The sequence below is a fragment of the Artibeus jamaicensis genome, unplaced genomic scaffold, assembly GCF_021234435.1.
Source record: "Artibeus jamaicensis isolate MK-2021 breed Jamaican fruit bat unplaced genomic scaffold, CSHL_Jam_final contig_601, whole genome shotgun sequence".
Classification (NCBI taxonomy): domain Eukaryota; kingdom Metazoa; phylum Chordata; class Mammalia; order Chiroptera; family Phyllostomidae; genus Artibeus; species Artibeus jamaicensis.
Window position 1 is genome coordinate 3071538 of NW_026521902.1, and position 71923 is coordinate 3143460.

General features: G+C 41.2%; 2 protein-coding genes across 3 annotated transcripts; both read left to right on the forward strand.

Moving 5' to 3' along the window:
* Positions 1–8380: 8380 nt before the first annotated feature.
* LOC119052987 (HLA class II histocompatibility antigen, DM alpha chain) lies at positions 8381–12311 on the forward strand. 2 transcript variants are annotated; one of them, XM_037150402.2, is made up of 5 exons: positions 8381–8575; positions 10256–10528; positions 11079–11357; positions 11586–11711; positions 12084–12311. In XM_037150402.2, the coding sequence occupies exons 1-5, from the start codon at positions 8386–8388 to the stop codon at positions 12086–12088; spliced, it is 873 nt and encodes a 290-aa protein (XP_037006297.2). In that variant the 5' UTR covers positions 8381–8385; the 3' UTR covers positions 12089–12311. The 2 variants fall into 2 exon arrangements, with proteins under 2 accessions (XP_037006297.2, XP_037006298.2); XM_037150403.2 differs by lacking the exon at positions 8381–8575 and adding an exon at positions 9288–9671 and having other exon boundaries at positions 10381–10528.
* Positions 12312–23040: 10729 nt separating this feature from the next.
* Positions 23041–28286, forward strand: LOC119052984 (HLA class II histocompatibility antigen, DM beta chain). Its single transcript, XM_053670679.1, has 6 exons — positions 23041–23304; positions 24158–24439; positions 25645–25929; positions 27293–27409; positions 27557–27592; positions 27928–28286. Exons 1-6 carry the CDS (start codon positions 23250–23252, stop codon positions 27942–27944), a joined length of 792 nt encoding a protein of 263 aa, XP_053526654.1. The 5' UTR covers positions 23041–23249; the 3' UTR covers positions 27945–28286.
* Positions 28287–71923: the final 43637 nt, after the last annotated feature.

Genomic DNA, 71923 nt, shown 5'->3' on the forward strand with positions numbered 1-71923 from the left:
CATGACTTTGCTTTTGCTCGTCTCCGTTCTCATCTGCAGTCCTCTCCTACTCACTAATTATACTCTAGCCACATTGGTCCTACCTCCCTTCCTGGAAGAAGCCAGTCCCTTTCCTGCCTCATGGTCTGTATGTGCTGCTCCCTCTGTTGGTGTGCTCTTCCCACTCTGCCTGACTAACTCCTACTCGTCCTTCAGGTCCCATCTCAATATCAGGAGGTTCCCAACTCCAGCTAGTCTCTTAGGAAATCATATTTTTCCTACATAGTACCTTTTACAATTTGCTTTAAAATATATTTATTTTTAGAGAGGGGAAGGGAGGAGGAAAGAGAAACATCAGTTGGTTGCCTTTTGTTCATGCTCCAGCCAGGACTAAAGCTGCAACCCAGCATGTGCCCTGACCTGGAATTGAACCGGTGACCTTACACTTTGCAGGATGACACCCATCCAACTGAGCCACACCATTCAGGGCTAAAATGTACTCTTATAGATTTGTGTGTTTACTTGTTTAATGTCTCTTTATTTTCACTAGATTACAAGTTTCATTGTAGGTGGTGTCTGGTGACCAGTATCTTCCAGGTACATAGAGGGTGGTCAATAAATATTTGCTAAATAAATGAATGAACCCCTAGTAGAACTCTTAAGAACTCTAATACAAAGAACTCTGAGCCAGAGTTCTTGTTTATCTAGTGAGGATAATAAATGCCAACTTTGTAGATCAATTAAGAGGATCTCTACTCATCATAATGTAGCTTAAAGGGGAGGATGGTATCGATATGTAGAGATACTGAGCTAGGAGTGAAGGTAAGTGTGAGGGCTGGGTGACTAGGTTTGATCTCTAAAGTAGGAGGTGGCAGGCACTAGGAAGAAAGTGGCAGTTGGACCTACAGTAGAATGGGAAGAGCGGTGGTGTACACAGGGAAGGCAGTAGAGGTGAAGATGTTTGTAGAGTAGCCCAGAAACATTCCTGGTAAGATTTACTGTTGAAATCTCTGTTAGAAGGGTCTATCTGTTCTAAGCAGGGGTGTCCAACCTTTTGGCATCTCTGGGCTACACTGGAAGAATTGTCTTGGGCCACACATTAAATACATTGTGACACATAACCACAAAAACTCATAACGTTTTAAGTAAATTTTCGATTTTGTGTTGGGCCACACTCATAGCCATCTTGAGCCACATGTGCTCCTTGGGCCACAGATAAGACACCCCTGCAAAAACTTGAAGGTTTCCAGGCTCAGCTTCAACCTCTTCAGTAACTAGCAGCCTATTTATTCATTCAGTGAGCAGTCACCTGGTGGGCCTTCTTGGTGGATGCTGAGAATATGAAAAAGAATATGACATGATCCCCTTAAGGACCTTGTAGTGGGGGTGAGGTGATTGAAGCAGACATAAATAAAAGGGTGTAATAAACGATGGTAATGGCAGGCCAGGGTGCTGCGTTAGCATACTGAAGACATTACTTACTGATCTCTATTCAGTCCCTGGAAGGCTTGGGGAGGTAAGATTCTGTCTCAAAGGAATATAGAATAGGTTAAATAGGATCCAGGTCAAAAGTAAGATACGGCCAAATGTGCATAATAAAATCCTTTAGAAGCACTGGAAAATAAGATTGGAGACAGAGAAACCAGTTATAAGAAAGTTACTGTAATTCAGGAAACAAACCAATGAGTGAACCATTGGGAATGGAAAGAAGGGAGGAGAGATTTAAGATCTACGGAAAAGGTAGAATTGATAGGATTTGGTAAACAGTGGGATGAAAAGTTTTGAGAAAGGTGAAGTTAAATTCTTGAAAATAAGAGTTGGAACATGTTGGGAAGGGAAGGTGATGAATTTTGTAAATTTTGACATGGAGGTGCATTAAGAGTCATATTTGCTAAACTTAAATTTGTTGGAATTTATTATTGAACTATCAAGGGGATTTATGAGATAATATCAAATAGAAAACAACCAATTTTTTAAAAAAGTGAGCACAGTTTGAAAACTATAAGACAACTGCTTTTCATTTAAAACATCTTTTAGGCATTTTTGAGATAACTGGGAAAAAACAGATTGTGTTAAATGAAGTTAAGCAATTGTTTTTAATGTTTTTGGTGATAGTATAGTTACTGCAAAGAAAAGTTATGTATTATTGGTATCCTTAGAAATATATTTCCACCCTGGCTGGTGTAGCTCAGTAGTAGGTTGAGCGTGGGCCTGCAAACCAAACAACCACAGTTTGATTCCCAGTCAGGGCATATGCCTGGGTTGCAGGCCAGTTCCCAGCAGGGGATGCACGAGAGGCAACCATACATTGATATTTCTCTCCTTCTCTCCTTCCCTTCCCCTCTAAAGATAAATAAATAAAATTTAAAAAATAAAAATAAAATTAGAAATATATTTCCTTGTGGAATATAATAACATTTGCTTAAAATACTACAGAAAAAGTGTGTACAACAGAATAGATGAAACAAGGGAAGACTTTCAGAATATTGAAAAATGTTGAAACTTAAGAGAGTACATAGGGGCCCTGGCTGGTGTAGCTCAGTGGATTGAGCGCGAGCCTGCGAACCAGAGTATCGCAGTTTGATTCCCAGTCAGGGCACATGCCTGGGTTGCAGGTCAGTTCCCAGCAGGGAGGCAACCGTACATTGATATTTCTCTCCCTCTCTCCTTCCCTTCCCCTCTAAAGATGAATAAATAAATTCTTTAAAAAAAAAAAGAGTACATAGGGGTTTGTTAGGAAAATTTTTATAATAGAATTTGTAAAAAATTTCTTTTAGTCATAAATCAAAAAAATCAGTTAGTAGAATATAAATATTTCTATCCATAAATCAACATTGAATTATATCATAAGTATATTTGGAGTTTGTGGCAAGATTTGTCACAGACCACAGATCATCAAGTAGGTGACATCACCCAGGCGGTTACTTGGTAAATGCCGCCTGAGTATTAATGCGGATTTTACCCCCTTTTTCTGCCTCAGGTGATCTCATGTAATTGGGATGCTGTAAGTTCAGGAGAGCTCTGTTGAGGTGGTTGTTTGGTTTGTGGCGATTCTCCTGTCTCTGTAAGTAGCTCTAATGCACAGAGGTGATACTGTGCCTGGTCGCAGCTAATTGATCTGGAGGTACACACCTAATACATGGTGAAGCATATTAATGGCAACTAAGCCCTGGTGCTAGGACCCCTGTGGCTCCCCTTCCTGGGGCTAGCTTATTCCCCCATAGTTTTGATTTCATGAGCTCACTCAGTTTCTTTCTAATAAATTGCCATTTTAAAATTCAAGTTAGCCAGAATTGGTTTCTATTGCTTACAACCAAAGTAGCCTTACTAAATATGATAAATTATTGCCAATAATTATGTAAATGTTTTATGTTGAAATAAATTTTAAAATAAAAAAATTTCTTTCAGAGAGACTTTTGTGGGGACAGCTGTTGCGCAACATCCAAATGGAGCTACCTATAGGCTACTGGGGGCAAGGGCTGGGGAGCAGAGCAGAGCTGAGCTGAAGGGTTGGATTTGGTCGACAGCAGCCAGTGGTTGGTAAGGGAAGTTGTGTGGGAGTAAATGCCATCCAGGACATGTAGAGTGGGAAAAAAAAGGTTGAGGACAAAACTCCATGAACAACAACACTTAAAGGGCAGCTGAAAGGAAGGATTCCATGAAGGAGACTGAGAAGAGGACACCAGAGAAATGAGAGGACCCACCAGCAGGGAGTACCATCCAGATGCCAAAAAACTAGGAAGGAGGGCCTGGCCAACAGTGCCGAATGTGGCGGAGAATACAGAGCCCACTTGACTTAGCAACACCAATACCAGGGAGCAATTTCACTGTGGAGGGTTAAGGATTAAATGGCAAGTATGGAAGGAACTAGATGGTTGCCATGACTTTCAGGAAAGCTGGCTCTGTCAAGAAAACCAGCAGTAGTAGGATGGGAGAGCTGAGTGTCAGAATGCTGTGGCCTCCTGGGTCTGTGGCGTCCTGCTGCTGTTCTCAGGTGCATTCATATGTGAAGACCAAAGGAGATAGTTCCTGGTAGGCCATACTGGCTCCCTTGCTCCTCTTTTGCCCATGATTATCACTTTCCCAAACTGATGAGGGACTGTCTTGAGATAATCTAGTAGGTTGGGAGGTTAGATAATTTATGATGGTAGGGAGATAATCTGCTAGTAGGTTGGGAGGTTAGGTAATTTATTATGGTAGGGCCCCGACAGGAAGAAGAAAAGGAAGTTAGTAGTGTTTGAATGAATAGTTAGCCATACCTCACTTTTGTCCTGGAATGAGGGGTTATAGTTCTGCTGGTGTTGTGTCCCCTTTCCCTTGTTCCACCCAGAGGAGTTGCAGGTCTGCTATATATGTTCCTAGCCCTCCCTTTCAGACCTTCCGAACAGTCTGTTGTATCTGGGGCAGAATGTGTTCATTAACCAGTTGTCATCTCCAAGGGCCAATGAGCCTCTTCTTTAGAGGGTGGGTTTATCTTGGGTCCTCCACCCCAATTCTGACTACAGATGTAGAACAGTATAAGCAAATGATGGTCTGTGAGGAAAATCCAGCCCGAGTACTGAAGGGATTTTAGATTTTTAAATGTTTCAAAAAATTATATTCTGTATCTAAGTTATATGAATTTTAAATGTTAGTGTCCAGAGGTAAAAAGGTTAAAAACAAAACTCCAGGAACACCAATATTTAAAAAAAATAGCTGAAAGAAAGTAGTCCAGGAAGGAGACCTAAGGAGAGGCTCAAGAAATGGGAGGAGGAGCAGGAGGACACAGCAGTCTGCTCTTTCATTGACGTGTTGCCTGGGGCAGCCAGGCTGCGTAATGACCAAGATGGAGAGGCCCGCGAAGCCTAAACTGTTTACCGTCAGCTCCTTCTCAGAAAAAGTTTGCTGACACCGTGCGTGGCTCTGTGCCATGCATCTCCTCCCAGCCCAGTGCTGTCACAGACTTTCTACTTTCCTAGGGACTGGAATCTTCCTACCATAGCAACTGACATGGATTAGTCCACAAAGGGGGGACATTGGGAAAATGTTCTGGCTTTTGGGATGCAGTACAGTGGTTTCCAAACCCTACTCCTACTCTGGCACCCTGCTTGCCACATACCACCTGCCCCTACCCCCCACTGACATCTCAATATTCAGGAGTTCATGGGCTTGGTTGCTTTTGTTTTGGGTTGTTACTGCTGTTACTTGCTTTTCTAAAGGGAATATGGATTTTGAAAGTCTCAAATAAGGACGGACCATATCAACAGATCAATTTCTAAGATTACTTAGTGGCCACACTAGTTCTTTCTTTGCCCATTGCCTTCTGTCTCTTTTCTACTCTGTCAAACTTGCAGCTATACGCTGAGTTTCTTTCTCACCTCCCACTTCTCAGCCCACCGCCATCTGGAGTCACGCCTACTACAACGCTGAAACTGCTCTCCATAAATTTGTCAACCATCTCATAATTAACAAGTCAAAGGACACTCTTCAGTCCTTGATTTCTGAGTAGCAATTAATTGATAATGCTGACCTTGCCCTTCAAGGAATAGCTCTATTTCTCTTAATCCGCTTCCTCTGTGTTCTAGCTCTTTAGATGCTCCCACCGCCACCAGATTCTCACAAGTTAGAGCATTTCAGTGTACGATTATGCAGTGACAGTGAGTGCCTACTCCATGTGCTGGAATGCTAAGCCCAGGAATGCAAGGTGTGTACTTCGAACCCTCGTAGCCATTTGGCTTCCTATTAGGTTCTCAGTAGGAGAAAGCTCAGAAAGCAGGAGAAACGGAGAAGCTTCCTGCTTTGTCGTCTCAAACAGGCTGGAAGTGGCAGGTAGTTGCAGCAGCAGCAGGAACAGGTAATTCTGGACTCCCGCCTGCTGGGCAGAGCAGGTGTCTTCTCAGCGATACCCAGTCTTGCTGGAGATGACAGCTTTTTAAGTAGATCCAGGACCACTGTGACTGTGTGCCCTAGGGCAGCAGCAGGTGTGCACGGGATTCCAGCTCGGCAACATCAGCTTCTGATTTCCAGATGTTCCTCTCCCCTGCGTGCACATCTGGCCACTCTCTTTTTCCCTTTTGCACACGTTGCCTTTGTAACGAATTCTCTTTATTAAATCTCTGTTTGAAATAACTGGTGTGGTTACATACTCCTTACTGGATCCTAGATCCTGACGGGTGAGGTTTGGGGTTTGAACTCGTGCAGACTCTGCTGTGTCACTCCCCACTGACCTCTGCACAGTTCACTTGGCTGATCTCATCCACCGCCTCTGCGTCAACATTTGTGTTGATGAATCTCCTATGAAGGTTCTTCAGCCCAAAGCAGAAATTCATACTCATGTACCTCATATCCTCTGTGTGGCTGTTCCACAGGCATCTCATTCATCATGCATAAAACAGTTCATTCTCTTCTTCACCAAATCTGCTTCTGTGGCATTCTTTTTCTATTTCAACTCAGTCCATCACTGACCACTCACCCTGCCACCCAGTCTAGAAACCTGGGTGTCACTCCTGACCCTCCATCTCACCTTCCTACATCTAGTCAGTAGCCAAACCCTTTAGATTCTAGTTCCAAATTATCTGAATATTTGATTCCCCCATCTGTCTTCATAACTTTGTTACCACCAGTGTCTAGCAAGATATTGGTAAAGGGGACTAGACATTGAGCTTAATAAAATGGGAAGCATGAGGCTGTTTGCTTCACTAGGAAGCTGCAGTTTCTCACCCCAGGAGATTACAGCACAGTGCTCCACCACAGGGCTTAACAGCCTTCCCCCCTCAGTCCAGCACCAGATTGTTGGGGGACGCGTGGAGAGACGCTGGACCATAGAGGCCTATCAGTCTAACTAGGGGCTGTAAACCTATCCAAAGCCTGCAAAAACTTGGGAAGTTGATTGTTTTTTGTTTGTTTGTTTTTTTTTGAGAAAGTACCTGGCCCACCCCGAACCTAAACTAATATAGTCCCAGGGGAACAAAGAAGTGTGAGCACTCTCTTCCCTCCTCTCTTCTCTCCTGCTTGTGACCCACACTCAGGTGGTGCATGCACCTGTTTTCTCCATGGCCATGAAGCCTTAGCCACGTGGCTGTGGCCTCCAGGAGGAAGCCTGAGTACCGTAGCACGGCAACGCACTGCAGCTGGAAACACTAACTTAGCTGGGTGCCGGCCGGGACTGTACTTTGCCATGGAGCAGAAACTCTGGGCAGCAGTCTTCATCTTGGCCCTACTGGAGACAAGATTAGATTGACTTCCATGGTGAGACAGACAGAGAGGGGACGTTGGGAAGTCAGGAGGGGAGTCCCCTTAATTGTACGTCACCAATAAATCGTACTATAGAGGCACATCCTCCCATAAGGGTCTCAGGAAATTCTTTGCCTTTGGACATCAAAAGAGCCCCACTTCCACTGATACCTTAACTCGGGGTCTTAACATTTGTCATCTGTATCACTGCTATAGTGCTACACGAGGGCAGTGTGTGTGTGCAACTTTTTATTTTGTTTTCATATACTACTGACTTGTGACCAACAGTTTTGCTTCAATTCTTTCTAGGCTCCATTGTTTAAAATATTAGAACATTTAAAAATTTTTTTGATTGTCCACTCTTCAGTTTTAGTATTGCCATTATCTGCTAAGTATAAGCCAGACCCTCCTGTGCCAAAACAGGGCTTATGTGATCTGGTTCTAGCTCATCCTGACGCTGCCCGCTCCCTCCCCGTGACTGAACAGGGACAGATGAGCAGTCTGCACAACATTCACATCTGACCTCACAGGGGTAAGCGCCTCACGGAAGGTGTTCTGAATGACAGCCTTTTACCCATTTGCCTGTCCCTTGATCCAGAATGCTTTTCTCTTCCTTATGTTCTTTTAGTCAATTTGTTTTTTCTTTAAGACTCTTAGAAGCCTTCCTGATATGCCTCACTTATTCAACTTCATAAAATGACTACTTCCAAAGCACTTGACACATTCTTAACTAAATACATTACATTGTTGTATATTTATTATAAACATGCATGCTAGACTTTAAGCTTTTGAAGGCAGGAATATGCTTTATTCACCAATGTATTTTCTAGCACTGCTGTACAGACTTGAGCTGATGATGGAAGGAGAATATCCTCTGAGAAAGAGGAGGAGGCCTGGGGGCATCCCACAGGGTAGGCAGAAAGCAGAGTCTGGAGAGCCCTGGGGGTATGCTGTGGGGAGAGTAGCTTGCTTCACCGGCAGGGCATGGGGTTAAGATTCCAGGCTCAGGCTGTAGCCAACACTGAGGGATCGCCACCAGGAGGCAGACATTCCTGCACTCCTGCCTACCCAGCCCATTTACACACCTCATTCTGGCCTGTGAAAGAGCAGTTTCAGGAGGTTGCTGGCCCAGGGCCTCTCTCCCCAGAGACTGGTGATGTAAAAGCATTCACTTCTGTGATTGGTTTAGCCAAAATGGCAAGGACACTATTGGAAGTGAGCTGGTGGAACATGATCTGGGGACTGAGTCTGGAGAGCTGGTGGACCACTCCTAGCCAGCCTAGTGTGGGTGCAGTGATGGATCATCAGTGGCAGCCCGGGCCTGTGCTGCTGCAGCTCCTACACCTTCTGTGGTTGCTGCCCCAATCCTGGACCGCCCCTCAAGGTAAGACAACACCTCCCCTTTGCTTCAATCCTGTTGGGACTCGAGCCTAGGGAGCCAACCCAGAGCACTGGAAGAAGGGCCCTGTGCTTAGTAAGTGGTTGGAAGAACTGTGGGATACTGGAGACTAACAGAATTGGGAAAAAGCTATTATGAGTGGGTGGCTGACAGTATCAGGGGTACTTTACATACTTCATTTAAGAGTCTCTTGAAGCACAGATTATAATATCCACTTTTCAAATGAAGAAAATGAGACTCAGAATTTAAGTAACTCGTGCAAATTCATGCACTGGGAAGTGGTAGAGCTGAGATTTGAATGAAGCAAGCGTTATTTCCACCCGAGTCACTCCGTAGCCTGTTATCAACTCACCTGGCAATTTGGGAAAAGTCTTTTTTTTTTTTTAGATTTTATTTATTTATTTTTAGAGATAGGGGAAGGGAGGGAAAATGGGAGCAAAACATCAATATGTGGTTGCCTCTCAAAAACCCCCTACTGAGGACCTGGTTGGCAACCCAGGCATGTGCCCTGACTGGGAATCAAACCGGCAACACTTCTGTTTGCAGGACGGCATTCATTCCACTGAGCCATACCAGCCAAGGCTTATTGGTCCTTAATTTCATTAGCTGGTAAGGATGGGACAGAATGAAAGAATATTCTGGAAGATCCCTCTTACTCTAAATGTCTATTATTCTAGGTATAGGAATATTGGGTAGGTTTTTTTGCTAGCTGGAGGGATTCCTGATGGAAGTTTCATAGATTAGGGATTATTTCTGGCAGCTATGGAATCATTTCCCCCAGTCCTGTCATTGCAAGAGCTGGACACTTGAGCAAGGAGGGAGAAATGTTTTCAGAGAGGTCTGGTGCCAAGGAAGTGGCTGAAAAGAAACCTGGAGATGTTTTTTTCAGTTTATCACACTTGTCTGAATGGAGGAGGGACAGTGTCATCTATACCTTGGGGAGGCCATGACCATTCATTCACCCTCCCTTCTAAGACTGGGGAACCCATCCAGGACCTCCACAAGTGACTGTGTGGCCTGTGCATTAGACAGACATCTCTCCTTTGGGAGGATACAGCCCTCTGCCAGAACTCGTGGCTTGGTGAGCAGAATGCAGGTTGGATTTCAGCCTCCAGCTATCTCCTTAGCTGGTGCCTTTGTGTAGAGCACAAACACACAACCAATCCTGTGACACTTTAGACAGTAGACCACTTTTACTTTTTACAGCTTTAGACACTTGGCCTTTTATGGGTGAGGTAGTTTGGAGAGATCCCAATAATTTCTTTTTCACCCCCACTAGGTGGGACAGCCCAAATAAAAGACACTACAGGGGGTTATACCCAGCCAGTGCCCCTCTGATTGCAGCAGGCCTGGCTGTTTTCTTTCTTTTTAAAAAGATTTTATTTATTTATTTTTAGAGAGAGGGGAAGGGAGGGAGAAAGAGAGGGAGAGAAACATCAATGTGTGGTTGCCTCTCACACACTCCCTACTGGAGACCTGACCCACAACCCAGGCTTGTGCCCTGACTGGGAATCGAACCAGTGACCCTTTAATTTGCAGGCCAGCGCTCAATCCACTGAGCTACGCCAGTCAGGGTCAGGCCTACCTGTTTTCTGAGCCAAAGAGGAGGAGGAGGAGGTTCCCCTACCTGAACCCCACCCTGTCTCCTTTGTACCCCTACTGCAGGGTGGAGAGATGACCTGCTGAACCACACGTTCCAGCACACAATGTACTGTCAAAAATGGAGTCCCAGCATGGGACTGTCTGAGACCTACGACAATGACCAGCTTTTCTCCTTCGACTTTTCCCAGAACACCCGAGTGCCTCGCCTGCCTGAATTTGCTGACTGGGCTCAGAAGTCTGAAGATAATTCCACCATTTTCTTTGACAAAGCATTCTGCCAAGCCATGATCCATGACATAGGCCCAAAACTTGAAGGGCGAATCCCAGAGTGTAGAGGTCAGGGGCTTTTCAGGGTGGGGTAGGGGCTACATTCTTAACCTTGTTAATCTATAATCTGAATTGCTCCCCTTTACACCATACTCCCCACCTCCTCTGGTGCCTGTTTTTGTTGTGGGTCAGAGACGAGTGCCCAGATGTACAGGCATTCAAAGCTATTGTATTTATTACACTTGATGAAGTCAGCAGGGAGCAGCGGAAGCCCAGGGAATGTGAGTGCTTGTGTTACTATGCTTAGCAAGCTGGAAGAGGAGAGTGCATGATATACCCAAGTTTTAATGAGAAGACAGCTTGTGATTAGATGCCACTGTGAGGTCTGACAGGAAGTGCTACAGGAAGTCAGGGTGAATGTCTAGAGTGGCCTGGATCTGGCTCTGCCTCTAAGTCCAGCTCTGGTTCTCACTTAGAAGAAGACTCCTCGGAGCCCCAACACCTCCCTCATCTCTCCCCACAAAGCTTGTCCCCATTGACTCTGTCTGTGCCCACCCCTCCGAACACTGGGGCACCATCTAAACTGTCCCTTCTTTCCCTCATACCTCAATCCCCTCAGGAATTCCTGTTGCTGAGGTGTTCACACTGAAGCCCCTGGAGTTCGGCAAACCCAACACGCTGGTCTGTTTTGTCAGTAATCTCTTCCCACCCGCATTGACGGTGACCTGGCAGCATCATTTGGCCCCTGTGGAAGGTGCTGGGCCCACTTTTGTCTCAGCCATTGATGGACTCAGCTTCCAAGCCTTTTCTTACTTAAACTTCACACCGGCACCTTCTGACCTTTTCTCCTGTGTCGTGACTCATGAGATTGACGGTCAAACAGCAGTTGCCTATTGGGGTGAGGCTCTCTTCCCTGGAAGCCTGGTTCATTTGGGGATAAAAAGGGATAGACCCGTGGGAGGGCCTTCTTTCTTTCCTTGGACTTTGTTTAGTCCATTCTCGCTCCGAGCTAACCTCAGTCTTCTATGCCTCAGTTTCTCCCTTGTCATCCCAGACACATCATTCCCCTGGGTGGGGAGCTCCCCAACAAGGTCTCGAGGCCCACTCTGCTCCCTTTTGTTTCCAGTGCCCAACAATGCACTGCCCTCAGATCTTCTGGAGAATGTGCTGTGCGGCGTGGCCTTCGGCCTGGGTGTGCTGGGCATCATTGTTGGCTTGGTCCTCATCATCTATTTCCGGAAGCCTTGCTCAGGTGGTACATCAGGGTATCTGGAGGGGCTGGCGGGCTGAGGAAGCCATACAGTGGTGCTTGGGCAGGTGTGCTAGGATTATCCTGGGCGTGGGGAGGACTTAGAGTAGCCCTCAGGCCCTTTGGTGGGGAGGCTATATTGGGCACCATGGGCATCATCCACCTTGTTACGGTCCTAGTAACACACACAGTTATGGGTGACAGATGGCCGTGAGTGACAGAGAAGTGGTATGGGGAGGTGTAAAAAGGGTGGTTGGAGATGATTTGGGCACAAGGAGAGATCAGCCTGTGCAGGGTGTGCTGCAGGCAGGGAGGGGCCCTTGGGAAGGATGGGGATCCCCCTGATGGCTTTTCTCCATTCTTTTCTCTCCTCAGACTGATTCTTCTTGATCAGCGTCTGATGCCAACACCTTCGGCCATCCTAGCAGGGGGTGCTCAGGTTTCTTACCTGCTGCCTGGGATTGCTCCTTCTCGGAACAGAAGGCCTGGGACTCCCCCCGCTGTGTGTGTGGGCGTACAGGTTGCATCCAGGGGAACCCAGAGTGGCCTTTCTATCATGACCACAATCCTTCCCACTTCAAGGCAATAAATTTTTATAACTCATGATGTTTTTTTTCTGGATATCTTGTTCTGAAATGAGAACTGGAGTGAGTTATCATTTCAAATTCAACACGTCTTAACCTGAACACAGCTTGTCTTCCTTAGGGAGGGACGTGGTAACACCCCTAACTCCTCAGCTGCCTCCGTTCCCTGGTCTTAGCGCCTCACAATGGCTTCCATTCCCATCACTGTGGGAAGCTATGTGAGAAATGAAGGCAGAGCTATTTTTGATCATCAGCTCACAAAATGGAGTTTTTGCTTCGGGGTATTTTTGTACTTCACTGCCTTGAGAGGTATGTAACTCCCTTCCACCTTCACCACGGTCAGGAGTGCAGGAATGGGAAAAATGAACCTTCAGATGCTATCCTAACTTGGTCATACGGGTTCTGTGAAACCAGTATAATCAGACTCTGGAAGTGACATTTGAGTAGCCTGGAAGGGCCCAGAAATCACGTGTCCTTCCAAAGGGTCTGTTCTTTGGCCCGAATGGCTCCTCCTGCTCTCCTGGGGGGATAGTGGGGCCAGGGACACATGACTACTGGGATTAAATTACTTTGCATACACTTGGCTTCTTGCCTTCTGTAGGGTCTGGGAGTTGCTTTCTTATTAATCAGTTAATTAGAAAGTAATTACTTTCTTATTAATTTGCATTAATAAGAAAGACATTATTTGAGTTTTGGTGAGGGAGTCTCTGTTCTTTGCATTGTACCAGAATCTAGTCTAAGGGAAAACACGAATTCTTTCCAGGAGCTGAAACCTCTCTGAATCACTTCATTTCTAAGAGCAGCACATGTGTGGGTTAAGAGTGTGGGCTATGGAACAAGGCTGCTGGGAATTCAATTGAGACTGCAAATTTTAGCTGTGTACCCTTGGGCAAGTTGCTTAACCTCTCTGTGCCTTGATGTCATATTCTGTAAAAGGATGATGATTACAGTAGTGCCCACATCAATAAGACTGTTGTGAAGCTTAAATAAGTTACTACCTGTCAGATGCTTAGAACAGTATTTGACACATAGTGAAGGTGCTCAATAACTTTGCAAATATTTTCACAGGGGAACTTAGCATCATTGACTTCTTTCTCTTTTTCCAGAACCTGTTTTGAATCTACCTTCAAGTATTATATGTTCTCCCTTTGAGATGTTTTTCTTTTTGCTTTAGCATTCTACATCTGTCTCTTATTGCTTTCTATGTCTTCCTGATTTCTACCTATTTTCCAACTTATCCAGAAATTCCTGCCAGTCAAGCCTTAAAGCTGCTTTTGTTATGCTGTGTAACCTTAGATAATTCCCAGCCCCTCTCTGGGCATCAGATTCCTCATCTGTAAAATGATGGGTTTAGATGTTTTCTGATCAAGCATTCTATTAGAATGTCACTTATAATATGCAAGAAGCATTCAAGGCCCTCTCTACTCTGGGTCTCCTTTTTTAAAGCTTCTGCATGGCTAAAGAAAACAGTATTAAATTAAAAAGACAACCAACTGTATGGGAAAACATATTTGCCAATGATACCTCAGACAAAGGTTTAATCTCCAAAATATACAAAGAACTTACACGACTCCACTCTAGGAAGACATCGAACCCAATTAAAAAATGGGAAAAGGACTTGAACAGACACTTCTCCAAAGAGGACATACAGAATATCCAGAGACACATGAAGAGGTGCTCAATATCGTTAGCTATCAGAGAGATGCAAATTAAAACCACAATGAGATACCACTTTACACCAGTCAGGATGGCTATAATAGACAAAGCAACAAACAACAAATGTTGGAGAGGGTGTGGGGAAAAGGGGACCTTAGTTCACTGTTGATGGGATTGCAGACTGGTACAACCATTATGGAAAACAGTATGGAATTTTCTCAGAAAAATAAAAATTGACCTGCCTTTTGACCCAGCAATTCCACTGCTAGGATTATACCCCAAGAATCCTAAAACATCAATTTCAAAGAACCTATGCACCACAATGTTCATAGCAGCACAATTTACAATAGCCAAGAGTTGGAAGCAACCTAGGTGCCCGTCAGTAAATGAATGGATCCAAAAATTGTGGTACATATACACCATGGAATTTTATGCAGCAGAGAGAAAGAAGGAGCTACTACCTTTTGCAACAACATGGATGGAACTGGAAAGCATTATGCTGAGTGAAATAGGCCAGGCATTGCAGGACAAATACCATATGATCTCACCTTTGACAGGAAGCTAAAGAATAAAACAAACAAGCAAACAGAATAAAAACAAAGACACTGAAATAGAGAACAAGTGGGCAGCGACCAGAGGGGAGAGGGAAGGGAACTTAAGGGGAAAAAGGGGGAGGGATTTTGAGGAACAAGTATGAAAGACACAGAGATGAGGACTGGGGGGGGGAATGGGAGGGAGGGGGGAGACCGGGCGGGGGGGTACGGTGGGATGGGAGAAATAGATGAAAAAAACAATGTACTTGAAAAGTAACTAAATAAAATAATATTTAAAAAAAATTAAAAAAAAGATTATCATCTTAACCATTAAAAAAATATATATATATATACATTGATTCTAGAGAGAGAGGAGAAGAGAGAGGGAGGAGGGGGGAGAAACATCAATGTGATCAGTTGCTTCAGTTGCCTCCTGTACGTGTCCTGACTGGGGATCAAACCTGCTACCTTTCTGTATATGGGATGACGCTCCAACTGAGCCTCATTGGCTAGGGCTGGGTCCCCTTCTAATAAAAAATATTATCCACTCTTCCCAGCTGGAGTCCTGTTCTTCAATGAATATGTTTTCTCCCTCTTTCTTGACAGTATCATGTCTGTGTTATTTAAGTGCAGGCTTTATCCAGGCTTTTTCCTCTCACCAGAGTACCTTTCTTGTTTTGTTTTGTTCTGCTTGTTCTCATTAACCAGTGCTATAGATCCAACCCAGGTTTGACCTCTTCTGCGAACCTCTGCCTAGTCCTGCAGCCCTAATTGGTCTTTATTGAACTCTTCCAAGACTCAGGGCTGGAGTCTTGGAAGCACTCAGTTCAGGCCTTACTCTCAAGGATATCCTGCCTTGTTTCACATGTTAATTTTATTCACTCAACTAGTATGTAATTTCTATAATTCAGGGATAATAAATATGCTCCCACCAACAGAGCAAAGTAGTTCTTATTTTCCTTGGTCACCACTAACAGTTGAGATTATTTGACTTTCAAATGTTGGCAATGTGGTGGGTGGAAAGTGGTATCTCATTTTAATTCTCCTTTCTCTCATTACTAGTGAGGGATGTTTTTATAGAGTCCTCCCTGTGTGAGTTGCCAATTCATGTCTTTGTCTATTTAAAAAACTGCCGTTGCTTGTCTTGTAAATTTGTCAGGATTTCTAATGTAGTCAATATAGTGATCTTATGTCAGTATAAATATTACATTTGCCTTCTTACAGTTTGCTGCTCATCAGTTAAATTGATACACAGTTTTTTTCCTGAGTAGATTTAATTTTGACTTTCAAAACCCTTATGATTTGTGCTTTTATGATCTTAAGAAATGCTTTCTAACCATAAGACAACCAAGTCACAATTTTTCCTGGACTATAAAGTGAAAAAGTAATATGCCATTTTCTCAATAAGAATATTTTTAAAGTTTTTTGACAAATTTTAATATATGAAATGTTAGTGATCTAGAAGTTATAGGGAAGTAGTCAAATTACATTTACTTAAAATTTTATAATGTAATATATTAATGTAGGCATATTGTTGCTTCCACTCTCACATTTTATAAAACAATTTAATTCTTCTCATGGATGTATTAACTGATATCATTTTAGTATAACATCTTCTCCAAATACCTTGAGAGAGTGGCCTTAATTTGAAAAGAAAAAGCCCTAGGGACCTATGTATAAGGTAATTCCTTCTTTTCTGATGAATATTTTCGGTAAAAAATTTGTCCTCATATTTATGTGGCTGTATATGGTATTGTACTGTGCTGTTATTAGTGTTATTGCTTTTCTTTCACATTGAGACCTTCACTGATCCAGAATTTTTTATGTGGTATGAGGATAAAACTTTCTTTTTTTCTAAATAGGAAATTGATCTTTTTAATACCATTTACCAAGTATTCCATTTACTCCTGGGGACTTTACATCAAGTTCCTCTACATGCATGGATTTGTCTATGAATTATTTAGTTTCTATGTCGGTGTCATATTGTTTTAATCTTTAAAGCTGTTTAATGTGCTCTTTTTTAATCAAAATTGTCCAAGATATTCATGGGCTCTATTTCCATGTATATTTTAGAATCAGTTTATCAAGTTTTCCCAAAATCCTGCTGTGATTTTGGTTGGGACATTATTTTGGTTAGAGATAAGGGGGAAATTGGCTTTTTCATTATTTTAGGATGCCCCATCCATGAAAATGATATGTCTGTTATTTCTTGAGGTTTTACGTTATATAATTTAACAAAGTTTCTTTCCTATAAAGTTCTTATATATTGATTTCTAGAGTTTTTATGGTTTTTATTACTCTCATAAATTGTTGGCAATTTTCAACTATTTCTAATTGATTCTGAAGAGTATAGGATTGAAAATTGGAAATCCTGAGTTCAAGTTATGGTTTATTACTTCATATCTGGGTAAGGGCAATTACTTACTTCTCTGTGTCTCCATTTTCTCATAGTGAAAATGGAGATAACATTCTTTAAAGTTTTTGTGGCAAATTATGTAGAATGTCCTCTAGTAGTTCAAGTAATTTGGCTGCAGTATGGAAGGATGATGAACTGGTTACAATAACTGTAGCCCAAAGGTCAGAGTCTAGACTAGAGCATGAATCCTGATAGGGAAGAGGAAGTGGGAGGAGGGGCGGAGCAAGGTTGACAGACTGCAGACTAGTGTAATCCTGGTAGGTGCGGGTGTGTGTAATTTTGAAAAGACATTGAAAGAAGTCACAAAAGTGGCCTCATACTATTGGTTTTAGATTACAGGTAATTTGTAGGTTGAGCAATTTTTGAGTTTATAAAGTGGAGGCTTGAGTTAAAACCGTCTGTCCAGAAGAGGAACCTGAGAATTTAGAGGGAGCGATGGTAGGAAGTACCTGGAAGAGATTTATTATTATGGCTATAATCTCAGGAAAAGCATGAGAACACATTTGTGACCTCCTTCAAAGTGCAATGCCAGTGACATTATTGTAGTTTGTTTTTGCTTTAGCCAGCTCAGCTCCTGGTAGACTTGGGATAGCACCTCATAACATGGCCAGGCTTGTGGAGCTACATGCCATGACTGAGAACCAACTGTCTTCCTCTTCTCTGACTAAAATCCTGCCGCATATTCAAGGCTCACCCGAGCACTGCTTCAATGGAGAGGACCCCCTGTCCACCATGTCCATGATGATTTCTCTTTTTTCTTTTAAGTCTACTGGACTTACTGCTTACTCACCTTAACATAAATGCTTCTCTTTATAGATTTTTATTCTCACTCCCCAACTGACCTCTAAGTGAATGACAAGTGATGGGGGATAGAGTCCATATCTCCTAGCTCTGGATATTCTTTGTAGTGCTTTGCACATAAACACCTTGGTTAGGATACTTTTGGCACATAGGAAAGGGAGGACTCACTCTGGGGTCCTTGCATATTGGCAGTGACATTGGGACAGTGTGTGGAAAGCGCCTGGAGTTCCCTAACTAACGTCTGTGATCCTGATGCTACAAAAATAGTGATCAAATCACCAGCAATGGACGGGGCAGTTGAAATATTCTTTTGGGTTGACTAGAGGTGGGGAACAGAGCTATGTCTGTAAAAACAAACAAAAGAAAAGTAGCGTTAAGGGGAAGTAGAGAAAGAGGGAAGGAAGAAACTGCTTTGCTGAGCACAGGTCTCTGGGTTTTTCTGTCCTTCCTTATTCTAAAAATCACCCTCAAGTCTTCTCATTAACAAAGAAGTGAAATCTACATTTCCTGCTGCTGCCTTACAGGTTTCACATCTCCTTTAGCTGCCAGAGCAGAGTCCTAGGCAAGAGAGGGAACCCCTCTTAGCATCACTGTGTTGGCCGAGGGCCATACCAAAGCCAGCCACACGGTGGGTGAGAAGTCCTGTGCTAGGCCAGGCTTTGTAAACATTGAAAAGGATCCTAAGACCCAATTCTGGCAAGATTAGTTTCCTCCTACTTAGGGGAAGGTGGAGGACATATGGGGGAAGTATGTGTGTGTGTGTGTGTGTGTGTGTGTGTGTGTGTGTGTGTGTGTGTGTAGGAGATTTTGCCCATTTGAAAACTTTGAAAGAGAAAGTGAAGAGACAGAATTTCAACAAGCAGAAGGAATTCTGGAGGACGCCACTAGCTGCAAGGTTATCTTAGTCCCAGGAGATATCGAGCATGTGGGCACACTCAAATTTATGTGTGTGCACCTCTAGACCTTCAGTGTGTATCTTTGGACCTATTTCTAAAACTCTAAAATGAAGACAATTAACAGATCTTTTAAGATTAAATGAGATGGCTTCTAAAAGACCTGCCTAGTATAGAATCTGTCACAAAGTAGAAACTTGACAAATTTTGGACTCCCAACCCATTTTCTGCCCACTCCAACATACTTGATGGTTCATTAGGGCAGTTAGAGTCTAGAACAATCTTACCACCAGGGTGAGGTTGAGAGTGCAGGTGGCCAGGAAACATGGGCGCACCTCCAGTTAAGCTCAGTTATATGAAATAAGTCTTTTATTTCTGATATTCATTCATTTCAGTATTACCATTGCTCCATGTTTGTTTGTTTTTTCCTTCCATTTTCTTCATAAAGATAAGAAATTTCTTGGAATCAGGGACTTTGATGGAGGACAGACAAGTGTAGTGGCAGGGGCTTCCTTCTAATCCTCTTTTGTTTAACTGGCTATTAAATAAAATCCAAGAGCTTTCAGAAACCAAGGCGAGAAGAGGCAACTATGAAGTCTTCTGGGAAACAGAGAAACCAACTTAGGGTTGTAAATTTGTGATGGAAAAAGTCACCAGTGATATAGTTCACAATGGGATAGGAGGATGAATGGATGAATTGCCATTCAAAAATCCATCTTTTGCAACCCTGGCTGGTGTGGCTCAGTGGACTGAGTGCTGGTCTGCAAACCAAAGGGTCGCCAACTCAATTCCCAGTCAATGCACATGCCTGGGTTGTGCGTGGGTCAGGTCCCCAGTACGAGGAACATGAGAAACAACCACATATTGATATTTTTCTCCCTCTCTCTCCCCCTCCCTTCCCCTCTGTCTAAAAATAAAATAAATAAAATCTTTTTAAAAATTAATTTTTCCAGGGTAATGGAAAGATACTCCATGTTCATGGATTAGAAGAATTAACATGCTTAAAATGGCCATATCATGCAAAACAATATACAGATTTAATGCAATCCCCATCAAAATCCCAATGTCATTTTTTAAACATTTTATTTATTTACATTTAGAGAGAGGAGAAGGGAGGGAGAAAGAGAGGAAGAGAAAAATCAATGTGTGGTTGCTTCTTGAGTGTCCCCTACTGGAGACCCAGCCCACAACCCAGGCATGTGCTCTAACTGGGAATAAAACCAGTGACCTTTTGGTTTGCAGGCCCTCGCTCAATCCACTGAGCCATACCAGTCAGGTCCCAATGTCATTTTTTAAAGAAATAGAATAAAAAATCATCAGATTTGTATGGAACCACAAAACACCCCACAGAGGCAAAACGATCCTGAGAAAAAAGAACAAAGCTGAAGATATCACACTACCTGACTTAAAATTATACTACAGAGTTATGATAATCAAAACAGCATGGTATTGGCAGGAAAACAGACACACAGACCAATGGAACAGAATTGAGAGCCCAGAAATAAAACCACAAGTATATGAGCAAATAATTTTTGACAAAAGAGCCAAAAACACGCAAAAGAGAAAAGAAAGCCTCTTCAATAAGTGCTGGTGAAAAAATTGGAAAGCCAGATGCAAAAGAATAACACTAGATTACACTATGTCCCCATGTACAAAAATTAATTCAAAATGGATCAAAGGTGTAAATATAAGAAGTGAAACAATAAATTACATAGAAGAAAATGTAGGTACTAAAATTATGGATCTTGGTTGTAAAGAACATTTTATGAATTTGACCCCACAAATGCAAAGGAAATAAAGGCAAAAATAAGTGAATGGGACCATATCAAATTAAAAATTTTTTACACAGCAAGAGAACTGACAACAAAATATTGATTAAAAAGCAACCAACTGAATGGGAGATGATATTTGCAAATAACAGCTCCTACAAGGGGTTAATATAAAAATATATAAAGAATTCATATAGTTCAATACCAAACAAACAAACAAACAATCCAATTAAAAAATGGGCAGAGGACCTGTACAGATACTTCTCCCAAGAAGACATACAAACAGCCAACAGATACATGAAAAGATGCTCAACTTCACTAGCTATTAGGAAAATACAAATCAAAACTACAATGAAATGATAGATAACACCTCACACCTATTAGAATAGCTATTTTCAATAAGACAAGTAATAACAAATGTTGGAGAAGTTGTGGAGAAAGAGCAATCCTCATTCGCTGCTGGTGGGAATGTAAACTGGTACAGCCACTATAGAAAGCAGTACAGAAGTTTCTCAAAAAATTAAGAACAGAGTTATAATATGACCCAGCAATCCCTCTTCTGGGTATCTACTCCAAAAACTTGAAAACATTTACTGGCACAGATATATGCATGCTGCACCCCTCGTGTTCACTGCAGCATTATTCACAGTGGCCAAGGCATGGAAACAACTCAAGTGTCCTTCAGTAGATAACTGGATAAAGAATATGTGGTACATATGAGGGGGGACCTCCAAAAACAGGAATTTATTTATTAAAAAATTGTGTTCTTGCACCCTAGCTGGTGTAGCTCAGTGGATTGAGCGCGGGCCTACGAATCAAAGAATCGCGGTTCGATTCCCAGTCAGGGCACATACAGGATACATTGATGTGTCTCTCCCTCTCTCCTTCCCTTCCCCTCCAAAGATAAATAAATAAAATAAATTTTAAAAAATTGTGTACTTACTTTTACATGTTTAAACTTTGGTCACTTTCAAGTACTCTCCATTTGATGCAATATTCCTATTTTTTTCCACTGCTGAAAACGGTTTTTGAATTTGTCAATTTTGATGCCCTTTAGTGATTCTACTATTTTTTGTTTCTCCTCTTGCACGTTGGCTAAACATTTCCCTTTGAGGAATTTTTTCAACCAGAGGAAACAAAGTAAGTCATTTGGGGCAAGATTGGGTGACTAGGGAGGGTGGGGCATGGGGGTCATGCTGTTTTTGGTCAAAAACTACTCAACACTCAGTGCAGTGTGGGCAGGTGCACTTGTAAATCACTCACCACGAAATGGGCAAACATATTGAAGGAGTCTTCAAAAAAATTCACTGAAGCCAAACGCAGCCTCTCGCAACAACGCCATCTGGTACACTGATACAGATGGGCTCCTAGAATACTTGCCTAGCGAGGGAAGCCTGCAATACAAGGGGTGCTCTCCAGAAGATAATTCCAGTTTATTCTGAGCCCCCCCAAAATGAAATACTACTCAGCCATAAGAAAATATGAAATATTGCCCTTTGAGACAACATGGATGGACCTTCAGAATATTATGCCAACCAAAGTAAGGTAGTCAGAAAACACTGAGAACCATATGATTTCACTGACATGTGGGATATAAAACTGAAAGATATAAATTAACAAATAAGAAAAACATCTACACAAACAACAGTATGGTGGTTACTGGAGGGAAGAGGGGTAGGGGCTAGTAAAAGGTAAAGGGGGCCACACATATGGTGATGGAGGATGATTTGACCTTGAGTGGTGGGCATACTGTGCAATGTACAGATTGCATAGCATAGAAATATACACTTGAAGCCTATATGATCCTACTGGCCAACATCAACCCAATAAATTTGATTTAAAAATAAATAGATAGATAGATAGATCAACCTGCCTTTTCCAAGGGAAGAACAGTAGAGAAGTTTTATCTTATTTTTCTCATGGCTTCATAATGCAAGGACCTGCCCTGGCTTAGATGGGACCAGTGGAGGAAACACACAGGGAGTTTCAAGTTTGGGGAAGACAGGTGAGCTTCAGGTACAAGCCCATCGACAGTATTTATCAAGGGGTTTGAGTGGAGTTTAACTGCAGTCTGTCCTGAGGTGTCTCAGAGTGTAGGAGGATAGGGTCTCCTGTCCCAGAAAGCAGAAAGGAGGAAATGAAACTCCACTGGCTGGACGAAAGAAGACTGGGCCAGGAAGGGATTTTCAGGCCCATGTCCCTGACCCTGCATGGACTGGCCTTCCTTATTCTGCTGTCTTGCTTTGAGGCCAGAGAGAACCCTCACTCTCCCATGCCTCTTTCCTTCTCAGCAATCCTGCCTCTGCCACCTGCCTCAGAAGGGCCTGTGTGCTCCATCTGCTGGGTGACAGGACAGACCAAGGGTAATGGAATATCTTCCCAAGTAACCCCCCTTTAAGGAACAAAGGAGGTTATCTAGTCCGTCTTTGGGGAGGACGTTGAAAGGAAACAGTTCAACCAGTGGGCAGGACAGGCTACATGCATCCTGGGAATAGTGGATGTATTCTCTCCATTGACTCAGGGAAATCTACCTACAGACTGGTTGTTCCACAAGAAGAGTTAAGAAAGACCTGGAGTTGTTTAGAGCCTAAGGCAGGATGAGATTTACCTAGCAACTGATGACACTAGGCTGAGGCACTCACCGATTTGTCTCTACGTTTAATAGCCAATTTGACAACCTCGTTAGATCAGGAACAAGTTAATGTCTAGGGGCTGTGTGGCTCCAAACCACTTGTTTAGTGGGGATCAAGGGGCCCAGGCAATACCATATTCCACTCAGGGTCTGGAGATCATTCACCTGGGCTGCAGTTTCTGGAGCAGGCAAGAATTCAAGGCCCTGGAAGAGGTGGTCCAGGGGACCACGTTCCCTGTGTCTTCTCAGAGCCGATCATGACCACACTCCTGCAGCTGCTGCTGGGCCTCAGCCTCGGCTGCACCGGAGCAGGTAAGGACACTCCTTCCTGGGACCTGCCTTCCTCTGCCCCTTTCTCTGGGTAAGGGAATTCAGTTTTGTTACTGGATTTGGATGCCCCAGGCTAGTTTGTATCCCTATTATATACTCTGACAGCACTTGCACTGTACCTTTGTAGCAATTTTAATGGTAATTGAGTTGTGTAATTATTTGTATAATGCAGATCTCGTGCTGGAATGTAGGCAGGGACCACATCTGTCTTGTTTGTTGTACCCCAGCTCCTCACACAGTGCCTGGCACACAGAGATACTTTATAAATATGTATGGAGTGAATATTTAACAACACGTCCAGCGCAGAACAAGGCTGACTCTTTCCCTTGACCCCTTTTCTCACTCAACAATGTGGCTTATTGAAGGTCTTGTCCGGGGTAAATCATCATTTTTACGCAAGCAAATAGTATTGGGCTGCTCCTTGGTCTCACGTGAGGAGGAAACAGGTTCTAAAAACATCTTTGCCACTACTATCCAGTTCCTTAATCAGGGCTCCTGGGGCTTCCAGTTAATGAGCTTGGTCAGTAGATACTGCCTGAGGTGGGAAACGTGTGCCCAGCTCCCTGGGTGTCACTGAGCCTGGTTTCTTTTTTTTCCTTAAGATTTTATTTTTTTTATCTTTAGAGGGGAAGAGAAGGAGAGAGGGAGAGAAATATCAGTGTATCGTAGCCTCTCATGCATCCCCTGCTGGGAACTGGCCTACAACCCAGGCATGTGCCCTGACTGGGATTTGAACTGTAGTTGTTTGGTTCGCAGGCCCACACTCAATCCACTGAGCTACACCAGCCAGGGCTGAGCCTGGTTTCTGACCTGCCCTCTTCTCTGGCTCCTGCAGGTGGCTTTGTGGCCCATGTGGAAAGCACCTGTCTGTTGGATGATGATGGGACTCCACAGGATTTTACATATTGTATCTCCTTCAACAAAGATTTGCTGACCTGCTGGGATCCAAAGGAGAGAGCAATGGTCCCTTGTGAATTTGGGGTGCTGAATGGTTTGGCCACTTACTTCTCCAGTTACCTCAACGAACAGAAAGACCTGCTCCAGCGCTTATCTGAGGGGCTTCAGAACTGTGCCACACACACACAGCCCTTTTGGGGATCACTGACCCAAAGGACACGTAAGGAGAGAGGGGTGCCAATGGGCTATTAGGAAGCAAAGTTAAGAGAGGGGAAGCCAAGGAGGATCCCTCAGCAGGTGAGGGTTTTGAGATTTGGGCAGAAAATGTGTAGACCTGGATGTCAAAAGAGGGAGGACTGACACCGAAGGGGGCACAAGGTGGTTGGTAGGGTTGGGGAGGGAATACAGGAGAGGTGATGTTGGAGCCCACAAGGAGCTCTTGAGTGGGGAGTCCACAAGCTTTCCTCCTAGGCAGGCATCTCAGGAGGCAGCCCCCAGTTCTCCCAGGGGTGTGTCAGAATAGCCAGAATGGCTTTCCATAATTGTTCATGCCTTTCTGTCCCAAGACCTGATGATGTTCTAGGTCTTGGATGGACCCAGGCATGGGAGTATTTATAAAGCTTCTGACCATGTATGCTCTCTTCCCTTACTCCCATGCATTGAGAATGACTTGAGACTGGTAAAAGGAAATGATCTCCACAGAATGGAGTATTGTGTTTTGAGGTGTGGTTTCTTTCTCAGAATTGCCTGGGGAAGGTACTTGTTAAAAGTGCAGCCCCTGAGAGCCCTGCAGACCCTTAGAATGAAAGTATCTGGGGTTGTGGGCTGGGGAATCTGCGCTTCAAGACAATTTTTAAAATTTTGTTGGAAAGTACCAAGAGAAAGACAAGCAGATGAGTATGCTAGGAGAATAAACTAGTAAAAAATGTATACATTAACAATCTTATTAATTTGAACTACACTTTTGCAAATTTAAGAGAGTCCTGAGTTAGGCTTATTTCCTTAAACTATCTGGGGAAAAAGCACTTTATTTAGCAAATTAATTTGTTAAATGAGGTTTGATGACAAAAGTCTCTTTCTGCCTTTACATAAACCCCAACTTACAACCCTGGACAACTGTTAGCTTGTGTGCTCGAGGTAAGTACAGTCATGTCTGAAACAGCTTGCAGTTCAGACCTGGCATGTACTTACTGTGATCAAACATAATTTTAGAGAAGGAAAAAGGGAGGGGCAGTGAAAGAATGGGGTGGGAAAAGAGCAAAGCAGGAGTAAATTCTGATTCCTTATTTTTAAAGGGACGTGTGGTGGCCTGGGGTGGGGATGAGGACAGCAGGCTGGCAAAATCCATGCAGAATTAAAGAAGGAAAGAAGCCGGGGTGGAGAAAAGGCCATCCCTCCTTCATGACCATGTTTTCCTCTCTGCAGGGCCTCCATCTGTGCAAGTAGCCAAAACCACTCCTTTTAACACGAGGGAGTCCGTGATGCTGGCCTGCTACGTGTGGGGCTTCTACCCAGCAGATGTGACCATCACATGGAGGAAGAACGGGCAGCTCGTCCCTCCTCATGGCAGTGCCCATAAGGTTGCCCAGCCCAATGGAGACTGGACATACCAGACCGTCTCCCATTTAGCCACAACCCCCTCTTTTGGGGACACCTACATCTGTGTGGTGGAGCACATTGGGGCTCCTGAGCCCATCCTTGTGTACTGGAGTAAGTGCATGGCAGGAGGGAAGTAGGGTTAAAGCAGAAAGGTATTGCAAGTGGGCGGTCGAAAATGAGCACAAATATTTTGGCAGAGGGGGTGAGATGCGGAGAAGTCTGTGGTGTATTGTAGAGAGGGAGATGCCAAGCATGAGAATGGGGCCTGGAGAAACTTATGGAGGGTTTATGACTGAAGATGGGCCAATGGGATACAAGAAAGAAAAGTTAGTTACTTTTGTGGTTGCTATGGTGGTGGTGTTGATGTCATGTGCTCGTCTGAGGGTGGGAAGGGAACAGGACTGTCTTGAGAAGGGGATGTAGATTTCAGAACCAAAAAGTGTGATGTAATATTCTAGGACCCTTAGATTTCAACTATTCTGTTGTCAGATCAGTAATGAGAATGGGAGAAATAAAGAAGGTTGCAGAAGAAAAGGGACTGTCTCCTGACATGGGATAGTACTACATTTGGGCTGCTCGGTCAGGGAGGAAAAGCCATGGCTGGTAAACACTTGGATGTGCATGTTGGGAGCTAATCAACAAGGCACCAATCATGATTGCTCAAACCCCAGGATTGGAAGTAGTTAAGGGAATGGAGGAAAGTTACACTCAGATTTGGGAATTCTTGGGAAAGAGAAGAGGAAGAAATGAGAAAGAGGAAGAGTGTTCACAAGGGCCAGGGAACAGGATCCCAGACTGGCTGCTGAGACACCCCCGCCCCCCGCCGTGGGGATAGTGTGTCTTGTTGGGCAGTGTGACAAGCAGAGAGTGGAACCAACAGGCTCTCTTGGAAAAGGCTCCCTCACAGCCTGTGCAAGGAGTTCTCTTTGGTTGTGGGATGTTCATTTTAGCAAGGGCAAGGAATCTAGGTGGGACAGGATTTAGGGTAGGATCAGCTCTGGGACTGTGAAGTGGGGTGAAGGCAGGTTCTGGAAGAACACACAGGAAATCTGGATGTGGACAGGAGGAGACACATAACTTACAGAATAGAACCACTGGAGATTGGGAGGGGTGGCAATACATTTTAATAGGAAAAACTCAGAAAAAGTAATGGAACAAACATTGTCACCATAGGGTAAACAGAGAGGTAATGAGGAATGCTTTATTCTCTGGGGCGAAGGAAGAGAGAAGGATGCCTTGAGAGGACCACCATGTTACAGAGGAACTAGAAGCTAAGCTGCTACCTCTAGGGATCCCCCAGGGTTATGCTAGGAATAGTGATTCACAGGGTGGGAATTTTGAGGAGCGAGTTGGCATGAGCTAGACCCTTGAGGTTGTGATAAAGCACCTTTGACTCTGCTAAGTAGAGTTCGGAATAAAGTTGCTCTGGGAACGAACAACAGAAATTGGTTCTAGTAAGTTTCTATTTTTGTAGCACCTGGACTGTCCCCGATACAGACAGTGAAGGTTTCTGTGTCTATAGCAACTCTCGGCCTGGGCCTCCTCATCTTCTCTCTTGGTTTGCTCAGCTGGCGGAGAGCTGGCTCCTCTGGTGAGTAACCTTCTTGATCTCACTCCCAGTCTCTACTCACTTTCTCTCTGTGATTGGTTCTCCCATTGCTATCTCATTTGCTGTGAATAATGCCAGATATTTTTATCCACAAAGATTGTCCTCTAATCAAATATTTTCCTCTCCTAGGCTATACTGCCCTCCCTGGCTCCAATTTTCCAGAAGGTAACATTTGTGTTGGTCCGTTTACCTACTGCTCCTTTGGAAGGGGTGAAGTTTGGGGGGGTCAGTGTTGGGTTCAGCTAAGGTGCTTATAATAGGGTGAGCTTCCACCAGGATCAGGCCACCAGCATGATTTAAGCCACCACTGTTGGAATTAGGAGCAGGAAAGAGGAGAGCCTGCCCTCCTCTTCTACCCAGTGGAGTGTCTACAGGAAGGAGGCGGAAGGTAGTGATGGAAGTTTCAGTATCACTGCGTTAGGGGCTCTGGCATGATGGTTATAAACGATGAAGTCAAGTTGGTCAGAAGCCTTATTATCTCCTTTTTACTTCTTCTGTAGGTCGGCACATTTCTTAGAGGCAGGATTCTACGACTTTCACTCCAAGTGACAAGGAGATTCAAACTCTTAGTGATGCTGCTGTGCCCTCTAACATCCTCAAGCCTCCAGTTTTCTTGGATCTCATGGTTTCTCCACACAGTTCTTTGTGTTTCCCAGTCTCCTCCCCATGTACACCTCAGCAACTTGGAGAAACTCATTTCTGGGAATATCCTGTAATCAAGTAATTGTCCAAGGCTACATTTCTGGGGTGAATATAATCTGGGGAGGAGGGCTAAGGGCCTTCCTGGGAGCCCCACTGGGACACAGAGGGCAATGAGTCACTGGTGATATCACTGAGGAATAAACTCTGGTGGAAGTACTGCTTTTCCTGCCTTTTCCTGAGTCACTGGGGAGGGACCGTGGGCAGAGTTGGGGACTGGGGTTGATTCTCTCCTACTGGAGTGGAGGAGTCCTCCCCGCATTTCTCCATCTAGAAAGACAGAATTTGGGCGGTTTTAAAATTCATAATTCATAAGAAGAAATTGAACTGTGATGGGATGGAGTCACAGAATCAGGTAGAGGAAGGGATTACCAGTTTATTTCACTTACTTCATAAAAGGTTTTATGAGGATTAAATGAGCTCATACTTGAATATGACTAAAAACATTTGAGCGGCACAAAGGGAGCCCAAAATAGTGACTCAACTTTCTGGGCCAGGCACCACACTGGGTGCTTTACACGCATTATTTCAGTTGATCCTCATCATAACCCTGACACAGACCTTCAGATAGTCAGGATTCAAAGGGCAGAGCTTAACTTTAGATCTGAGTTCTGGTGGTTATTTCTTCAATATCCTAAGTGGGGAACAGAATATACCTTGAGTGCTGATCATGACCTAGCACCGGGTTAAGAGCTTTATGTTTGTACAGTATCTCACCACAGCCCCACAAAGAAAAAATTGTCTCCCTCCACATCACACATGAAGAAAGTGAGTTTCAGAGAGGTTAAATAACTTGTTTAAGGTATAAGAACAATTTCTTTATGGGATGTTTGTTCACCTCAACTGGAAGTAAGTGGACGGTTTTATTCTGAGGCCCCTTGTGCTGGTGGGCACACCCCTCCTCAGAGCCAGCCTCCATTCCCTCCCAACTCTAACCCAAAGGGCAGCCACTGTGGGGTACTGGATTTCAAATTGCAAAAGCCAGGTACTGTTTGTGTCCAGAGAAGGGTGACTCCTCCTGGACACAGAAAGCTGGGCTGTGCCACTCTTTTTGGAATCATAGTTGGATACTGGACTTGAGGCAAATCCTCAGCCCACCAGAAATAAAGAGAAGTGCTTCATGAACTTAGCCTAACAGAGGATTGTGGAGGGAGAACCAGGAGTTACAGAGGTGTGTTTCAGTAGGTGTATCTATGGGGGCAACTTTGCCTGCAAAGTCCCCCCATCCACCACGGGTGAAAGTAAACACTACCTAGTGTTTACTAGGCATGATCTGCTTGGGGAGGCAAGGTGGCCGATCCCTCAGAGGGAAAGGGCCCAGAGCCCCCTCCACAAGGGGCTTTTATTGGGTTTGTTTGCACAAGAATACAGGTAAGAATCAAACAATAGATAGCATTCAAAGAACCATGAGGGCTTATTCTCAATCAGGGTCAGATAGCTAAGGAGCCACAAAACTTTGAGGAACAAACTTCTTGCTGGGATCCTTATCATTTAAATGAGAGCATTCTAAACAAAGAGGTTTCACAGGATTTTTATATATTCTTTGTTATGCCTTGATTTACCCCAGATACCTGACCTTTCTAGCACAGGGATGCACCGCCTTCCCCATCATAGGTTTTTTAGGCTTAAATGGATTAGAGCCAGAAAGTGCTTCTCCCAGACAGAAATGAGGACTCAGGCTATGTCACAATAGCTGGGGATGAGGGTCCATTGCTCCCTCTTTGTCACAGCCCCGAGTCCTTCCATTATGGCCTCCCAAGTGATCATGTCCGGCCTAGGTTGCCCCTCTCTGAGGGGCCGTATCCGCCATGGACATCGACCATGTCTTGGGGGCAAAGGAAGAAGCAGAAGTAGCACTTGCTGCCAGAGACAAGCTTTGTCTCATGTGGCTCGCATTCTGGATGTTACAGAAAACAACTCAGCCACTTTTGGGGGGATGGAGTGGAACTTTATTTACCCATGAGGAACCCAGAGGAGGCAGTCTCCAAATTCTGGGCCCCAATTAGTGGGGAACAATTGCTTATATAGGGTGAGGGGGTGGTCTTTCATTCGGACCATTACTTCTGTCTCAAAAGCAGGAAGCAGCTTACAGAAGCAAGAAAGCAGAACTTCTGATAGGAATTCATACAAAATTCTTTGTTCTTACTTCCCAGTTACTTAATTATTTGCTCTCCCTGATCTTGTTGACTCAGCTGTGAGGCCCCTCCTGGGCAGGCTATTAGCCATTACATTCATCCTATTGATTCAGTGGCTAGCCCCCTTCCTGGGCAGGCCACTACACGGAGGTCATTCAATTAGCCGTGGGAGGCAGTTACAATTCATAAAACCAGGCAGGGCAGTTCCCAACAGGTATCTATACAGGAACACATGTGACCAGAATCTGATGAGCTGTGACATTCAGGCGACTGTGTGGAATCTTCCTGTGTGCTGATGTCCATGGTTGTGGGTGGGCGGGAGGGCTGGTCATAGAGACTAGGTCCCTTCATCCTTGGACAGTTTCTATGCTGATGGGGGCCTATATAAGAGTGGGAGTAGCACTGTTCATACAGACCCGATGTCCAAAGAAGGTGCTCAGTGTTTGTCCACCCCATGAACCAATCTCCTCCACACCCATGCTTTCTTCAGAAGGATCCTTGTGACCAGGGCACCTCTTCTGGAAGAAGTTTACTGAGAAGTCAACAGGAGGGGAAAGTGCTCATGAATTCAAAATGGTAATTCCTGAGCAAGGCCATGAAGGTAGGAAGGGAAAGGGTGCTATGCTAATTAGTAAGTATAGGCTCAGAAATTAATCTCCATAATTTTTATCAGTTTTGTGTTTCATTTTAAGTTTTTATATAGTGTTCAATTAATTAGCTTGGGTGTCATGTGAGTAATCATCAATTTCTACTTGACTATGTTTTCTTTAATAACTTCCTATTTGAAGTCTTGTCATGTTTTATTTTCATTTTTCCATTCACTGTTTCTGTTTCTATTTGTTTCACAAAGCAAATTCCATTTGAAATTCTACTCTAGTCTAGTCTAGTCTGGGGGTAGAGGTTTGGGTTTTGCCTGTGCCTAGATACTTTTGAAGAAGTTGCACATCTGGTCTGGGTCTGGGTCTGATCACAGTAGTGGGAAGCAAAGTGACAAGATCCCCAGAGGAAAGTAAGGGGTCAACTAATTGGATAGATTCCGGTTCTCCTCTGGAGATTCCCATGCCGTTTTTTCTCTGCCTTAACCTTGTATATTCCCATCTAGATGGGGAGCAGAAAGTGCTATGTATGTCTCCTGGGATCCGGGATGCCAGGTTACAACAGGGAGGAAAGGGAAGATGTGTATGTCATTACACAGGGGAGTGACTGGTGCCTGGAAGGGAGGTAGAGGAGGGGTTACAGGGGCCAGCCCCAGGACTGCATGAGGACAGTAGCATGTGGAACATAAAATGCCAAAGGAGGTGCATGTGCGTGTGTGTGTGTGAGAGAGAGAGAGATTGAGAGAGAGAGAGGAAGTTGGGGTTTGGGTTATCTAATCTTAAGTGGCATAACAAATAATTCTTTCCCTCCAATGTCTTGTTTGTTTTAAAAGCTGAAATTGGCCTTGGCTGTGGCTCAGTGGACTGAACACCAGCCTGTGAACCAAAGGGTTGCTGGTTTGATTCCCAGTCATGGCACATGCCTCAGTTGTGGGCCAGGTCCCCAGTGGGGAGTTCACAAGAGGCAACCACACATTGTTTCTCTCCTTCTCTTCCCCTATCTTTAAAAATAAATAATAAATCTCTTTTTTTTTAAAAAGCTGAACTTGGAGCTGGAATTGACTTTGAAGTTCATGTAGCCTTACCCTCCAACCACAAAAGAGCTGGCTCTGTGTCCAGGAGAGCATGCACACTGCAGGGAGTATCTTCAGCCATCAGTGAAGATAACACTACTTTACAGAACTGTGGGCTTCAACTTTGAGGTTTTTCTTTTGAGCATTAAAGACAATGGGAATAAAACCCAAATATACAGCAGTGGCTGTTGGGTATCCTCAGCGTCGTTTCCTGAGGGAGAGCATGCTCCTGTGTTTCAGGTTCTCTCTGTTTCCTTACTCATGTACACATTCATGTGAAAGGAACAGACAAGCACTGGTATGTAATATCAATGTCTATTTAGGAAAATTATATTTAGATCATCTTCTCAAGTTTGCGAAGTGAAGTTGGGGAAATTGAATGACAGAGGAGGGTGGAGTCTAACCTCGTCCTCGCTTTGGTTTTGCAGAGAGCCTGGCATTCATTCCCAAGACCTCATACCACATTGGTGCTTCCTGCTACCCCTTCTGCAGAGCTGCAGAGAGCTGTCCCCAAGAGCTGCAGAGAATGGAGAGGCCCTAAACCCACAGAGATTGTTCCCAAACAGGGGCTTACTGGCTCTGCCAACCTTTTCTCTCCCACTTTTTTTTTTTTTTGCCATTTAATTTTTAAAATTTTATTTTTTAAGTATTTTTTATTGATTATGCTATTACAGTTTTCCCAATTTCCCCCTTTATCCCCCCTCTGCCCTGTACCCTCCAACCCTCCAGCATTCCCTCCACTTAGTTCATGTCCATGAGTTGTACATTTAAGTTCTTTGAGTTCTGTTTCCTATACCATGTTTTTATCTCTTCTTGTCTATTTTATGCCTACTAATTATGCTTCTTCTTCCCTATACCTTTCTCCTCTATTCCTCCCTTCCCCCTCCCCACTGAAATCCCTCCATGTGATGTCCATTTCTCTGATTCTTTTCCTGTTCTAGTTGTTTGCTTAGTTTTTGTTTTCATTGTTTTTCTTTTCTTTTAGGTTCCATCGTTGATAGTTGTGAGTTTGTTGTCATTTTACTGTTCACAGTTTTTATCTTCTTTTTGTTAGATAAGTCTCTTTAACATTTCATATGATAAGGGCTTGGTGACAATGAACTCCTTGAACTTGACCTTATCTGAGAAGCACTTTATCTTCCTTTCCATTATAAATGAAAGTTTTGCTGGAAGAGTAATCTTGGGTATAGGGCCTTGCCTTTCATGACTTGGAATACTTCTTTCCAGCCCCTTCGTGCCTGTAAGGTCTCTTTTGAGAAATCAGCTGACAGTCTTATGGGAACTCCTTGTAGGTAACAGTATCCTTTTCTCTTGCTGCTATTAAGATGCTTTCTTATCTTTTAAAATTTTTATTTATTTTTATAGAGAAGGGAAGAAAAGGAGAGAGGGAGAGAAGTATCAATGTGTGGTTGTGTCTCACACATTCCCCACTGGGGACCTGGCCCACAACCTGGGCATGTGTCCTGATTGGCAATCAAACCAGCAACCCTCTGTTTTGCAGGCCCATGCTCAATCCACTGAGCTACACCTGCCAGGGCCTCTCTCCTTATCTTTAATGTTGGGTATCTTAATGATGATGTGCCTTGATGTGTTCCTCTTTGGGTCCAACTTCTTTGGGACTCTCTGGGCTTCCTGGACTTCCTGGAAATCTATTTCCTTTGCCAGATTGAGGAGTTTTTCCTTCATTATTTGTTCAAATAAGTCTTCCATTTCTTGCTCTTGTTATTCTCCTCCAGGTACCCCCTATAATTTGGATATTGGAATGTTTCAGGTTGTCCCAGAAATTTGTAATGTCTCTTCACTTTTTAAAAATTCTTGTTTCTTCATTGTGTTCCAGTTGGATGTTTATTTTCCCCCTTTTTTCCAAATCATTGCTTTGAGTCCTGGTTTCCTTCTTGTCAGTGTTGGTTCCCTGAATATTTTGCTTTATTTCATTTTGGGTATTTTTCATTTTTCGACCAAGTTCAATCAGTTCCGAAAGCATTCTGATTACCAGGGCTTTAAATTCTCCATCAGGTAGATTGGCTATCTCCATATCACTTAGCTCTCTTTCTGAAGTTTTGCTCTGTTTTTCATGTGGGCCATATTTCTTTGTCTTGGTGAACCTGTTAAGTTGGAAGGGGGCAGGGCAACCCTCTTTGCTGCACTGAAGTGCTGTCCGTGGGGGAGAAGCCAGAGAGGGAACAATGCAGCTCACCTGCTCATCCCTAGTGCACTTTCCAATGAACTCTTGTGTGAGACTGGGAGTTTCTCCCACTGTGGCAACTGCTGTAGTCCACGGTCAACTCTGAATCTCAGTTTCCTGTTCAGCCAGCTCCGCCCACATGCTCCAAGCCTACTGATGTTTTTCTCAGCTGGCCCCACATGCACAGTCTCCTGCCTTGCTGCAGGTTCTTACCAATCTGGTTGTTCTGGTAGATTTTTTCTTTAATTCCTTGGTTGTTGGAGTTCCATGCAGTTGGATTTTCTGGTGTTTCTGGTTATTTGTTGATTTTAGATTGGTTGTGATCCTTGTTTTGGTTATACAAGGAAGTGAACAGTTTTTACCTACACCTCCATCTTGGCCAGCACTCCCCACTTTTTTATTGTATATGAGGCTTCCAAGATCCTATGGCCAGAGTAGTATGGGGAAGCAAATGAAGAAATAAGTGACTTTCACTGTATCAGAACCACAACAGACAACAGGGAACACTCAAAGTAGGATAGCTCAAGGAGAGTCTATTTACAAGGAAATGTTTACAAAGAAGTGGGTGACAGATGGTAACTGACACAGTAGCTGAGCTGTCACTACCACAAGGCCTGAAAAGAGAAGGGATTGAAGGGGTTATCAATCAGGAGGATGGCAAACTCTATAGAGTCTATAGAGTCACAACCTTGTCAGTAGCAGTTTCCTTCAGTCAAGGGGCACAGCCAGCCCAAGGTAACCTTGCAGGGAGGAAGCCAAGGGAACAAAATCCCTGACCTCACCCTCCTCCTTCAGCTTTTTGGACAAGGTTGAAAGCAAGGAATTTGAAGCAAGGAGCTTGGGAGTCTGTGATGTTGTACAGACCAGCACCCCAGGCAATAACCAGGGTGGAGGAGTGTGGATTAAGAAGAACAGATAAAGAAATGTTGGTACATTTGTAATATGAATGAGAGAAGCCAAGGTTGGGGGAAAAGATATGAAACTCGGGTTTCCTTTGGTCTTGGACAAGGTCAAGACCTTAGTAACAAGAAAAGACCAACTTTTTTTTTCCTGCTGGGGCCTCTGGGAGGACACACATTTCTGGTTCTCCCCACCCCCAAGGTTTGTGTGCCTCTTAGTAGATTTTTATTTTATCATACATACTTCACAGTGAGTTTATTGAGTTCTTCAAAATGAAACTTGAATTTTGATTGAAGTTATATTGAATTTATAAAACCATTTGGGAATAATTTTTTAATATTAAGTCATCCCTGGCAAAAGCAAAGGGTATTTCCTTATTTATTCAAATCATCTTGTTTGCTCTTCATAGTGCTTTTTTAAATTCACTTTTTCACAGAGGTTCTATATATGTTCAGTTATTTCTTAGACATTTTATAGCTCTTACTGCTATTGTGATTGGTATTTTATTGTATTTTTTACTTTTGAATCAGTTATTTCTGATGTATAGAAATATAATTCAATTTTAAAATGTGACCAATGTTATAAAAATTATGGCAAAGCTTTCCTGAGCCTACCCAGCTCAGCTGGCTCACTTGTTGCAAATCAGGCTTACTGTGGTCTAGAGTGACAGGATACCAGATAAACCCATGCCAGAATCACCTCACAGACCTGAACCCATGTTAGGTACCAACAGGGGCCCATTGTGCTCCTCATTTTGCATTGGGTGAACTTGCATGAGTTCCCTTGGAATTCCGGACTTCCTCTGTTTCAAGCACCTGCATAGCAGCTCAAATGCCATAATTGAGGTTGAGCCTTAGCCAACCAGCCTGAGGGTCAATCCCATGCAGGAACAGGCAAACAGCAATCAAGACTAAATTAAACAGGAGGGACATTCCCAGAGCACCCGGCTCAGATCAAGGAGACTGCATCGCAGGGCCCCACAGGTCACCTACTACATAAGGCCACCCCATAAATATTGGAAGTCATAGCATATCTATTAAATGCATAGAAATAAATACAAAAAGAGAGCCAAAATTGGGAGACAGAAGAACAGGGCCTAAATGAAAGGACAGAAGACATATCAAGAAAAAGAGCTAAATGAAATGGAAGCAAGAAATCTATCAGAATACAGTTCAAAGTAATGTTTTTAAGGTTGCTCAAGGAACTTAGTGAGGACTACAACAGCATTAAAAAAACATAGAAACCATGAAAAAGAACTAGTTGGAAATGAAGAATACAGTATCTGACATCAGGAATACACTGGAAGGAATAAAAAGTAGTTTGGATGAAACAGAGGATCAAATCAACATTTTGGCAGACAAGATAGAAAAAAATGCCTAATCACACCAGCAAAAATAAATAAAGAAAGAAAGAAAGAAAGAAAAGAAAAGAATGAAAAAGAATGAGGATAGTTTAAAGGAATCTTGGGACAACATGAACATCAAAACATCAACATCATAGGGGTATATGGTTAAAAAAAAAAAAAAGACACACAAGTCCAGAAAGTACAGAGAGTTCCAAACAAGATGAACTCCAAAAGGTTGCATCAGAACACATCATAAAATTGTAATAGTTAAAGACAAAGAGAGAATCTTAAAAGCAGGAAGAGAAAAGCAGATATTTACCTACAAGGAGCTTCCAAAAGACTGTCAGCTGATCTCTCAACAGAAATATTTCAGACCAGAGGGGATTGGCATGAAATATTCAAAGTGATAAAAATCAAGAACCTAGAATCAAGACTACTTTACTCAGCAAGGCTATTATTTAAAATTGAAGGAGAAACAAAGAGTTTCTCTAAAAAGAAAAGACTAAAGTGGTTTGTTACCACCAAATCAGTACTACAAGAAATGTTAAAGAGCCTGCTTTAAGAAGTAGAAGAGGGGAAAAACCTGAACTAAGTTAAAAGAGTTAAATAACAATAAATATATAACTATCACAATCACTTTAATGTAAATGTCTTAAATGCTCCAATAAAAATACATAGGGTAGCTGAATGAACAAGAAAGCAAGACACATATGTATGCTATCTACAAGAGACCCACCTCAGAACAAAAGATACACACAGACTAAAAGTAAAGGGGTGGAAAAAGATATTTAATGCAAATAGAAATTATAAAAAGCTGGTGTATAAATATTTATATATGACAAAATAGTCTTTAAAACAAAGCCTATAGTAAGAGACAAAGAAAGACACTACATAATGGTAATCCAACAAGAGTATATAACTTTAGTAAACATTTATGTAACCAACATTGGAACACCTAAATATGTAAAGCTAATCTTGGTAGACATAAAGAGAGAGATTTTCCAGACAGAAAATCAACAAGAAAATGGTGGCCTTAAATGACATGCTAAATCAGATTAATTTAATTGATATCTTCAGAGTAATTCACCCCAAAGTAGCAAAATATACATTCTTTTCAAGCCCAAATGGAACATTAGGACATAAAACAAGCCTCAGTAAATTTAAGAAGGCTGAAATAATATCAAGGATCTTCTCTGACCATAATGATAGGAAACTAAAAATCAACCACTGGGGGGCAGGGAAGTTGGGGACTAAAAGCCACACAAAGTCTTGATGGCTAAATAATGTTGCTAAACAGTGAATGGGTTACCTATGAGATCAAGGAAGAAATCAAAAGTTACCTTAAAACAAATGAAACTGAGAATACAACAACTCAAAATCTATAACACAGCAAAAGCAGTTCAAAGAAGGAAGTCCATAGCATTACAGGCCTACCACAGGAAACAGGAAAAAAACACAAACCATCTAACTTACATTTAAAGGAACTAGATAAAACAACAACAAACAAAGCCTAAAGTGAGTAGAATGAAGGAACTAATAAAGACCTCCATAGAAATAAATACAATGGAGTCTTAAAAACAACACAAAAGATCAATGAAACCAAGAGCTGGTTATTTGCAAAGACAAACAAGATTGACAAACCTTTAACCAGACTCATCAAGAATAAAAGAGAGAGGACTCAAATAAACACAATCAGAAACAAAAGAGGAGAAATAATAAGTGACATTAAAGAAATACAAAGGATTGTAAGAGAAGATTATGAACAACTAAAGACCAGCAAATTGGACAATCTGGAAGAAATACATTAATTCCTAGAAACATACAATTTTCCAAACTGAATCAGGAAGAATCAGATAATCTGAATAGACAGATCATGACTAGTGAAGTTGAAGAAATAATACAAAAAATTTCCATCAAATAAAATTCCTAGACCGGATGGATTCACAGGGGAATTTTACCAAACATTCAAAGAAGAACTAACATCTATCCCTCTTAAACTATTTCAAAAAATTCAAGAGGAGGGAAAAAACCAAGCTTATTTTATGAGGCTAGAGTTATTTTAATTCCAAAACCAGATAAAGACACTATAAAGAGAGAAAATTATAAGCCAATGTTCCTGATAAACATAGGTGCTAAACTGCTCAACAAAACACTAGCAAACCAAATCCAGCAATACATTAGAAAGATAATATACACAGAATCAAATGGGATTTGTTCTGGGGGTGCAAGTTTGGTACAATATCTGAAAATCAATAAATGTTAAAAAGACATTTAAAAAAAGATAAAACACATGATAATATCAATAGATGAAGAAAAAGAATTTGATAAAATACAACCCTCTTCATGCTAATAACTCTCAGCAAAGTGGAAATAGACAGAACATAACTCAACAGAATGAAGGCTATATATAACAAACCCACTGCTAACTCATATTCAATGGGCAAAAACTAAAAGTATTTTCCTTAAGATCAGGAACAAAACAGTGATGTATGCTTTCACCACTCTTATTCAACATAGTACTGGAAGTCCTAGCCATAGCAATCAGACAAGAAAAAGAAATAAAAGGCATCCAAATTGGAAAGTAGGAAGTAAACCTGTCATCCAAAAATGACATGATATTGTACTTAGAAAACTCTAAAGACTCCACCAAAAAGCTACTAGAGCTAATAAAAGAATTCAGCAAAGTATCAGGATACAAAATTAATATTCAGAAATCAGTGGCATTTCCATGCACCAATAATGAACTATGAGAAAGAGAAACTAAGAAAATAATTCCAGACTTCTGGCCAAGATGTAGGTGCAGGTCAACACACCGTGCCTCCTTGCACACCAAAAGAAGGACAAGAAGACATTTAAAAACAAAAACCAACCAGAACTGACAGAAAATTGAACTGTATGGAAGTCTGACAACCAAAGAATTAAAGAGGAAACATTCATCCAGACCAGTAGGAGGGGCAGAGACCAGCAGGCAGGTGGAGAGGACTCACAGTGAGGTGGAGAGGACTCACTTGGCTGGAGGGCTAGACAGACAAGGTGGCAGCTAGCAGAGTTGGCTATCCCATATTCCCATATGGATAAACAGGGAAGAACAACTGAGAAGCAAGACAGACCACACAAACCAGGGTTCCAGTGTGGAGAAATAAAGCCTCAAAATCTCTGACTGAAAAAAAAAAGTGTGGGGGCTTTCAGGGGTGAGAGAAACTCCTAGTCTCACAGGAGAGTTTGTTGGAGAGACCCATGGGGCCCTAGAATGTACACAAACCCACCCACCTGGGAATGAGCACCAGAAGGGCCCAACTTGCTTGCGGGTAGTGGAGGAAGTGACTGAAAGCTTACAGAGAGCTAAGCAAGCTGCACTGCTCCATCTCAGACCCCTCCCCCACTGACAGCATTACAGCACATCAACTTGGGTTGCCTCGCCCTGGTGAATACCTAAGACTCTCCCCCTTACAAAGTAACAGGTGTGGCAAGGCAAAAAAAAAAAAAAAAAAGAAAAAAGACCCAAATGAAAGAACCAAAGTCCCAGAAAAAATACTACTAAGCAACAAAGAGATAGTCAATCTATCAGATGCACAGTTCAAAAGACTGATAATCAGGACTCAGAGAATGGTGGAGTACAGATGCAAAATAGAGAAAGAAGTAAAGGCTATGGAAAGTGAAATAAAGAAAGATGTACAGGAAACCAACAGTGACAGGAAGGAAACCAAGACTCAAATCAACAATTTGGAACAGAAGAAAGAAATAAACATTCGACCAAAACAGAATGAAGAAAGAAGAATTAAAAAAAAAATGAGGAGAGGTGTAGGGACCTCCAGGACAATTTTTGAATCATAGGGGAAAAAGGAAAAAAGGAAGAGCAAGAAATTGAAAACTTATCTGAAAAAACACTGAAGGAGAATTTCCTTAATCTGGCAAAGGAAATAGACTTCCATGAAGTCCAGGAAGCTCAGAGAGTCCCAAGGAAGTTGAACCCAAGGAAGCACACACCAAGGCACATCCTGATTACATTTCTCAAGATCAAAGATAAGGAGGGAATCTTAAAAGCAGCAAGAGAAGAAGAGACAGTTATCTACAAAGGAGTTGCCATAAGACTGTCAGCTGATTTCTCAAAAGAAAACTTACAGGCAAGAAGGGGCTGGAAAGAAGTATTCAAAGTCATGAAGGGTAAGGACCTACATTCAAGATTACTCTATCCAGCAAAGCTATCATTAGAATGGAAGGGCAGATAAAGTGCTTCCCAGACAAGGTAAAGCTAAAGGAGTTTATCATAACCAAGCCCTTATTATATGAAAGGTTAAAGGGACTTGTCTAAGAAAAGAAGATAAAAAATATGCTCAATAAAATGACGCTGTATGGTAGAATACATTTGACAAAGATATTTCTGATAAGTGGTTAGTTTCAAAATATGTAAAGAACAACACAACACCTGGAAGACAAAAAAAATCCAATTAAATAATGGGCAAAGGACCCAACTAGACACTTCTCCACTGAGGACATGCAAATGGCCAACAAACATATAAAAAGATGCTCAACACTAATTATCAGAGAGATGCAAATTAGCACTACAATGAGGTATCCCCTCACACCTGCCAGAATGGCTACCATTAATAAATCAACAAACAACAAGTGCTAGTGAGGATGTGGAGATAAAGGAACTCTAGTGAATTGCTGATGGGAATACAGATAGGTGCAGCCACCGTGGAAAACAGTATGGAGTTGTCTCAAAAAATTAAAAATGGAACTGCCTTTTGACCCAGTGGTTCCACTGCTGGAATTATATCCTCTGAATCATGAAACCAATTCAAAAGTACTTATGCACCGGTATGTTCACAGCAGCATTATTTACAATAGCCAAGATGTGAAAAATAGCCCAAGTGCCCATCAGCAGACGAGTGGATAAAAAGCTGTGGTACATTTACACAAAGGAATACTACATGGCCACAAAAACAAAGGAAATCTTATCTTTTGTGACAGCATGGATGGACCTGGAAATTATTATGCTAAGTGAAATAAGCCAGTCAGGAAGAGTCAAATACCATATGATCTTGTTTATGTGTGGGATCTAATGAACAAAATAAACTGATGAACAAAATAGAAGCAGAGACATGGAAACACGGAACAGACTGACAGCTGTCAAATGGGAGAGGATGGGGTAGGGGGAACTGGATAAAAGAAACTAAATGGAATAGCCAAAGAACATACATGCATAGCCCATAGACACAGACAACAGTGTGGTGATGGCCAGAGGGAAGAGGGGTGGGGGATGGTTGGAGGCAGGCAAAGTGGGGGCTGGGAAATGCGGACATCTGTAACAGTGTCAACAATAGATATGAAAACAAAAAAATTTTTAAATTAAGTAAAAGTTGTGGTAAACATCATGTAACATAAATTTACCATCCTACCCATTTTTGAATGTACATTTAGTACAATTAAGTATATTCACATGGTTGTGTGACAGTTCTCCAAAACATTTTCTTCATGCAAAACTGATCCTCTGTACACATGAAACATCTCTCTGTTTCCCTTTCTCCTCAGCCCCTGGTAACTACCATGCTACTTTCCATTTCTGTGAATTTGATGACTTTATTTTCTTCACATAAGAGTGATCTTTTAAGAGAAGACAGTATTTGTCTTCTGTGACTGGCTCATTTTACTTAGCATAATGTCCTAAAGGTTTATACACACAATGTAGCATGTGATAGGATTTCTTTCCACTTTCTAATGCTGAATAATATTTCATTGTATGTACATATCACATTTTGTTTTTCCAATCATCCATCAGTGGAAACTTGGGTCACTTGACTATTGTGAATAGTCCTGCTATAAATATGGGTGTGCAAATATCTCTTCAGGTCCCTGCTCTTTTGTTGTTGTTGTTTTAATAGTAGCCATCCTAATAGGTTGTGAAGTGATACTTCACTATGGTTTTGACTTGAATTTCTCTAAAGATTAGTGATGTTGAACATCTTTTTATATGCTTGTTTGCTATTTGTGTACTATTTTTAGAGAAATGTCTATTTGTCTTTGCCCTTTTTAAAATTGTTTTTTTCCCCATGTGTGTGATTTTGTTTCTTGTTATTGAGCCATAACAGTTTTGTATATATTCTGGATATTAACACTTTATCAGATACATACTTTCCAAATATTAGAAATTAACTAATTTTTGTTTGTTGATCAAATATGGGGCAAACTTTCTGGGTTCTCTGATTTCAGTGGTTTAATTGTTGTTGATATTCTCTCTCATTCTCATTTTTTCTCTCTCCTTTTCTAGGTAGATACTATCAGCGAACACTGAGAGTATTGCTTTCTAACTCTTAAAACTTTTAATTAGTTTATTTTTTCATATCACTGGCCAGGACCTCCAGTTCTGTGTTAAGCAGTGGTACAGACAATGAACATCATTGTTAAAGGAAGTACAATGAAATGTTCTGCACTAACTATAATGTTTACTGTAGATTTTTAAAATAAACTTTCAATTTGAGATAATTGTAGATTCACATGCTGTTGTAGAAATATTACAAATGGATCCTATGTACCCTTTGCCCAGTTTCCCATAATGGTGATATCTTGCAAGATTATGGTACAATATCAAAATTAGGATAAGTTGATACAGTCAATATACGAAACATCTGTATCATCATAATGACCCCCCAAGTTGCTTTTTAATAGCCATATGCACCTCTCTACTGCTCCAAACCCTCCTTAACCTTTGGCAGTAGCTAATCTGTTCTCCATTTGTATAATTTTGTCATTTCAGTATTTTTTAAACTTTTTAATTGTATTTTTCCATTACCATTTAGTCCCCTTATACTCACTCCCCATCTCAATCACTGCACTGTTGTCCATGTTCATGAGCACTTATTCCTTTTTGCTCAATCTCTCCACCATTTAACCACTGCCAGAGCTGTCAGCTAGGTCTCTATCTATGAGTCTGTCTCTAATTTGCTTGTTAGTTCAGTTCGTTCATTAGATTCCACATATCAGTGAAATTATATGGTACTTGTCTTTCTCTGGCTGGCTTATTTCACTTAGCATAATGTTCTCCAGGTCTATCCATACTGTTGCAAAAGGTAAAACTTTCTTCTTCTTTTAACAGCCAAGTAGTATTCCATTGTGTAATTGTTCCATAGTCGTTTTATCCACTCATCTACTGATAAACACTTGGGCTGCTTCTGTATATTGGCGATTGTAAATAATAGTACAATGAACACAGGGGTGCTTATATTCTTCTGAATTAGTGTTTGGGGTTCCTTTTAATACATTCCCAGAAGTGAGATCACTGGGTCAAAAAGCAGGTCCATTTTAAATTTTTTTAGGTATCTCCATACTACTTTCCACAGTGGCTGCACCAGGCTGCATCCCCACCAACAGAGCACTAGGGTTCCTTTTTCTCTACATCCTGGCCAGCACTTGTTGTTTGTTGATATATTGATGACAATGTGTGAGATGGTATCTCATATGGTTTTAATTTGCATTTCTTGAATGACTAGTGACGTTGAGCATCTTTTCACATGGCTATTGGCCATTTGCATGTCCTCTTTTGAGAAGTGTGTATTCAGATCCTTTGCACATTTTTTAATTGAGTTGTTTGGAGGGTTTTGGTGTTGAGTTTTATAAGTTCTTTATTCATTTTGGATATTAAACTCTTATCAGATGTATTGTTGAATATGTTCTCCCATTCAGTGGATTGTCTTTATTTTGGTAATGACTTCCCCTGCTGTGCAAAAACTTCTTAGTGTGATGTAGTCCCATTTGTTTATTTTTTTGTTTGTTTCCCTTGCCTGTGGAGATGTATCAGATAAAATATTGCTATGAGCAATGTCTGAGATTTTACTGTCTATGTTTTCTTCTAAGATTTCTATGGTATTAGGACTAACAATTAAGACTTTAAGCCATTTTGAATTTATTTTTGTGTGTGGCATAAAGAGATGGTCTAGTTTCACTTTTCTGCACATATCTGTCCAATTTTATCAACACCATTTATTGAATAAACTATAATTAACCCATTGCATGTGCTTGCTTCCTCTGTCAAATTTTAACTGACTATAAAGTTGTGTGTTTATTTCTAGGCTTCCTATTCTGTTCCATTGAAATGTGTTTGGTTTTATGCCAGTACCAAACTGTTTTGATTACTATGGCCTTATAATATAACTTGATGTTGGGTAGCATAATTCCTCCAATTTCTTCTTTCACAGGATCACTGTTGCTATTCAGGGCCTTTTGTGGTTCTGTATAAATTATTAAAATATTTATCCTAGTTGTGTGAAATATGTTATTGGGATCTTGATAGTATTCTCTTTGAATCTGTAGATTGGTTTGGGTAGCATGGACTTTTAATGATGTTCCTTTTTCCTAACCATGAACACAGTATGTGCTTCTACTCATTTGTATCTTCATCAGTTTCCTTCTTCGGTGTCATTTTTTGAATACAGGTCTTTTTTATTTTTAATTTCATTTTACTAGTTCTAAGTATATTTTATTGATTACAGTACTACAGTTGTCACATTCTTCTCTCTACCCCCTATCCCCTTCCCCTGCACTCCCTCCAGTACTCTCCCCCACCTTAGTTCACATTGATGGGTCATACACATAAGTTTCCTGGCTTCTCCACTCCCTACACCACTCCCAACCTCCCCCTGTCCATTCTGTACTCACCAATCATACTTCATATTCCCTGTACCTTCCTCCCCATCCTCACCCTCCCCCTTCCCCATGATAACCCTCCATGTAATCTCCATTTCTGTGATTCTGTTCCTGTTTGCTTAGTTTGTTTTTGTTTTTTAGGTTCAATTGTTGATAGTTGTGAGTTTGTTGTCATTTTACAGTTAATAATTTTGATCTTCTTCTTCTTCTTATATAAGTCCCTTGAACATTTCATAGAATAAGGGCTTGGTTATAATGAACTCCTTTAGTTGAACCTTATCTGGGAAGTACTTTATCTGCCTTCCCATTCTAAATTATAGCTATATTGGATAGAGTAACCTTAAATGTAGGTCCTTGCCTCTCATGACTTTGAATACTTCTTTCTAGCACCTTCTTGCCTGCAAGGCCTCTTTTGAGAAATCAGTGGACAGTCTGATGGGAACTCCTTTGTAGATAACTGTCTCTTTTTCTCTTGCTGCTTTTAAGATTCTCTCCTTATCTTTGATCTTGAGAAATGTAATCATAATGTGCCTTGGTGTGTGCTTCCTTGGGTCCAACTTCCTTGGGACTCTCTGAACTTCCTGGACTTCATGGAAGTTTATTTCCTTCACCAGATTGGGGAAGTTTTCCTTCATTATTTGTTCAAATAAGTTTTCCATATCTTGCTGTTGTTCTTCTCCTTCTGGTACCCCTATAATTTGGATATTGGGACATTTCAAGTTGTCCTAGAGGTTCTTAAGCCTCTCTTCATTTTTTTTTTTTTTTGAATTCTCATATCTTCATTCTGTTCCGGTTGGATGTTTATTTCTTCCTTTTTTCCCCCAAATCATTGATTTGAGTCCTGGTTTCATTCCTGTCACTGTTGGTCCCCTGAATATTTTGTTTTATTTCATTTTGGGTATCCTTTATTTGTTCTTTCATTTTGTGACCAAGCTCAATCAGTTTTGTGAGCATTTCGATTACTTATTTTGAACTCTCCATCAGATAGGTTGGCTATCTCCTCATTACTTAGCTCTCTTTCTGGAGTTTTGCTCTGTTCTTTCACCTGGACCATATTTCTTTGTCTTGGGTCTTGGCACGCTTGTTAAGTTGTGAGGGGGCAGGGCCATAGGTATTCACCAGGGCAGGGCAACCCTCCTGGCTGTGCTGAGGCGCTGTCTGTGGGGGGAGGGGCCAGAGAGGGAACAATGCATCTGGCCTGCTCAGGTGTAGCTGAGCTCTACTTTCCGATGGACTCTTTTGTGAGACTGGGAGTTTCTACCACTATGGAAACCCTCACTGTAGTCCACAGTCAGCTCTGAGTCTCAGTTTCCCATTCAGCCAGCCCTGCCCACATGGTCCACTGCCTTTCCTTGGGTTCTCTCCATTGGCCCTTCTTACCAGTCTGGTTGGTCTAGTTGACTATTTCTTTAATTTTTTGGTTGTCTGACTTCCCTTCAGTTTGATTTTTCTGGCACTTCTGATTGTTTATTGATTTTAGATTGGCTGTTATCCTCCTTTTGGTTGTGTGAGGAAGCAAAGGGTTTCTACCTACACCTCCATTTTGGTCGGAACTCCCCAGAAGTCTCTGTGTTTTTTTCTATGTATTAGGTGATCTGCAAAGTCTCTGGTCTGCATTTATGTCACACACTGCCTGTGACTGGCCCTAAGCTACCTGTTTGGAGCTACCAGTGAGCCACAGCTTTTGGCTCCTCCTGCCAGACTTGGGTGTGTGGAGAAAGAACCAAGCTGCACACCAAGGCTGGCTTGTACCAGCACCACACCCATGGGAGGGTCAGCTAAAGTCTCAGAGTTCCCAGAGATTTACCTCTTCCTGCAGGCTTTTTGTTAGGCTTAATTACCGAAATAGCTTTCAGCACTATTCTTCACCATCCTGGCTTGAGTTCCCCATTGTAGGGCAAGAGGGATTTCTGCAGGTGAACTATTGCTTCCCCTCTAGGCTGATGCCACATGAAATGGAGTGCTCTGCCAGAGAATGATGGTTTCTGCAATATGGAAAATGACTCAGCACAGGGATCCTGGTAGCTGACCCTTCCACCAGCCCCAGACCATCCTCATGTGTTTCTAGTCTGCTCTACCCTCCTTCTGCTAGAGCCCAGGGTAAGTGCCTGCAAAATAATTTTTTGTGTGTTGGCCCTTTAAGAGGATCTCTGCATCTCTAGCCATCTCTCCCTGGTGTACAGAAACCCCACTGCTTTTCACAGGCAGATGCTCTTTTGGCTCCTTTCCTGGCACTGGTCCTCTAGGATGGGGAACCCATCTTGAGGTTTAGACCCTACACTTCTCAGGGGGAACCTCCTGGCCACCGAAATATCCCTCCAGAACTTCAGATGCTGCCTGTGGGAACCCAGGAAGCTCTCGTGTGCCTCCATACTTCCTGCCAGTCTGTCTTGGTGTTGTGTTGTGGTATCCTCTAGAAGTCCTTGGTTATAAGGCTTCTCTTCTGCTAGTGTGTAGTTGGTTACTCAGGATGATTTTTCTATAATGTAGTTTGGTCCTGGGAAACAGTTAGTGTAGTTTGCATCTATTCTGCCACCGTCTTGGATCACAGGTTGTGATTTTTAAAAAATATTTAGAGAGAGGGGAAGGAGAAAGAGTGGGAGAGGCAACCACACAACATCAATGTGTGGTTGCCTCTCATGTGTCCCATACTGTGGACCGGGCCTGCAACCCAGGCATATGCCCTGACTGGGAATCAAACCAGCGACCCTTTGCTTCACAGGCCCATGCTCAATCCACTGAGCTACACCAGCCAGGGCTGATTTTTTTAAAATTGCTTTTTATGAAGTTGAGAAAGTTCTTTTTATTCTATTTTTTTTCTGAGTTTTTATCATGAATGGGTATTCAATGAAATCAAATGCTTTTCCTGCACTAGTTAATATGATTTATTTTCTTCTTTAGCTTGATAATATGGGAGATTACACTGTTGGATTTTTGAATATTGAACTAGCCTTGCATCCTTCAAAAACCCAAATGATTGTATATACACTGTTTTTTATATATTGTTAAATTGTATTTGCTAATAATTTGTTAAGGATTTTTGTGCTGCCCTAAATAGTGTAGATCAGTGCTTTGGGCATTGTCCTGCAAACCAAATTGTTGTCAATTTGATTCCTGGCCAGGGTACAAGCCTGGGTTGCCTGGCTGGTCCCCAGTTGGGGGTGCATGAGAGGAAACCAATTGATGTTTCTCTTGCACACTGATGTTTCTCTCTCTTTCTCCCTCCCTTCCCCTCTCTCTAAAAATAAATAAGTAAAATCTTTTTTTAAAAAAGGATTTTTGAGCTTATTCATGAAGGCTATAATAAAGATTTTCCATCTTTTTTGGTATCAGACTCATGTTAGTTTCCTAAAATGAATAGAGAAATCTTTCCTTCTGGAAGAGACTGTGAGGAATTGGTATTAATTCTTCTTTAAATGTTTGCTAGAATCTTCGAGTGAAACTATCTGGACCCGAGATTTTCTTTTACACAGTTTAAATTTCGGATTAAATTTACACAGTTTAAAATACCTTAATAGTTATAGGGCTATTAAAATTTCCTGTTTTATATTGGGTGAATTGTAGTAATTTGTCTTTTTTTAAGAAAGTGGTACATTTTGTCTAAACTGTCAAATTTATGTTCATGGAATTGTTGCAGTGTTCTCTTATTATTTTATTGATCTATGCAGGATCTGCAGTGTGTTCTTTGTTTCATTACTGATATTGCTAATTTCCATCTTGTCTTTTTCTCTTTTTCATTCTTGCTAGATGTTCATTAATTTATTCATCTTTTTAAAGAACCATTTCTTTGTTTCATTGATTTTCTCTTTTGTTTTTTTTTGTTTTCAATTTCATTGGTTTCTGCTCTTATCTTTATTATTCCCTTTCTTCTGCTTCCTTTAGATTTTGATCTTTTTTAAGGTTCTTGAGGTAGGAGCTTAGATTATTGATTTGAGACTTTTAATCTTTTTTAATGTATGCATTTATTGTTGGGAACTACCCTGCCTGGTTTCAGAAGCTAAAACCCCTCATGGCTAAGGCTGAGTAAAAAGACCTTGGGACCATAAGCCATTAAGGAGACAAAGCTTATCTTCCTTGTAGGGGCACGGCCTCTGCCCCCTTTCACCTTACCCTGCTTGGCCCCAGGCGGATGTGTGGTTAGCCAATGACCGGCAAGATTCCTCAAAGGAGGGATGATCTAAGACAGTCATGGTTATGAAGGAGCCCTCAGGGAAGGACTTTGGGGACTATAGATAAAGGGGGTGATGGACCCTCTCTCCCCAGCTCTAACATAGCCCGAGTCCTCATTCTGTCTGCAAGAAGTCTAATCTTTTGGCTGCCTCACTTCCCCTGCCTGACTTAAGCCTGAAACAATGCTGCAGGTGGGCGAGGCCTTGTGCTGGAAGGGGCGGATGCCCTGGGGCCATCAGGCCTGAAAAAGAATGCATAAAATCCTGTGAAACCTGCTTTGCTAATACCCTCAATATAAATGATAAGGGTCCAAGCAGAAGTGAGTTTGTTTCCTCAAAGTTTTATGGACCTTTAGCTATCTGACCCTGACTCTAAATAAGCCGTGATAGAACTTTGAATGTTTCTTTACTGCCTGACAATGATTGATGAGCTTTAGTATATGCCCTGCATTCCTATGCAAATAAACCCAATAAAAGTTCATTGAGGAACCGGTTCCTGGCCCTTCTTTGAGAGTTTGGCCACCTTTCCTCCCCAAGCAGATCATGTCTTGGTAGACTTATTTTTTTTTTAAATAAATTTTATTTAGTTACTTTTCAAGTACATTTTTTTTAATCTATTTCTCCCATCCCACCCTCCCCCCCCACCCCGTCTCCCCCCTCCCTCTCATCCCCCCCCCAGTCCTCATCCCTGTGTCTTTCATACTTGTTCCTCAAAATCCCTCCCCCTTTTTCCCCTTAAATTCCCTTCCCTCTCCCCTCTGGTCGCTGCCCACTTGTTCTCTATTTCAGTGTCTTTGTTTTTATTCTGTTTGCTTGTTTGTTTTATTCTTTAGCTTCCTGTCAAAGGTGAGATCATATGGTATTTGTCCTTCAATGCCTGGCCTATTTCACTCAGCACTTGGTAGACTTATTTTCAACCATGGTGAATGGGGGGCTCTGCGGGCAAAGCTCCCCCACAATTTAATACTCTGAATTTTCCTCTCAGCATTCCTTTAACTATGCTCCACAAATTTTGATATACTGTATGGTCATTTTTATTCAATTCAATGTGTTTTAAAATTTTTCTTGAGACCTTCTAACCAATGGATTATTTAAAAGTAATCACTTACTTTACAAACATTTGGAGATTTTCCTGTTATCTTTCTATTACCTATTTCTAGTTCGATTTCATTGTGGTCAAAGAACACACTCTATGACTTCAATTATTTTAAATTTATTGACATTTGTTTTATGGCTTCAGATATAATCCATCTTGATATATGTTCCATGGACCCATGGACACTTGAAAAGAGTATGTATTCTGTTGTTGGGTGCAGTGTTTTTTTAATAGTTCATTTTCATTGTATTTTTCCAGTACTGTTTATCCTCCTTATATCCTCTTCCACCTCCACCCCCCTCTCCCACAATCGCCACACTGTTCTTTTTATTTTTTGCTCAACCCCTCCACCCTCTAAGTACCTCTCCAGAGCCGTCAGTCTGCTCTCTATCTATGAGTCTGTCTCTATTTTGTTAGTTCAGCTGTAAAAATAAAATTTAAAAACAGAAAAATTCGATGCTTTGTGACAGCATGGATGGATCTGGAGATCATTATGCTAAGGGAAAGAAACCGATCAGAGAATAAGAACCACGATTTCATTCAAATGTGGATTAGATACTACTGGTTGATGGTATTGCTGTGTTCTATATCCTTGCTGATTTTCTGCCTAATTGTTCTATTACTTTTTAAAAGAGTTACGTTGAAGTCTCTAACTATTATTGTGGATTCATTTATTTACTTTTTCAGTTCTATTAGTTTTTGCTTCACATACTTTACAGCTCTGTTATTTGTGCATAAACATTTAGGATTGCTAAGTCTTCTTGGTGAATTGACTCTTTTATTATTATAAAGTGTTCCAATACATCTCTGATAATTTTATTTACTCAGAAGTTTATTTTATCTGATAGTCATATACTTAGTCATGTTTTCCTTTGATTGATTGCATTGTATATATTTTTTCATCCTTTTACTTTAACCTACCTATGTTATTATAGTTGAACTGAGTTTTTTGTAGATAGCATATCTTTGGTTCATTCACTTTTTATCTTATTTTTTAAAATTATTTATTTTTAAAATTATTTTTCAACTACCGTATTCTGTTTTTTACTCCCTTCCCAGTCCACCCCTCCTGCCCCCCACCTCCCTCCCCTAGTTCATTCACTTTTTAAAACACCACTCTACCAATCTGTCTTTTAATTGGCACATTTAGACAATTCACATTAAATGAAATAACTGATATGTGTTTTAGTCGACTTGGGCTGTTATAACAAAATACCATAAACTGGAGGCTTTAAACAATGCAAATGAATTTTCTTAGAGTTTTGGAGGCTGGACATCTGTGATCAGAGTGCCAGCATGATCAGTTCTGGTAGTGCTTCCTTTCTGGCTTGCATCCTGGTTATGTCCTTACATAACCAGGGCACATAACCTTACAGGAGGGCACAGGGTAGAGAGACAGAATAGTTTTTCTTCTTACAAGGACGCTAATCTTGTCAGATCAGGGCTATACCCTCATGACCTCATTTAACCTTAGTTACTTCCATGAAGGCTCTATCTCCAAATACATTAGGGGGTTAGGAACTTCAATATATGAATTTGGGGGGAACATAATTTAGTCCATTGTAATATGGTAGGGCTCTTCCCTGACATTTTTTTTCTCTTTGTTCTCTCTGTCTTTCATTTCTCTGTTTACCTTTTTCTGCTTTTCTGTGGCTTACTTGAACATTTTTTATAATGTGCTTTTTATTTATCTATACTGTTTTCGAGCACATCCTTGCATCTTTGTATAGCAACTTTAGTGGTTTTGTTTAGATATTACATTATATATACATAATTATCACAGTCTACTGGTGTCATCATTTACCAGTTTGTCCCTTTTCCATCCTTCATTTATAATAGCCTTAAATATTTCCTCTACATACATTTAGAACCACAGCAGACAGTATTATAATTTTTGCTTTAACCACGAAACGTAACTTAGAAAACTAAAAGACATTTTTTGTATTTATCAGTATTTTTTCTTACCTTGTTCTTTCTTTTTTGATACTACAAGGTTCATATTTTATCATTTTCATTCCATTTAGATAACTTGTTTCAGCCATTATCATTATTGCTAGGTAGGTGTGGGAGATCTCTCTTGCCCCCACCCCCCCATCTCCTCCACCACTGATATCTTGGGGAAGGAGCCTCATTACTGGTCTTAAGAAATGAAACTCTTGGCATCCAAACTGGTCTACTCAGACACCACTGCAGGGTGACGTTGGGATGCCTATTAAAACATCAAAGGAGCGGAAGTTTAGGGTTCCAATTAGGGCTTTCTAGTGTGAGTAGGAGTGGGGCTACAGTTATTTCTATGATGTTTTCCTGGAATAGAACAGTTATTTTCTAAAAGTTTTCTGTCTTATTAGGCTGCCTCTGTCCTGGTCTTCAGTTATTGATATCAGCAATTTGAGTGTGCATGTATACCCATTGGCCTTTCCAAATTGCCAGTTTCTTCAGCTCCACATCTGGGATACATGAGTCAAAGGGAAAGCCCAGGGAACTCACCACTGTGTCATTTCAGATCCTGGCTTCCTACAAGGTCTGCCTTCTTATCTCTAACTTTCAGAGTTTTCTTATGTGTGTTTCATACTCAATGTCCAGGGTTTTTAGTTGTACTTAGTGGGAGGAATAAAGAAAAGTATGTTTATCCCATTTTCTCAGAAGCAGAAGTTCTTACTATAGATATTTATGTACAAGTTTTACCAAATTAAGTAGGTTTTCTTTAATTCTTGGTATTATTTTTAATAAGACTTTATTTATTTATTTTTAGGCAGAGGAGAAGGGAGGGAGAAAGAGAGTGAGAGAAACATCAATGTGTGGTTGCCTCTCACATGTCTCCACTGGGGAACCCGGCCCACAACCCAGGCCTGTGTCCTGACCAGGAATCAAACCAGTGACCCTTTGGTTCACAGGCTGGTGTTCAATTCACTAAGCCACACCAGCCAGTGCTATTCCTAGTTTTCTAAGATTTAAAAAACAAACATAAATAAATGTTGAAATTTTAAAAAGTTTTCCAGCATTGATTTATTTTTATATGCATTTTTGTATTTCCCCTCTTAATTTCTTAATAATGGTGGGTTATATTGAGAAACTTTTTGATGTGGAACATCTTTGCATTCCTGGATTAAACCCAATTTGATCATCTTATATTTTCATGTTTCCATTGCCAGGCTGTGCCCTGACTGGAGTGAGCCCTTCAGTGCCACAAACCAGGTTTGTTGGTGGGCCCAAGGGTCAACAGCTGTTTGTTTGTTTGTTTGTTTTTTTCAAATTATAAGAGAAAGTTTATTTAGAAATTTGAGAGGCAGAAGTGAGCCAGCTGGGCTGCATAGGGTTAGGAAACAAGTTACAGAGGTGGAAGGGCCCTTGGAGCTTAGGAGAGAGAAGGGCAAAAGTGATGCATCTGTCTGGGAAGAAGGACGGGAAGGGAAAGGTGCAGGTGTGCCAGAGGGGGTGGGGGGGAGGGAGAGAGACTCAACAGCAGTTTAAAACCAGTTTTTTTCCCCATGGGAAGATGAACTTAACTTTACCCTATCTTCACTGTTTCTTCGAGATGTGCTGGGTTTAGATAAATGTGGAATGTCAGCAGTATTACAAAGCAACATTTTAGATTATAGAAATGATCTGTTTGGTGAACTGTATTTGTGTGGGTAGAACAGTAGATATTAGAGTTTGCAGGCCTGCACAACAAGTAATGTATAAAAACCTGTTGGGAAACCTCTGGCCTGCCGAGAGGGCCGGCGACCCCCAAGTGCCCTGAGCTTCCCAAAGAGAGGGTGGGGGGGCAAGACTTTTGTTCTGAGGACTTATATACTTGGTGGGATAGGAGAAAAAAAGTTACATATTGATTAACGGGTAAATGTGATGCCAGCTTCCCCGGGGGATGTGACTACCCAAACTTAGGTATATGTGTGGGGTCTGTTAGCCCGAATCCTTATCTTGCTCCAGACTCCATTTGTTCATCTTGTTGGAAAACAAATACATGACAGGAGGCAGTTAATTAAAACTGGGGCAGTTACCCAAAGTTATTTATGGGCTCTTTCTGTAAGCATCAGGGACTCCCTCGTAAAACAGATAGTGACCAAAGGTAGACAAAGTTGTTTTATGGGCTACTTCTTTGGACACCAGGGACCCTCTCCCACATTTCAGTCCCTGGGATGAAAGCACAGTTTCAAGGCTTTCTTTCCCAGATAGTGGAAATGCTACATAGAATTTCAAGGACTTCCCTCCTTCCTTGTTAACTTAGTGTTACTTGTGATGTTGGAATACCTGGTAATATTATCAGACAAGGCTCAGGACTGCTGAGTTAGTGTATGAGACATGTCTCCTTCCTCCTCTCTGCTTCAGTTTACTATTTGTTCTACCTAAGTGGTAAAAGACGTTTCCTGGCAACCAGGATGCTAGACGTTGGCCGGTAACAGCAGTGCAGTCTCAGAGTTCTTCCTGTGCTGTCTCCGGCCTCACAACCATGAGATGAGAGGGTTGAGAAGCAACATCTACACAGTTGTGAAGACTCTGTGAAGATGTGTTTAATGCTGTCAGGCCGGCAAGCTGTGTATCGTATCCTACATGCTTCCACAAAGTTAAGTGAACTAGATTCCATGTTCTAGTTTATTACTCATTATTGTGTTTTGAGTGTGTATCTTTATCTGAACCTGAGACCCCAGCTGAGTTGTACAGAGTGGGCATTGTAGTTTTTTTTTCTTTCAAAATAACTTTCTCTTTGTTGCTGAAATTTTATTGCAAATAAACAAGTAGTAACTGGAGACCATCTAGTATTCTTTGACCAAAGCCTTAAAATTCTGTCACATATCCAAATTTCTCTGTACAAATTAGAATGAAAATAAAATCAATTAATAAAACATTACTTTTGGGTAATGCTTTGAATTTTCCAAAGTGCTTTCACGGACATCGTTTTATTTGACCTTATTTTCCCCTTTTATTTTCTCTCTTAATTCTTTTAAAAGATATTTTATAGAAGACCGATCTATGTGACTTGGGCCCAGTTCCCACTCGAAAAGGCCAGTGGAAAGCAAGTTCCAGTACACAGGACCCACACCTATGGATAGGTTCTTCGGTGGGGAATCAGGCCTGCATTGGAGCTAGGCTGCTATGAGGCTTGCTTTTCGCTAAAATTCCCTCACTCTGAATTGAGGTAGAAAATGCTTACTGCATATCTTTAAAGTAATTTCCTAAAATCTATGGTAAATCTTCCAAGGAGGAGTGTAACCAGTTCAACCACTTTTCCCTTTGCATTTGCAAATACCCTTCTTTTTTTGATGTAATTAGCAACGTCCTCTCCTTTGTTTTCTGTAAAAGGTAACCACCTAAAACAAACCTGTGCGTAGTAAATGAGGACCATCCTCAATGTAATGTGCCCAGAAAAGCAATAAAAGCTTGTCAAGGCAAGGATTGGTGCACTCTCCTCTTGACAGAATGGCTGTGATGTCCCTTTTCCTCCACAGGATTCAGTAGTCTGTGTGAATTTGTCTTAGCCACAATCCTGTGGACACTGCAGGCCAGTGTCCACATCAATATTTGTTTATTTATTTACTTTTAGAGAGGGGAAAGGAGGGAGAAAGAGGGAGAAAGAAACATCAATGTGTGATTGCCTCTCATGTGCCCCTAACTGGGGACCTGGCCCACAACCCAGGCATGTGCCCCGACTGGGAATCGAACTGGCGACCCTTTGGTTCACAGGCCAGCACTCAATCCACTGAGCCACACTAGCCAGGGCCTCTCCTCTAATTTACTAAGACTTTTATTATGCCTATGATAAGATGCTTTCAAAATCAATTTCTCTAATTTTGAACCCACTACTGTACTCAGTACTCATATATGCCATTATTTAGAAGTAAAGGAGATAATATTGATGAAATGACTCAAAGCAAGAGACCCGATAGGACTTTAAAACTGATTGGATCCAATTTCTGGTTTGGACAGTTAAGTGAACAGTGGTTTAATTCACAGACAGAAAACATAGGGGAAGGGCATTTGGGGGAGGGATTTAGGGCATGTTTTCATTAAAGGTCTTCGGAGAGGCCAGTTTACACTGTTTTCACTCTGGGGCCTCTCACCTTGCTCCAGGTCTTTGTGTCCACATCCACTGGGAAAGACAGGAGAGCCAGAAGATGGTCCACCTAACGGATAAAGGAAGAGCAGCCAGGCTCCATGGGAGGGGTCAGGAGGCAAGGAGGTTCAAGACTCAAGACCAAGTAACCGTTTATCAAATAAATATCATGAAATGCCAGCTGGCATATGAAGGAGCAGCGGGAGGCCTGGGGCATCAGGGTCACAGTCCATTCCCAGTCCTGACGCATTGAAACCATTGCATAGTTGAAAATATGATCACTTCCAAAGGAAGAACATGGACTGTTGTTTCACACTCTGGTCACATTTAGCAATAAGGGACAGCTGGAGCAATGATCTGGTAGATGGGCTCGTAGATCTGTTTCTTTGATCAAACTCTCATGGCTGGTAGCAAGACAGAACATGCTTGTCAGACAACCAGCATTAGAATATTCTGGGGTACTGATTTCTGGGCTCCTCAGACCTGCTGAATTAGAGTAGCAGGTGTGTGGAGCTACTGGAGCCTGGGAATTTGCATTTAAGTCTACTTCCTAGTAATTCTTATGTACACCATGAATTAAGAAGCATGGGTAAGCAAGTTGGATTAATTATGAGTTATTTTCGTCAAGAAAAAATTATACCAAATATGAATTAACTTGAGCAATTGGTCATTTCCATGGTTTGTGGATACTGATGATTACTTTATCCAATACTTCCTAGTTGCTCTGCTATTTCTCAGCATTACTTCTATGTTTATAATTTTTATTGGGGTATAATTGATATAGAACATTATATTAGTTTCAGGTATATAACATACTGATTCGATATTTATATGTATTATGAAATGATCACCACAAGAAGTCTAGTTAATATGTCACCATACATAGTTACAATTTCTTCTTGTAATGAGAACTTTTAAAATCTACTCTCTTAGCAGCTTTCAAATATGCAATATAGTATTATTAACTATAGACACCATGCTGTGTGTTACTTCCCCATAACTTGCTCATTTTATAACTGGTGGTTTGTACCTTTTACATTTGCCATTTAGGTTTATTTTTCACAAAGTTGTCTTTTTGATGGTGCAAAGGAAATATTTTTGTTTTCCCTTTTAGTTAAAAATTTCTAAGACACCCTTAGCTTTAATAAAAATGTTTCCAAAGCACGTTCAAAAGGTGGCCAGTAGACTGACAGTCTGAAGAACTGACCTGTAGGTCAGCGGAGTTCGATATTCATTAACATCTGTATTACAAGGTCCTTCAGGCAGAGTAAGAGAGGAAAGACACCACCATTCCCTGGAAGAGCATGTACTCCAGTTGTGTAGACAGAAGACTAAACACACATTTGAACTGCGGGTTCAAACTTTTCCAAAAAAGGGTGAGGTCCTTGCTGTGGTCTAAATATTTGTGTCCCCACCCCCAAATTCATATGTTGAAACTCTAATGCCTGCTGTGATGGTGTGAGAAGGCAGTGCCTTCGGGAGTGGTCAGGTCCTGAGTGTGGGCCCTCATAAATGGGAGTAGTGCTCTTATGGCAGAGACCGCACAGAGAGCCTTCGCCAGGGCACAGTGTGAAGGTGACGGCTGTGGACCGGGAGGAAGGCCCTCACCAGAGTGCGACCATGTTGGCACTGTGATATTGGACCTCCCAGCCTCAGAACCATGAGGAATAAATTTCTGCTGTTTCAAGCCACCTGTTCTCTGGCATTTAGTTACAACAGTTTGAGTGAAAAGTCAGCTCTCTTAGTAAAAAATATTTGAGCACTTACATACATGTGTTTATAAATTATAAATGATGCACATGACTGCTAACATGATTTCATTATATGTGCTATAATGCACACAAATAGAATGTTTAAAAGTTGCCAAATAAGTAAAAGTGGAAATTCTAATATCTTCTTCCTATCCTCCTATCGATCTTTGTGTGCTTCTTGCAGTGCGCACTCTCCATGGAAACCAGCGCCTTAGAAAGCGGTTCCTGCCTGCCAGTTGCCAGCCAAGTGCCACATTTTATGCTGCAGACAAAAAGTACTTCAGAGTAGAGAAATAAGAGCAAACCTAGACTACCAGAACTGGTCAACTCATTGAATAAAATTCAGAAAACAAAATATATTCAAATAGATAACAAAACAGGAAACATTTGCTTTGAGTACAGGTAATAGGTTCTTCTAAGGGAGATAAAGAACCTGGGACAAAAGTATACAGAGGGATCTACTTCCTCCAAAGACTATTGCCCTGCCTTCTGGCGGGTCTTTGCTGACATCTACAGGCCACAGTTAGTCAGATATTTTACTTAAGGATGGATCATACAGTGCATGCTTGTTTTGTCTACTTAAAAATAAAAGTTTATAATTTAGTTTTTATGCATTCATTTATTTCTCTTTGTCAATGACTCTTTGGTATTGGAAACATTTCTCTTTATTTACGGATTGGCTGTCTTGAATTATACTTGAAATATGAATCGTATTTTAAAAAGATCAATTCAACCCAGCTTTGTGGCAAAAAAAATGCGCCTGTGTTCTTCATTCTGTATCTCTGGCACCGCGAATAGGTCATGGTGAATGATAGAGAATGTCTTCTGAACAGTTGAAATATACTCTAAAAATCTCAGGGTTGAAAGGAACTCTGTGACAAACCATTTAATAAATTTAAAACCAATTAACATTCAATGAATTATTATGTTGGTGAAGAAAAGCTTTATATAAATGGCCAAGATTATCCTTTAAGCAAACCAGTGTGGACATCTGAGTTGAAGTTAACTCTGATTTATAGCTGGAAGATGCCTCAGACATTGTCTCATACCATTCTATTGCAGATAAGGAAAAGCTAAGTCTTAGCGATATGAGGGAAATCCTGTGCAATGCAACACCACTTCCTGGGGGGAGTTATTTTATATTAAACAAATTATGTGTGATTATTGTTTTTCAGGAGGAATTTTTACAGGTTTGCTTGTTTTTAAATAACAGGGCTCTCTTTGCTATCTAGAAACTATTCAAGCCCTCATCTTTCTTCTGGAGTAGTTTGTAGGAATTCCCAGGCTTCGCTTCTTTTCTAATCTCCTAGAATTTTTGGAGTGTGGCAGCAGCACTTTGGAACAACTGTTGGTTCCAGGGCCCAGAAAATTCCCACTTTTCCTCTATCCTTTTGAAGTTTCATTTCCCCCTTTCTTTCCACCACTTAGGAGTTCTGCCTAATTAGCCACAATGTCCTAATCAAACTATTGAATTTAATTTTAAAATCAATTTAGTGTTTTTTTTATAAATAGTGATATCTACTGGTTACCAAAAATTTAAGCAATATAGGGCAACTACAAGGTAAGAGGGAATAATCATCTTGAATTTCTCCACTGAAGCAACTATTATGAAATTATTCTTATTATTTCAATGGGTGACTATTATTTCAACCATCCTCCTCTGCGTAGATATAATAAAGGATAGGTATACAAGTAGGTAAAAAGTAAATGGGATGAAAGGTGAACTTTTACTCAAAGTTAATAGGAAAACTAAAATAACCTAAAAGAATTCTTGAAGTTCTGATGAATGTTTCTTCACTGCTGATACTAGTTTCTAAATTATTCCTAAAGTTTGAGAAAAATTAAAAAATTTGAACCTATTGAAATTCTTACACATGTGCCCAACCCAACATGTACATAAATGTCCTTTGCAGCAAAAGCTAATGAAACAAAATAAAAGCAAGTCAAACAAACACAAATAAAACCTCAGTACTGGAAAGGATTATGGTCAAGTCACACAATAGTACACAATACAGCTCTTTGAATGAATGAAAGGCAGCTACATCTATTAACATGAATAAACAATGAAGAAGGAGCAAAAGTTGTAGGAGAATGAGTATACAGAATTACATAACATTATAAAGCTTAAAACTTTATATATAAAATAACACTTTATAATGTTTTAGGATTCTCAATTGTTTAGTGAAACTTTAAAAATGTGCATAATAATGATAAAACTGACTTTATCCTGGGCAGTTACATCTGGGGAAGGAGAAAAAAAAATGAAAGGGTTCAGAGGCACCTACTGCATTTTAGTCATTGATTTCTTTTAAAAATATTTGAGAGACTTCCGCCAAGATGGAGGCATAGGTGGATGTGCCGTGCCTTCTCACACAACCAGGTTTAGAGACAACTAAATATTAGCAACAGAAAACATAGCCAGAACATGGAAAATTGAACTTTTCGGAAGTCCGTTAACAACAAATTCTTCAGCCTGACCGGTAAGGGGCGAAACCAGCGGCTGGTGAAGTGGGATTGCACAGGAGGTCTCGGTCAGACGGACTCAGGCGCGGAATCCAGACGCGCGGAATCCAGGCGCAGGGTTGGACCTAGTGAGCGACCGAGCGAGCCACGAGGCAAGCGACCACGGAGGAGACAGCGGGGAAGCGGCGCTGCGTGTTGACTGTGGTCGCCCATTTGTGCGCGAGCGGACAGGCGAGGGAGTGGGCGGTTGGACCGGGCCTGGAGCAAGTGGCAGTAGAGGGCGCAGCCATTTCCCCGCTCTGACCACGCCCCCACATACAGCGTCACAACCCAGCCACCTGGGAGTCCAATACACCGCTCCTCACACTTAAAGGGCCAGAACAGACCAAAAATGTCGCAAGATCTCAAAGCCACAGAGCCCATAGATCTAAGCGATGAAGAAATAGCAAAACTCTCAGACACACAGTTTAAAACACTGGTCATCAGAATCCTCATAGAACTGGTTGATTATAGCCACAAATTAGACAAATATACGAAGGTGAAACTAATTGAAATGAATGGAATTGCACAGGACACCAATAGCAATGAAAAGGAAACTTGGACTCAAATCAATGGAGTGGACCAGAAGAAAGCAAATAATGGCCAAACAGAAAAGAGTCAGGAAGCAAGAATTCAAAGAAATGAGGAGAGTCTTAGGAACCTCCAGGACATCTTTAAATGCTCCAACATCTGAATTATAGGGGTACCAGAAGGGGGAAAGGCGCAGCCACCAGTGGAAAACTTATTTGAACAAATAATAAAGGAGAATTTCCCCAATCTGGCAAAGGAAATAGACTTCCAGGAAATCCAGGAAGCTCAGAGATTACCAAAGAAGTTGGACCCAAGAAGGAACACACCAAGGCACATCATAATTACATTAGCCAAAATTAAAATGAAGGAGAGAATCCTAGAAGCAGCAAGAGATAAGGGGACAGTCACCTACAAAGGAGTCCCCATCAGACTGTCAGCAGGTTTCTCAAAAGAGACCTTACAGGCAAGAAGGGGCTGGAAAGAGGTATTCCAAGTCATGAAATCCAAAGACCTACAACCAAGATTGCTCTATCCAGCAAAACTTTCATTTAGAATGGAAGGACAGATAAGGTGCTTCTCAGATAAGATCAAATTCAAGGAGTTCATCATCACCAAGCCCTTATTATATGAAATGTTAAAGGGACTTATCTAAGAAAAAGAAGTTAAAGAAACATGAACAGTGAAAGGACAACAAACTCACAGTTATTAACAACCACACCTAAAACAAAAGCAAACTAAAAGGACAGCTAGATCAGGAGTGGAAACATAGAAATGAAGATCTCAAGGAGGGTTAGCAACAGCAGAGTGGGAGGAGGAGAAGGGGGGAGAAGGTACAGAAAATAAGTAGCATAGACAGTAGATAGAAAATAGATGGGGGGGCAAGAATAGCATGGGAAATATAGAATCTAAAGGACTTGAGACACATGGTCATAAACTAAAGGGGGGGTAATGGTGGGGATGGGGGGTAGGGTGGAGGGGAATGAAGGGGGTAATAGAACAACTGTAACAGCATAATCAATAAAAAAATAAAAAAAAAATAAAATAAAAATAAAAATAAAAATATTTGAAACAAGACAAAATATTAAGGTTGAATAAGTTTGGGTATTTGGATAATGGATGTTCATCGTTAGCCTTTCTTTACGTTTAAAATATTTAAAAATCACCCTGGCCAGTGTGGTTGGCTTGGTGGGAGGAGCATCATACCATGTACCAGGGGTGTGCCTGCTTGTGGCTCAGGATGGCTGAGAATGCGGCCCAACACAAGATTGTAAATTTACTTAAAACATTTTTTTCTTGTGATTTTTGAGATTTCTTTTGTGGTTATGTTTTGCAAGTTTACATAAAGTAAACCTATATATACTCGCTACTTGTACTCATGTGCAGCTTCAGTTTTACTGTGCTGTGTGTCTTCCAGTGAGTTGTCTTTCCAGTGCAGAACTGACACCATCAGATGTTGCGTGTGCTCATGGTGATTTAGTCAGGCAGCGATTATCAATATTTCAATGTACCGTTGCAATGTTAGAAGTTTAATGTTACTTAGAAGTCAGGTAAGCCTCTTTTTTTTTATTATTAAAGGTACTTCCATACCTCACACTTTGCCTGACAGTCTTTTTTAATATATATTTTATTGATTATGCCATTACAGTTGTCCCATTTTCCTCCATCACTCCCCTCCACCCTTCACACCCCCTCTTACCCACATCCCCCCTTTAGTTAATGTCCATGTGTCACAGGTTCTTTAGATTCTATATTTCCCATATTATTCTTGCCCTCTCCCCTGTCTATTTTCTTCCTACTGTCCATGCTACTTATTCTCTGTACCTTTTACCCCCTTCTCCTCCTCCCACTCCCCTGTTGCTAACCCTCCATGTGATCTCCATTTCTATGGTTCTACTCCTGATCTAGCTGTCTGCTTAGTTTGCTTTTGTTTTAGGTGCGGTTGTTAATAATTGTGAGTTTGCTGTCCTTTCACCGTTCATCTTTTTTATCTTCTTTTTCTTAGGTACGTCCCTTTAACATTTCACATAATAAGGATTTGGTGATGATGAACTCCTTGAACTTGACCTTACCTGAGAAGCACTTTATCTACCCTTCCATTCTAAATGAAAGCTTTGCTGGATAGAGCAATCTTGGATGTAGGTTTTTGGATTTCATGACTCAGAATACTTCTTTCCAGCCCCTTCTTGCCTGCAAGGTCTCTTTTGAGAAATCAGCTGATAGTCTGATGGGCACTCCTTTGTAGGTGACTGTCTCCTTATCTCTTACTGCTTCTAGAATTCTCTCCTTCATTTTAATCTTGGCTAATGTAATGATGATGTGCCTTGGTGTGTTTCTCCTTGGGTCCACCTTCCTTGGGACTTTCTGAGCTTCCTCAAATTCCTGGAAGTCTATTTCCTTTGCCAGATTGGGGAGATTCTTTTCTATTATTTGTTCAAATAAGTTTTCCACTCATGGCTGTTCCTCTTCCCCTTCTGGTACCCCTATAATTTGGATGTTGGAACATTTAAAGATGTCCCGGAAGTTCCTAAGCCTGTCCTCATTTTTTAAAATTCTTGATGCTTCATTCTTTTCTGTTTGGTCATTTCTTTCTTCCTTCTGGTCCACTCCATTGATTTTAGTCCCAGATTTGTTTCCATCACTATTGCTTCCTCGTGCAATTTGCTTCATTTCTTTTAGTGTAGCCTTCATTTTTTTCATCTAATTTGTGACTTATATCAGCCAGTTCAGTGAGCATCCTGATCACCAGTGTTTCGAACTATGCATCTGGTAGGTTGGCTATCTCTTGGTCACTTAGAATTATTGGTTCTGGGGCTTTGAGCTGTTCTGCTTGAGGCATAATGTTTTGGTCTGTTCGCACCAGTTAGGTATGAGGGGTGAAAGCTTAGGTGTTCATCGGGACAGGTCAACCCAGTCACTGGGTTGTGACTGGGGGCGCGGTCAGAGGTGGTCAGAGCTACGGCCTTTGTTCCCACTCTCTCTCAGATTTTGGTCCCTTCTGCCACTTCCCACAAGCAAACTGGGCCCTTCTGGTGCTGGTTCCCAGGTGGGTGGGCTTATGTTCATTCTAGGACCCTGTGGGTCTCGCCAATGAACTTTCCTGTGAGGCTGGGAGCCTCTCCTGGCACCTCAAACCCCGCAAGTTTTTCCAGTTGGTGCTTTTAGGCTTTATTTCCTGTAGCTGCGGATCTGGGTTGCGCCGTCCGTCTCACCAATTGTTTTTAAACCTGCCTGGTTTATCTGCGCGCAAATGTGTGTCCACGGTCAGCCAGCCACCTTTCGAGCCTTACCGGGTTTCCATCTGTGCCCGCCCAGGTTGCCAATCACCGCCTCCTCCTGCCGGGACCCCTCTTCACTGCTGCCACTGATTCTACCCCTCTTACCAGTCTGGATGAATGGTTTGTTGTTGTTGGACTTCGGTACAGTTTACTTTTCTGTCTGTTGGGTTGCATTTTTGTTTCTAAATCTTTGTTGTCTTTAAATTTCGTTGTGTGAGGAGGCACAGTATTTCCACCTGCACCTCCACCTTGGCCGTGCCCGCCATTCTTTACAATTGGCCCTCTACCTCATCCTGCATCAGCAGCCCAGAGGGCCATGGAAGGGCCCAAACCTTACTATTTTCCTGTCAATTAATATTCGTAATTAAAGTAAGTAAAGTCCCTTATCTATTATTGTATTTTTAATCCCAGATGTGGTTTCTACAACATCTCAAAAGAGAAAAGAATGCCCCAAAAGAAAAATTACAGATGAAGGAAGATTGTTCAAAGAAAAGTAGACAGATGACTACTTTTTCACTGAGGCAAATAGTAAGGCACTCTGCTTAAACTGTAGGGAATTTGTGCATGTTTTCAAAGACTATAATTTGAAAAGGCATTAAATGCAAAAACATGGTACTAAATTCAGTGTGTATGAATAATTGTGTTGTAAAGACAAAATAGCAGAACTGAAAAAAGTTTTAGTCTTCTCAACAAAAATGTTTTCAAAAAGTTACAACTCAGGTGGATTCCATTGTAAAAACTGGTTATGTGATAGCATATTTCATAGGAAAAAAGTCAGAATCATTGTATAAAAGTGTGGCAGATATAATTTGCTCTGAAAAAAAGGGCATATTTGTAAAATCAGTTTGTCTCATCAGACTATAACCAGGCGAAATGAAGAAACTGGAAAATCTATTGAAAGAAGTTGGGAGAGTAAAGCTGCTAATTTTAGATGTTATGCTTTTGTGATGGACGATAGCACTGATGCTCCAGATACGGCTCAACTTGCCGGTTTTATTAGCGGTATTGATGATGAATATGTCGCTGAAGAGATGGCTTCTATTGTGACATTAAAAGACACAACTAAATCAACAGATTTATATGTGCTTGTAAAAAATATGTTAAAGTGCTTTTCTTTGTCCACTGCTAGTGTATCTGGTATAGTAACTGAAGGTGCATCTGGCGATGGTAGATACCTGAGAGGGTCTTGTAAAAGTAATAGAAGATGATGCAGTTGCTGCCAAAAACTCGTGTTTGATGAAGTATCATTGCATAGAACCTCAAGAAAATTTTTGCACAAAAGCTTTATAAATGGATAACATCATGCAAATCATCATCAAGACTATGAATTTCATAAGAGCCAAGGGACTGAGTTATCACCACTTCCAGGAATTCCTTAAAAGTATTGATGCTGACTATGGCAACATCATTTATTTTTTGGAAGTAAGATGGATAAGTTGAGGCCAAAAGTTGAAAACATTTTATGATTTGCACATGTTATCAAGTCATTTATCAAAAAGCAAGTTTGTGCCAGAACTTGATAAAAACTGGCTTTCAGATTTAGCATTTTTAGTGGATTTAACTGCTCATTTAAATGAGTTAAACATGCATCTTCAAGGTGAAAACCAACTTATCAATACCATGTTTCAAACCATAACAGCTTCCAAATGAAACGGAAATGATGGCCATCTCAGATTAAGGCAAACAATTTTATGCAATTTGACATATTGGCTAAACACAGTTCTGTGAACAGCAAAAAATATGTGGCCTTGCTTTCTGATTTGATATAAGAATTTGAAAATACATTCCAAGATTTCAAGGAAAATAATCAATATTTTGCTATCTTTGTGACTTTATTTTCAATCAACATACACGGTAGCTGCCAATTTTCAAGTGTAATGCATAGAGCTGCACTCTAACATTCAACTTAAACATAAACTTGATCATGTCTCTTTACTGCATTTTTATAGGCCCCATCTTCCTGGAGACAAATATCCCTTGCCTCACAATCACAATCTTATTCGTGTCATCACTACTAGGCAACAGCTACATTTGTTAGCAACTATTTTCAAGGATGAAACACATTAAGAGTAATAAACCCCCTGAGAACTCACTGAAAATTGCAACTACTTTTATCAAGCCAGATATTGATGCACTAGTTTCTCAAATACAGTGTCAAACATCCCACTAGTCTTATGTTGCACTCTTTTATTTTTATAATAAAAATATTTTAAAAATCAATGACATTTTATTACTTAGATATGTACATTTTCTATGATCACAACTTGGGACCTGCTCAATGATTTTTAAAAGATTATCGAAAGGGTTGCTGCATATTTAGGGTTATTATGTGAGGACGTTTTTGCTTATCTGTGGTGGCAGATATCATGAAAATTATGCATGGACATTTTTATTGCTCACTCAGTTTTTGTTAGTGTTTGTGTATTTAATGTGTGGCCCAAGACAACTCTTCTTCCAGTGTGGCCCAAAGATGCCAAAATGTTGGACACCCCTGCTGTACACCAAAAGGTTAGAAGTTCAATCCCCGGTCAAAGACCTTATGGGAGGCAACCAATCAATGTTTCTCTTTCATGTTGGTGTTTATCTAACTCTCTCTTTCCCCCTTCACTTCTCTTTAAAATCAATAAACATTTTACAAATATTTAACAATAAAATACATTAAAATAGAAAAATCAAAGAAATTGGCAAACTGATGGATTTTTAGAAATATCAAGCATATAAACAATTATTGTTATTTGCCCAAAGAACTAGACATAGTTCTGTTGAGTTTTAATAGAATTAATTAAAACTTATTTTATTATCTGTAAATGGATTATGAAAATAAGAAATTTGATCAAAAAAGCAGATATCCTATAATTAGCAGCATGAAGGACCTGGAATACATTTTGTGTGGTTACAATCACTGTTAAACATTTCTAACATACAGAAAATACAGGGGGAAATGGCCATGACCATAACCCACTACTCAAATACAGTTTTGCTGTTTCTACCTTTCTTTTCCCTCCTCAATGCAATGCTTGTTTAAAGTCAATGTATATCATTCAATGTGTTCCGAGAATTGTCCTTGTGAAAGACATCTATTTAGGTTATCATCGCACAATACTATATTGTAGTAATACGACATAATTTCATGTATCTGTCCACTGATGGACATCCCCAACTATAAATAAGCTGCAACAAACACCCCTAGGCATACTTCCTGTGTGAAAATATGAGGGATTCTTTAAGGCTCTGGGGGATATGAATAGAATTGTTGGGTTGTAGCATATTTGCACCTTCAAGTGTATTCAACCTTGTATGCATGAAATACATAGTTGAAAGAAACTGGAAAACTAATCCTTCTACCAAGTGTGTATGCAAGTCCCCACTTCTACACATCTCTCCAGCAGCTCTGGGTAGCATCAGGCTACCTACTCTGACATAATGGTTATTTTTCCACACTCTCTTCCAACAGCTTTGCCTTTTCACATTCAGACCTTTAATTCACTTAAAATTTATTTTTTGCGGCAGTGAGAGAGGTAGGGATCTGATTCCCATGCTGCCTCCAACACATGGAGATGGAGATAACCAGTTGCTTTAGCACCGTTAACTGACCTGTCTAGCAGCTCTCAGAGTGTGGTCAGGGGATCCCTGGGAAAGAGAGATCCCTGGGATCCTTTTAGAGGTCCCACAAGGTCAAAACTGTCTGTAATACTCAGATGTTATTTGCCTTTTCACTTTCATTCCTATGAGTGAACAGTAGAGGTCTTCAAAAGGTATAGTGACATGCGATGACATCACTGTTCTAACAATTAATGGATTGTGTGCTGTGAATTATATTGTCTAGAACTCTCTAAGGTGATGAATTTAGGCCATAAATATGCACATTTTCAGCCATTCATTTAGTTCTTCAGTACTTCAACTGTGCTCTAACCAGCTCTCTTCAGTTATATTTGCCATAGTCACTGCAATCACATCATCTCCCGAGAAACCATTATCTTTAAATATTTTATTTACTTACTTTTAGAGACATGGAAAGGGGGGGAGAAAAGGAGATTAATATCAATCAATATGTGAGAGACACATCAATCAGCTGCCTCTTGCACGCCTGCAACTGGGGGCCAGCCCTGCAACCCAAGCATGTGCCCTGACTGGGAATCGAACTGTTGATGTTTTGATTCAGAGGCCAGCACTCAATTCACTCAGCCACACTAGTCAGGGCAAAAATCATTATTGTTAAATTCCAAAGTTTTCCTGCTTTTATTAAGAACACAAGAATTAAGTTTGTCTTGTTTTGCAACAGTATTAAAATATTTTCAAAAACATTTTTAATTTTCAAATTTTATGTGAAATGTAGTCTTTCAAAATTAAATAGTATTTTATTCTAAAATAAAAGAAAATTTGTTTATGTTTTCTTGTACTTAAAAATTAATTGTTGGCTTAAAAAGAGGAGATTAGAAGACATTTTCTCAAATTCTGGTCAAGATGGAAGTGTAGGTAAACACGGCTTGCCTCCTTGCGCAACCACATCAAATTTACAACTAAATTACAGACCAACCATCACTCAGAACTGTCAGAAATTGAGCTGAATGGAAGTGTGACAATTATGGAACTAAAGGAATGACATCAATCCAGAAGGGTCGGTGATGAGAGGATGTGGGGATGTGGAATGGGCAGGTCCTTATACCCATGTGTTGTGGGTAAAAATTTGGGAGGAATATCTCAAGAGTGAGGCAGTCCCAGCCCCACACCATGTCCCCCAGCCCAGGATTCCTGTGCCAGGAAGATAAGCCCCCATAACTTCAGGTTATAAAAACCAGCATGATTTTAGTCAGTGAAAAAAACTACTAGACTCCCAGGCAGTTCCTCTTAAAGTGCCCATGCCAAACTTACTCAGATGCACTCCCTCAGAGCTCCAGTACCACCAGGGTAGCAGTTTGAAAGGCACAAGTGGTTTATGGGGAGGAACTGAAGTGCCTGGCATCAGGGTAAGAGCTAAGGGACAGCTTTCTCCCAAACAAAGGAGGGCAGAGGCAATTATGTCTTTTCTGAGCTCTCCCTGCAGAGAGCCACAGAATAGGCAGGTGGGTACCATATCTGAGATCCATCAACCTGGCTTACACTATTTGCTCTGCCCTGGTGTTTACCTGAGGCTCCACCCTACTCAGTTATGTCCTGCCCTCAGCCCTCCTACCTCTGGCTAACCAGCTCCTGGCCTGGCAGTAGCAGCAGCCACCTTTGCATCACAGTTTGGCTCCACCCAGGAACTTCCAGGTCCAGCACAAGTAGCAGCCATCTGCAGATTGCTTTGTAGCCCACACTGGGTGGTTCACGCTGAGTCAGGTAGTAGTCAGGTAGTCATGGGTGACCTGCACCACCCATGAAACCTTAGAGCCTGTGCACACAGTGGACAGCTACAGATCACATTGGAGCACCCCCATCCTGCCCCTGCAAAACTGATTCTCCACGAAGGGTGGATGTTGGTGGTCAGTGGTCACAGCCAGTCGTTGAAAATTACTGGCTTGGGTAAATCCCTCCCATCGACCTGCCAACAGCAATCAAGGCTCAACTACCAGAGGAGGGTGCGCTCAGCCCACACAGAGGGCACACCTTGAGTACCCAGCTTGGGTGACGGGGGAGGCTGTGCCACTGGACTCTATAGGATACCTACTACATTAGGCCACACTACTAAGACAGGGAGTCATAGCAGCTCTACCTAATCCACAGAAACAAACACAGGGAGGCTGCCAAAATGAGGAGACAAAGTAACATGGCTGAAATGAAAGAACAGATCAAAACTATAGAAAAAAAACTAAGCAAAACAGAGATGAGTATTCTGTCAGTTGCACAATTCAAAACACTGGTTATATGGATGCTCAAGGCATTCAGTGACTACTTCAACAGCATAAAAAAAGAGCCACAAAGAGTGAAGGATATACTAATGGAAAGGAACAATTTATAGGGAATCAACAGTAGAGTGGATGAAGCTGAGAATCAAATCAATGTTTTAGAACATAAGAAAGGAAAAAATAAAACAAGATAAGCAGAACAACAACAACAACAAGAATACAAAAAAAATGAGGATAGTGTAAGGAATCTCTGGGACCACTACAGGCATTCCCATCATGGGGGTGCCAGAAGGAGAAGAGAAAGAGCAAGAAATTGGAAATCTATTTGAAAAATTAATAAAAGAAAACTTCCCTGATTTGGTGAAGGAAATAGACATACAAGTCCAGGAAGCACAGAGAGTCACAAACAAGATGGATGCAAAGAGGCCCACTCCAAAAGACATTACAATTAAAATGCCAAAGTTTAAAGATAAAGAGAGACTCTTAAAAGCAGCAAAAGAAAAGCCAGTTACCTACAGGGGAGTTTGCATAAGACTGTCAGCTGATTTATTTATTTATTTATCTATCTATCTATTTATTTATTTATTTTTATTGATTATGCTGTTACAGTTGTTCTATTTCCCCCTTCATTCCCCTCCACCCTACCCCCCCGTCCCCACCATTACCCCCCCTTTAGTTTATGACCATGTGTCTCAAGTCCTTTAGATTCTATATTTCCCATGCTATTCTTGCCTCCCCATCTATTTTCTATCTGCTGTTTATGCTACTTATTTTCTGTACCTTCTCCCCCCTTCTCCTCCTCTCACTCCCCTGTTGCTAACCCTCCTTGAGATCTTCATTTCTATGTTTCCACTCCTGATCTAGCTGTCCTCTTAGTTTGCTTTTGTTTTAGGTGTGGTTGTTAATAACTGTGAATTTCTCAAAAGAAACTTTGAAGGCTAGAAGGGATTGGCAAGAAATATAAGAAAAAGAAGATCAAAATTCTGAATAATAAAATGGCAATAAACACAAACCTATCAACAACTGAATAAAAAAAAAACTAAGTGAAGAAGAATAACAGAGACAGAATCATGGATATGGAGACAGTTTTTATGGTTGCCAGATTGGGGGGGAGAGTGGGTGAAGAGGTGAGGGGATTCAGAAGTACAAGTAGGTAGTTGCAGAAAGCCATGGGGATGGAAAGTACAGTATAGAAAATGGAGTAGCCAAAGAACTTATACGCATGACCCGTGGACATGAAAAAAGGTGAGGGGATTGACTGGGGGAAGTGGAGGGTGCTGGTGGGAGGGACAAAGGGAGAAAATTGGGACAACTCTAACAGTACAATCAATAAAATATTTTTTTAATTAAAAAAAGATGTTCTCAACCCATGTGTATGTTGCCTATGTCTGAAGATACTAAAAAAGATGAAGCTGATGTATCAGCAAGTTCTCTAATTCAGGAAAGGAGAAATACGTTCCAAAGAAATTGGGTAGAACTCGAAATATAAAAATTGTATAAAGCTGTCTTTCCTCGAATTTTATAGATGTTAATAATTTATCTTATTGTACCTTCTGAAGAGAACATTAAAAAAAACCTAATTGATTCCAATTAAGTTGCAGCATTGTTTTGGGTCAAGTCATTCAGGGTTCAAAGAATAAGGAATTAGCAATTTTATATGCAAATGTGACAAACTCTTTAATCACCTCCTACAGGATATGTTGGCATGTAGCATTG

What these genes read in the sequence shown, in the direction of transcription:
- LOC119052987 (XM_037150402.2), top strand. Translation starts at nt 8,386, where the DNA reads ATGGCAAGGACACTATTGGAAGTGAGCTGGTGGAACATGATCTGGGGA. An exon ending in ATCCTGGACCGCCCCTCAAG is followed by an intron (nt 8,576 to 10,255) that starts GTAAGACAACAC and finishes CCCCTACTGCAG; the next exon opens with GGTGGAGAGATGACCTGCTG. An exon ending in GCGAATCCCAGAGTGTAGAG is followed by an intron (nt 10,529 to 11,078) that starts GTCAGGGGCTTT and finishes CAATCCCCTCAG; the next exon opens with GAATTCCTGTTGCTGAGGTG.
- LOC119052984 (XM_053670679.1), top strand. Translation starts at nt 23,250, where the DNA reads ATGACCACACTCCTGCAGCTGCTGCTGGGCCTCAGCCTCGGCTGCACC. An exon ending in CCTCGGCTGCACCGGAGCAG is followed by an intron (nt 23,305 to 24,157) that starts GTAAGGACACTC and finishes TGGCTCCTGCAG; the next exon opens with GTGGCTTTGTGGCCCATGTG. An exon ending in GCGGAGAGCTGGCTCCTCTG is followed by an intron (nt 27,410 to 27,556) that starts GTGAGTAACCTT and finishes TTCCTCTCCTAG; the next exon opens with GCTATACTGCCCTCCCTGGC.